General features: G+C 41.3%; 1 protein-coding gene across 1 annotated transcript; it reads left to right on the forward strand.

Annotated features, from left to right (window-relative positions):
• Positions 1-372: 372 nt before the first annotated feature.
• On the forward strand, positions 373-34,937 carry LOC140498790 (uncharacterized). Its single transcript, XM_072599577.1, is given in 11 exon segments — positions 373-616; positions 1,800-2,032; positions 10,061-10,187; positions 11,628-11,723; positions 13,736-13,810; positions 15,160-15,282; positions 16,225-17,241; positions 18,119-18,156; positions 22,938-23,104; positions 29,598-30,316; positions 30,319-34,937. Coding segments are annotated over 10 exon segments (2,457 nt in total). The 5' UTR covers positions 373-616; positions 1,800-1,999; the 3' UTR covers positions 30,381-34,937.
• Positions 34,938-72,089: the final 37,152 nt, after the last annotated feature.

A 72,089-nucleotide genomic window follows, 5' to 3' on the forward strand; every position in this document is an offset into this window, starting at 1 on the left:
CCTCCTCCTCCCTCTGTAGATGCAGTATTACTTTCAGGGAGTCTGGTGCCAGTTTTATCCTGCCAGTCTTTCTTCTCAGGGGAGGAGGGGGTGAGTTGAGGGAGGGGGAGGGGAGGGGGTGGAGACACCGAGAGGAGGAGCTCTAACGGATGTTGGTGGGGCAGGTGCAGTTTGGTCATAGCGGGGTGGAGTTTGGAGGCCTGGGTGGAGTTTAGGACAGAGAAGGGATCACGGCACTGGAGAAGGCATTGCATGGGATGCGGGGCAGGGCTTAGGGAGGGGAGGCAGGCAGGATCTCTGAGCCCTAGCCCTGGGTGTGATGGGAAGAAGGGGCTCAGCCATCACTGGGGGGCTGGAGGGTTGGAGGGGGCGGGGCTGCTGGGGATGAGGGGACCCTCCCAGAGTGGGCTGGACAGGAGCAGGAAGTGTCTGAGCCCAGAATGCTCGGCTCTCCCTCCACTTCAGATCTTTTCCTTTGCTTGGCTCTGTGCTCTCTCTGCCTTCCCCGGAGCCAGGATTCCTGTGCCTTCCTCTTGCAGTTGAGATCGCTCTCCTTTCCTGTGGTGCTGAGATCGCTCTGCTTTCCGGACGCCAGCTCTGTGCCTGCGGGTCCCAGGTAGGGCTGAGCCAGAGCATGGCGCCTCCTCCCCCACTTCCCCATTTCCTGGCTTCCCCTGTTGCCAATGCAATTCAGTCTCCTTCTCCTCATCAGACTTCATGGTGAGTGTCCTCCAGGCCTGCCAGGAGCACACCTTCCCCCCAAGTCTGGATTCTTGATGAGCTCCCTGCCCCTACAACTGTCCCAGACTCCCCATCACTTCTTAAATTCCTGCCTCACCTTCCCAAGATTTACCATTGGATAACACTTTTCCAGACTGTAGACTTTGCCCATAGGATTCTGGGAGTCCTGATTTCAGCCTCCTATCCACCCTCATGTTCTGTCTCCCAGTCCCCTAATCTCTAACCACGTGGTTAGAAATTCCCTTCTCTTACCTTCAGATCCAGCCCCCTTTGGAGATCCAAGAATCCAACCTTCTTTCCTACATACCCAGGCCTGGACACAGGTACAAAAGCTCTTTCCTGGCCCCCTTTCTCTGCACCCATGGCTCTGGGGCTGCTTCCTTGTCAGAACCCAGGCATGTGGCTCCCTCTCTCCAGTCTCTCTTTAGGGATTCCAAGCCTAAGCTCTACCAGAGTATCCCAACAGTTCTCCCCAGCTCCCATGAGACCCCAGGACACAGTCATCTTGCTTCCCCAGGCTCAGTGTCCCCCTGGATCCTTTCTGTCCCTCTAGTGTCCTTGACCTCCCTCCATGAGCTATGTTAGATGGTCTTGCCTCCCAGACCTTACCCCTGCTCCCCTTCCCCATGCCTCCTGCTGCCCTGCCTCAGGTCCCATGCCAGGGGGCTGAATCCCGGAATGCATTTTGTCTCCCAGCCTCAGGCTTCCCCTAATCATTCAAGAGCCCTCCACCTCCTCAACCTCCCCTACCTTCCCTCTCTCCTAGATCAAGCAGTCAGTCTGTAGTCTAGATAACATGTGTGTGAGTCAGGCAGAGGGAATGCAGGGCAGGCAGACGACCATGTGGAGGGGGAGCTCTGCCTGAGGTGCCACTGAACCTCTGACTTTTCTCATCTCATCTGGGATCCCAAGCTGCCTCTGTGTCCTGGGTCTCTGTGGGAGGATAGAGGGAAGGGGGAAAGGAGACAAGGAGTAAGAGAGGGAGGGCAGTAGTCTTCCTTGTCAGACCATCTCCATTTCCAACCCTGACCCTCCCTTCTTCTTCCTTTTCTCTGTAGAGTGAAGTCTCTCCCCTGAGGATGGTGCCAGGGCCTTTGTGACTGCTGTGGGGCATCACTCTTGTGAATCCCTGTAGGCCAGCCTGGTGTGTAGGAAGTGAAGAGGAAGACCTCTCCCCCTCTGGGATCCTTCTCCCTGCCCAGCTCAGTCTGCACAGGACCCAGGCCTGGCCCCAGCAAGGAGTCTGTACCCAGAGGGAATGGCCCCTGGGAGACACAGCCACCCTCCCCAGGTGAGTGCAATCTGTGCCCAGACGTCAGCCCAAGAAGCTATTGCCAGAGACATACACCATGGTCTATGAAGCTGCCAGTATGGTCCTCATGGAGCATTTCTTTACAGATGTAGGCATGAAATTGAATAAGGTATTAACAACCCTGCCCTGCTCTCTGCTGCTTTTAGTAAAACTGATTCATTGGCACTTTGGTTGGGGAGTTTTCTTAGCAAGGTCGGTGGAGTGGTTTGCCATTTCCTTCTCCAGCTCATTTTACAGATGCAGAAACTGGGACAAGCAGGGTTAAATGACTCATCTAGGGTCACACAGCTAATGTGTGAGGCAAGATTTCAGCTCAGGATCTCCTGAGTCCAGGGTCAGCATTCTATCCCTAGTTCCATCTAGCTGCTCCAACAACTCAGCAGCTGTGTACAAGCAAGCTTTGCACTGTATGAAGTGGTGTTAACTCTGAGAGGGAAGGCTCCAGCAATTTGGGGGACCAGGAAAATCATTTTTTTCAGATAGTGCCATTTTAGCTGAGCCTTTAAGGAAGCCCAGAGCAGGCATGTAGGGTTTGGTTAGGGTTGGGGCTGAGAACTTTGCAGTCATGGGAGAGAGCCATTGGCAAGGCATTTCGCATTGCCTGACATTTTTCTTTTCCTTTTTTTAAATTTTGTTTGATTGTTTCTTGATGTTTCCTGGAGTTTCTAGCTTCAACTTGCTCAATTCTGATTTTTAAGGATTATTTTCTTCACTGAACTTTTGTACCAACTTCCCATCTGGCAAATTCTACCTTTTAAGAAGCTCTTTTCTTCAGTACTTTTTGTGCCTCCCTTGCTAAGCTGTTGCCTCTTTTAATGATTGTCTGCCATCCCTTATTTCTTTTCCCATCTTTTTCTCTCCCTCTCCTAATTGATTTTTCAAACCCCTTTTCAGCTCTTCTGTGCCCTGAGGCCAGTACACATTTGTCTTGAAGGCTTTGGATGTTGGGTTGTGACTCGGTTGTCCTCTCGGTGTGCTTTGATCTTCCTTGTCACCACAGTAACTTTCTATACTCAGAATTTTTTTTTCTGTTATTTGCTCATTTTTCCAGCTGATTCCTTGCCTTTTAACTCTACTGAAGTTGGGCTTTGCTTTCAGGGTGGAGGGCTCACTGCAAGTTTTCAGTTCTGCTGAAAGGTGGTAGGAACTAAGGAGGGGTGGGCTGACTTCTCTCCTGGCCTGTGCTCTGATCTGGGAGTGACCACAAGCATTCCTTTCTGCCCTGGAACTGTGAGGAGGGTTCCCCCGCAAGGGGTCCCAAGCTGTGGTGTGCTCCTCCTCATACTGAGATTGTCAAGCAGGCCTGGCACCCAGATTAGAGCATGGTCAAAACCACAGGTCCAGCCCCCAGAGCCAGCAGAGGGACCCCTGTAATCTCCTTCTAAATAGTGACTGGACCCTTTATCATGTGTGGGCTGAGAGGTCCAGAAGCTGCCCCTGCACATTCCTTCTGGGCCCAATCTAGCATAGGGCAGTTTGCATTGGACCATGCTCCCCTCTCCCCCAGGTGGGACACACCTTTTCCCCTCTCACCTTCACAGCCAGATCTCCTTTCTTTCTCCACTTTCCCCTCCCCCTCACCTCCTCTCCTGTGCTCTTCTCTATTTAAAATCATAGAGGTCACATGACCTTCTCCACCCTCCTTCTCTTTGACCTCCCTCCAGCCTCTGATGCTGTTGGACACTTTATCCTCCTTGATCTTCTCTTTCTTCCAGGCTTTTAGGATCCCACTGTCTCCTGGTTTTCTTCTATCCTATCTGACTACTTCTTTTCTGTCTCCTCTGGGTCTTCCTGGGCTCAAACCCTCTGACCATAGGGGTCCCTTGGGGGTCCAGCCTTGGTCCTCTCCTCTTTTCCCTCTGTACTACTTTCCTTGGTGATTTCATCAGCTCCCATCAACGTCATCACTATCTCTGTGCTAATGACTCTCACAAGAACCTTTCCTGCCCCAGTCTCTCTGCTGACTTCCAGTCTTGTATCCCTAGTTGCCTACCATATATCTCCAACTGGATGGCCCTTAGATATCTTAAACTCAATATATTCAACACAGAGCTTGTTACTTCTACCCCAGACATTACACACACACACACACACACACACACACACACACACACACACACACACACACACACACTCCTAGTTTCCCTATTACTGTAGAAGGCAACACTATCTTTCCATCATCACCTAGTAGTTGTCAAGTCCTGAAATAAAGCAAAGGAATGAGTTGAGGAATAAAACACCTTACACTGAGATAACAGGGTAGCAAACCTACCATCCTGGGGATGCCAGGTATGTTTCCCCACCAAATATACCCATCAAAAAGTTTTTATAGTTTTAGGAGAACAGAGGGAGGAGGCAGTATGAGGTAGCAAGCCCTGGTCCTGAGACCCCAAGGGCCCTTGGCAGCCACCTCATTCCAGCTGCTCTGCCCTTCCTGCCACGAATCCCAGTGTCAGGGAGGAAGGACACTAGAAGCTGAGATCTAGCTTGGGCTGGGCTCCCCACAAGGCAGTGTCCCTGGAGAGGGGTCACCTTAATGTGTGGTTCAGCTCAACCTGATCCAAAGTAAATGTCTTAAGAGCCCGAAGGTAAGGACAGGACTGAAATGCTGGCATTACAGGGATCATTTAAGGGAGGGGCAACCCACGTTATATCTGGTATTTTTGTCATTTTGTAAACAGTTTTCTGCAGAGTCATCCCAGCCTCTTTTGTATCTCTTCACCCACTTATCCAGTATGGTGCAAAGGCCTATTAGTTTCACCTTGGCATCATCTCTAGACTCTGCCCTTTCTCTCCTCTCCCTACCACCGTTCTAATGGACGTCTCCATTGCCTCATGCCTGGTCTATTGGGATAGCCTACTGGTGGGTCTGCCCCTCTCATAGCTCTGCCACCTCCAAGCCATTCCTCATTCAGCCCCTAATCATTTCCTGCAGTGCAGCTCTGATCAGGTCATTGCCCTCCCAAACAGATTCCCGCAGTTCCCTATTTATTGCCTCCAGGATCAAACAGAAAATACTCTCACTACCAGTCAAAGCCCTTTATAACCCATCCTGCCCCAACATATACCCTTACTCCAGTGGCCCTGCCCTCGTGCCTTCTCTCAGCTCTAGGCGCTTTCAATGGCTTTCCCCAAGCCTGGAATCTTCTCCCTCCCCAGTTCAGACTACTGACCTCACTGTCTTCCTTTAAGTCCCCTCCAACAACTACAAAGCCCCAGGAAGCCTTCCCTAACCCTCTTCATCCTTTCTCCTTCCCTCTTCCAGTCCCGGCCTGTTTGTCCCAGCCTTGCTTCCTTTGGATATATTGGTTTGCTTGGTGTCTCGCACATTAGATGCTGACCTCCTTGAGGGCAGGGACTCCCTTCTGCCTCTTTTTCTACCCCCAGTGTTTATCATTGTGCCTGGCACATGATAGGTGCTTTATAAATGTCTATGGAAATGGATTGACCATTTCTAGTCCTTGAGGAGACCTTGTCACATCATTCTCTTCTCCCTGGGCTGTCTCCTCCTCCACCCTTTCCTGTATGTCCCCTGGTTGTCCTGTAGGGCCACCAGTGGACCTTCTCCTGCAGGCAGGATGTCAGAAGGCTCTGTCCATGATACCTCCTACCATCCTCTGCACTCTAACCTCCCGCAGGGTTTCTCCTTCCTCCCTGCGTGCCTGTGTACTTTCAGAAAGCAATATTTTCCTGATCTGTCTGTTCTAGTCCACATTTGTTTACTGCTCCTGCATTTCTTTAGTGTGGGGCATTAAGAAGCAAATAATCTCTTCCTTTCTGGTTTTCTTTCCAGAAATGTTTCCTTCTCCTCTTCTTTTTGGAATATCCACTTTCCCCCGATGTTGTTAAACTCCCATCTGCAGGATCAGTCACCTACAGCATCCTGGGTTCCAGAGTGTTCTGGAACAGGGCTTCTTAAACTTTTTTCCCTCTTGAGCCCTTTGCACAGAGAACATCTTTTGAGACCCTGGGTCTATAAGATAGGTATACAAATCAAAGCATTTACTGATGATAAATCTTAAAGAAATTTTTTCCCTGATTATCTTTTCTTTTTAACCTGGGAATTTGGAATCTGAGCTCTGACATGCCTGTGAATTTTCTTCCCATGATCCTTTTGGGTGTGATCAGTGGATTCTTTCCATCTCCACTTTCCCTTCTTGTTGTAGAACTTCAGGGCAATTGTCCTTAATAACTTCTTGTAAAACCGTACTGAGATTCTTCTTTTGACCATAACTTTAACGTAGCCTGGAAGTTCAGACATTGTCTCTCCTTCATCTGCTCTCCAGATCAGTTGTTTTCCTAAGGATGTGTTTCAGATTCTTTTCTCTTTTTTCTACTTTTATTACATCTTAGTGTCTTATCACATCATTCAACTCTACTTGGCAAATACCAGTTTTCAAGGAGTTAGTTTCTTCTTTTGGAATTCGTATCCCTTTTTCTAATTAGTTAGATTTCTTTTCATCATTTTCTTGAATGACTTTCTTTTTTTTTTCCAATTTTTACTCATTGTCTTACATTTGGTTTTGGAAATCCTCTTCATTTGCTTCCTTACGGTTTTATACGTCTTGTTCCAATTGCTTGACTTTCTTTTCCACAATCTACTTGATTTTCTTTTTTTTTCTAATTTTTCCTCATTCTGTTTGACTTGACTTAGAATTATTTATTACAATTTTCTTGAGTTCTGTTGATTTTCTCCTATTTTTCCTCATTCTCTCTTCTTTGATTTTTTAACTCCTTTTTCAGTTCCTCCAAGATTTCTTTTTGGTCTGTCACCCACTTGACATCTTCTTCTGAATGTCATCCAGACTTTCTTTTATACCCAAGGAGTCATCAGTGATCAGGTTCTTCTTCCTTTCCCTCCTCATTTTTATGTTTCATTTCTCTTATTTTTTTTAATCAGCTTCCTTTGACTACAATCAAGTTTTAATCCAAATTTAGTGGCTACTAGGTCTCAGGTCCTCCTTACTCTTGTGTTCTGCATTCTCTCTGGAGGCTCAGCCTCTGGGATTCCTCCCTTCCACCCGCCTGGAGCCCAAGTCACACTGTCCTGAAAATGTTCCTTCTTCCTGTGGTACCACACTCACTGGACGTTGGTCACTCCTCCTTGCCCACAGCCACAGCCCAGGATTATGTGTGGGCAGCACTGCCAGGCTTGCCTTCTAGAGTCATTACAGAGTCCATCTGTCTTCCCTCACTCAACTTCTGCTGTTCCATAGGTGAAAGTTTGTGAGTTCAGATTCTGGAGGTGAAAGTTCTAAAGGCCTGGTCTGCTTCCCTCTGGGACTGCTGTTTGGTAGTGCAGTGGAGTTGGCCTTGAAATGTCTACACTGCCCTCAGCCCCCAGAGTCTTCTCTGAGGTCCTCTCAAGTTGTCCTCCAGCTGCTTTACCCCTTTGTTTTTGCTTCTCTATTTTCATTTTATGGTAATTTTCTCTCTGTGGAGGAAATCCAGAGAGCCTAGAAATTCCTGACCCATGCTGCCATCTTCCCTGAATGCATGCACTGGTTTTTGTTCTGGAGATGATCTGTGAATTCTAAAATTGAAGTGTCTTTTTTCCATTTTCATAAGTCCTGTCCAATTGTCTTTGATAAAGTGAATCCTATACTTGTAATAGAGATAAAAGAAAATGAAATGGAAGACCATCAGATTTCAAGCTCTTTGGCCACACACATGCTGTACATATAGTAACTTGGAAACAGGTGACCACTTCCAAGTATCAGGGTATTTGTAAGGATTAAAGCATATAATAATAGCAGAAATATAATATGATATAATGGAGAAAAACTTACATGAATGTCATAGCCAAGTCTCAAAGTTCCCAGGTTCAGGAGAAAATATTGAAAGCAATGAGAAAAAAAAGCATTCCAATCCTGTGGAAATCTAGTGAGGATTTCCCAAGAACCAGCAGATTCCACTCTAACAGACAGAAGGTCCTGGGACATGACATTTCAAAGAACAGAAGAATTATGATTGCATCCAAAAATAATGTACCAGCAAAGTGAGTGTAATCCTGGATGAAAATAAAAATGGCTGTTTGATGAATTGTAGACCTTCAGGTTTGGATCAAACAGAGCAAAACTCATTGGAAAATTGGATATAAAAGATCCAGAGGAAGTATAAGGAAAACGTTAAATTAAAGATTGCTTATAAGGCCCCCATTAAGGTCAAACTGTTTGCTTATTGTTTATGTATGGAAGAGTTAACAGTATGCTTAGAACTGTCATCACGTCATCAAGGTAATTTGAAATAAAGATGGTGCCTGAATTGTGCATGATGGGGTAATGAGAAAAAAACTGGGCAGGAAAAGTCAAAAGGGAGAAGTGATATTGGAAAGAGGGAGCATGAAAAGAAGAACCCAGAGAGAGGAAGCAAGTCGGGATGGAGGGATGATGATATTGGGGCCTTCCTTTCATCTGAGTTGTAAAAGAACCAACATGTACATGTGAAAGTGGGTAGAATCTTCTGAGCATGTAGGGAGAGGAGAAAATTGGAGAACAGGTTCAGGGAGGGAGTTTTCAGAGGGTGTGGGGACTGGGATTTAGGAAAGTCAGGGAGAACATGGGGGCACATTTTCAGGCTCTGTGGATTCACATTGGAGGAGAGGATCAGGGTATTCTTGGAGGCATTGGTGAATTGGAGCAGTAACTGGGTGGGGGAGAAGATAAAATCAAAGGGATAGAGTGAAAAGAGACCCTGAGAAAGAACATCGTGAGTAAAAATAAGACTGGAAAGAAATTCACAGATAATGTTTATAACTTTTAATGTGAGTGGGATGTTTATAGCAACTGTCTTTGTGGTGACAAAGCCCTGGACGTTGCAGTGATCCCCATCATTTTGGGACAGGCTGAAGAGGTTGTGCTCAGTGGTTGTGATGGAAGAAAGGGCGGAATTAATGATGTTAGAAATGGATAGAAAGACTTGCACAAAGTGGTTAAAAGCAAAGTGAGCAGGAACAGGAAAATATCATATACAGTAACAGCAACATAGTGTCAGAAGAGTTGGAGCAAATAAGTCATTTTGACTATTCTAAAGGCACCAAATAAAAATAAAGGAAATGTAAACAGTGACACTATCTGCATCCAGATAAAGAACTGACAAATAGTAGAAATCTGGAAAATTTTTACACACATGTATGTGTGTGTATGCACATATATGTGTGTGTATGCACATATACATATACATACAGGCAGACATTTATATACATGGTAGCCATCTCTAGGGTTGTAGAGGGAGAGGAGAAACAAAAGAAATTTACCTGATAACCATTATATTATTTGAGGAATGTCAAGTTGTACATGGTAGATTTGCAATTTCATGTATGATAATTTCTTACATTTTGCTCTTATAGAAATGCTCATGTTGTTCCTTGCATTGTAAATAAAATATTCATTTTTCACAAAAGGTAAAATCCATTTCCTAATCCTAAGGAGCTCACATTCCCATGGAGGAGACAACATGCAAATCATCTTGTACATGTCTATTTGGTATATAAAGTATTGTCATGCATTCATAGGCATATGTGTATATAGATATATTTATGTATATATAATATACGAATTTGGTCTCTGGCTTCCCCTTCCTCTGATCCATAAGTTCTCTGCTTTGGTCTCTGTGTTCTTTGGATTAAAGTACAACTTTCTATAACTCCATTCAATATGAAAGGAAATAAGTTCTAGAGTTTACCATGGCTAAACATATCACTTTTGATAAAGAAGATATTTCCTATCCCCTCTCTCATGCTCCTCCATACATCCACCAACCTCACAGATGGAACACAAACTTTCTCCCGGATTCCACAGGGAGATGTATTTCAGAAGAAAATATTTCTCTGTTTTATTCCAAATGATCATGGAAATGCCTTTCTAAAAATTCCATTAGGCTCTTAAAGAATGTGGTTTTAGGGGTTGACTCTGACTCTCATAAAGAGTCTGACCTTTGGGCAAATCCCTTCTCTGCACTTCAGCTTTGTGAATTCAGCTCTACATCCGATGATGTTTAATGATTTAGGGGTTGGTGACATTCAAGGACGTGGCTGTGGACTTCACCAAGGAGGAGTGGGGCCTCTTGGACCATGCTCAGAAGGAGCTGTACAAGAGGGTCATGCTGGAGAATGCCTGGAACCTGCTCTTCCTGGGTAAGGACACTTCCTCTGGTAACACTGAGTCTGCCATCAAAGGAATGTATACAGGGTTTGGAGCATTTATCAGTTATTAGAGAGAAGTGTTGATCTCCTGTGCCGCTGCCTGGTGTTTCCACTAGAAAGTCTTTGCATTGTGGGAAAGGAACCTGAGTGTTTCCTTAATGCTCCTGATGCTTCCCATATTTAGGTAGCTTCAAATTAGTGTGCAAGGACTGAGACATGGAGCCAACCTCTGGGTCATTCAGTCTGACCTCCACCTGGATGGGAATTGGGTCTGCCAAGTCTTTGAAAGCTGCTCAGGTGGCTTCTCCTTACAAGCCTGGCCTCTGGGATGGGTTGAGGATCCAGAATATTCTCCTTTTAACAAGCTTCAGTCATGGCTTCTACTTGTCCCTCCTTTAGCATTTGCCCTGAATCCTCCTTCCTGTTGCCCTCAAATTCCAGCAGAGATGGTGGGAAATAAAGGGAGGGAAGAAACATTTATTTCCACCTACTGTGTACCAGGTGCTGGGCCCAGGGCTTTCTTTACAATGTTATATCACTTCATCCTCACAATAACCTTCCAAATTAGGTGATATTATTCTACCCATTTGACACTTGAGGAAACTGAGGCAAATGAAGATGAAATGATTTGTTCTGTGGCACACAGCTAATAACTGTGTGAGGCTGAATTTAGACTCTGGCATACCTCACTCTAGGCCCAGGGCTCTCTCCATTGCACCATCAGCTGCCTCTCATTCTAGACAATGGAAAGCATGCCATGAGGCCGTCCTTCCATAAAGAAGCTTCACCAAAACCAAATTTTGTTATTCCAAGCTGGTTCCATGGCCTTCTCCCCCACTTTTCCCCAAAGCTCAGAAAAGAAATGCTATGAGACCATCCTTCAGGAGTCCTGGGAACCACCCTGGGGTCCTTGCTTACATGTCCCTGGCTTTGCCAGGAATAAAAGACTGTCTGAGAAGTAGAATTTAGACCAACTAAGATTTATTCAGTTTGCAAGCAGGAGACTCTCAGCTAAACAGGCCAAGATGCCTCAAATGAGCAGTACACAAGGTTTCTATAGGTTTCAGGGAGTGGGGAACAGGAGAGGGGGAAAGGGCAAAAACTGGCTTATATAGTTTCCTGTTCTGGGACTCTAGTCTGGTTTTGCATAATAAGCCTTTTTAGCCCAATTTGGAATGAGGAGTTTCTACAAGAGTGGGACTTGAAAGCATGGGAAGATGAGGTGTGGCTCTTTCTCAGAACAGGCTGTGCAACAGGATAATGTAACACAGGCTGTTTTGGGTTCCTTACATTACAAGCACTAATGGATGAGTAGAGGTTCATGTGTGTGAACATAATGGAGTGGAGCAGCTGTGGGTCTGAACGCCTTTCCCTAAAGAGAACTGAATGACAACTTTCTCTCCATGCTTGTTCCTGACTCCTCATGCCCAGGGTTTCCAGTTCCCAGAGAAGACATCATCTCTTATTTTGAGCAAAGGGAAGCACCATGGATGCTGGCGCAAGAAGGTTTGGGGGGCTGTTGTACAGGTGAGTGAGGTGAAAGCAGGTATATGGGAGCTGGGGTTACAAGAGACTGTTATGCCTTGTGGTGAGGCAGGTGCTCAATGTGGGGGAAGGAAGACCAAATTTTTTAGATGTTTCTCGGCAGTGTCTTCATAGATCAGTCACTGAACCACTAAACCTCAGTTTCTCCATCCTTAATGAGAGGTATTTGGACTCCATGGCCTTTCATCTTCCTTCCAGGGATAAATCTGTGATCCCCCCAAAAAAAGGAATTGTTTGGCATTTGGGGGCATGGGATTCTCCTGAAAGTATAAAAGGGTTTAAGCTCTCCTATATGAGCTCTTTCCTACACCTTCAAGTCAACCAGCTTCTAAGTGTCCACTCTGTTCCAGACCCAGTACAAAGCACCAAGCACATCAATCAATTCAAGGGACTTTCCCTGCTCCATGGAGCACACAGTCTGGTGGTGCAGAGAACATTCCAACAGCTATGTAGGAACTCAATATGGACAGGATGAATTGGGCTAGTAAAGAGAGGGAAGGCCCTAAATTTCAGGAGGACAGGGAAAGGCTTCTTGTGGGAGGTCAGCTCTAACTGGGGATTCAGGGAAGCCAGTGAGAACATTGTAGGCATCTGGAATGGCAGAAAAACCCCCACAGAGTCCAGAGGTGGAAGGTCCTGTCCCTGAAACGGAAAGGAGGACCATACACATGGATTATAACATATATGGGGTAGGGAAGGACAGAAGGGAGAAAGAAGACTGGAAGAGTAGAAGAGGAATAGGTGATGAAGGGCTTTCACAGCCCTGGAGACGGATTTATATATCATACCTTGGCTGGGGAGCCATGAGAGGCTGTTGAGTACATGGTGACATGGTCAGGTGAATTCTTAAGGAACATGAACTTGGTAACATGATGGTGGATTGACTGGACTGAGGGGAGAATTGAGGCAGTTAGGCCAACCAGCAGCCTGTGACACTCTGTTAGGTGTGGGGTAACTGTGGTCTGAACCAAGAAAGTGACCACGCTGAGATAGAACAGTGTCTATGGAATGATGTCACAAAGGTGGAATCAGCAGAACTTTGGAACTGATTGAACATGGGCATCAGGCGTGTGAATGTGTGAGAACTGATTAGGTGTGCATGGCATTTCATTTGGAGCTTGGACTGTTGGAATGAAGCCTTGGGTAGTATTAGCAATGGAAAAGATTGGGAGGGTTGGGGGAAAGAGAATGAGTTTCCTTTCGGTTATGGTAGAAGTAGAACCAGGAGAGAGTAATGTCATTAAAATGTAGGAAGGGGGAGCCTGACAGTGTCAGAGCCTGGAGAGAAGTCAGGAAGGACGAGGGTTAAGAAATGTCCTTTAAATTTTAGCAGTTTCCAGAATATTGGTAATTTTTCAAGATGTATTTGACTTAAACAATAAAATTGGACAATGGAATGCAGAGAGTTTCTCTTTTTTCTTTTGACTCTTCTAAATGCCCAGATGAGCTATAAAGACAAAGAAAGATGCTCTCAGCATAGAAAGAACTGATAAATGGAAATATATCTGGAGTAATTTTACATCAATGTACCTTTTTGTGTCTAATGGTAGCCATGTGTTGGGCAGTGTGATAGGGTAGAGAAAAAAGAGAAAACAGAAAAAAAAGTTTCAATGAGGGCCAGGGAAAGGAGTTGGAGACACCAAATGGAAATGACCATAAAATGGAAGAAAGATATTGGGCCCCATCTCTTGGGGATGTTTAGATCAAGTGAGAATGCTTTAAGGTTTTGCACGAAGTCGTTTTATTTGTGGTAATAGGGAGAAGGTCACTAGTGTGGATAGAGTGAAAAAAGGAAATTGTAGAGGAGGAATATATGGAGGTAGATGAGGGGGTAGAGCGAGATGATTTGCATGTGTAAGGGGATTTTCTTTATTAAGCAGAAGAATGATGTTTCCATGTGATCTCTTGGTCAAAAAGGAGAAGAAGACACCTGATTTATGTGAGATGAGGAGGACAAAATAGCCCTTGACAAATGTCTAGTTTTTTTTTTTCAGTGTCTGGGAGTGGGGCAGAAGCAAGCCATAATGGATGGTTGGGGATGAATGAAAAGATCTGGAAAAGCTGTTGTGGTAAGTGGCACAAGGTAACAGTTAGGGAGGTGGCCCAGGATTGCCTTGCCCCAGTGAGGGCCCAGCTAAGATCATGTAGCCTAAATTGGTAGTGGATCTGGCAGCCTGGTTTCATGATTTCCTCTCTGTATACCAGGCTGCATATGAGGAGATGGATAGATGGCTGCTGTCTTACTCAGGAGTCTTCCAAGGCTAAACTTTCTATAAGTCATGAGTCTAAGTACCTTTCCTAATCTCTGTGGCTAATGCCTGTCCCCATTCTTGGAGAATGATTGCCCAGGTTCCTGGAGGTGACCACCAAATCAGTTTAAAGAACAAGGAGTTAGAGGCCCACATGTGTCCTCTGGTGGGAGACCTTTCAGGAGCCTAGAAAGAAGCCTCTGTAATCTTCAGTACTGGTTCTGGTCTGGTTCCATCAGGATTAGGTGACTACAAGAGATGATTGAGTACAAGAAAGAGACAGAAAGTGGACTGAGGCCTGAACATGCATTCAACAAGTAGGGAAGAGACCAGAATGCAGGGAGTAGATGTAGAGGCTAGGGACTGCTGACAGCCCTGGGCCAAGGCAGGGAATCAATAAACATTGATTAAGGGCCTTCTATTTTAGTCACTGTGCCAAGCCATGAGGAAACAAAGGAAGGCAAAAGACAGTCTCTGCTGTCACACAGCTCAGAATCTAGTTTACAAACAAATGCTGATACAGGGGACAGAGTGTTGTGGAATGGAAATACATTAACAAGGAAAGTAGGGAATAAAAGGAGTGAGGATAATACAGGTTTAAGGAGGAGAACAGAAAAGGGGGAGGAAGCAGTCACAGGGAAGTGAAAGTAAGAGGTCACATTTATGCAGCAGCTTCTACGTGTCATGCAGTGTAGAAATATTGTTTCATTTTGTATTCATCTGAACCTTAGATGCTATAATTTTGTCCATTTTACAGGTAAAGAAACTGAGGCAAACAGAGGTCCTGTGAGTTCCCCAGGGTCACAGGGCTAGCAAGTGTCCGAGGTGGGATTAGAATTCAGGTCGTCCTGATTCAAGGCCCAGCACTCTGTCCACCACACCACCAGTTGTATTCTGACCTTGTAACAAAATATATTAAAAATGTTCACTCAGTTTTTTTTTTTTTTACTAACCACTCACATGAGTAACATGAAAAGGTGAGAAGTTCAAATCTTGCCATTTCAGTAAGTGGTATCTTAAGGTCTGTTGATGTGGCAAAGTTGTGGTAGTCCATGATGGTTCCATGATGGACTCCAATGTACATGCCTGGTGATGATGGTTTTCTAATAGCCTGCTCTCACTGCTGTATGAATATAAACCCACTTGAGACTTTCATCTGGTGATTTCAGGTTTGATGAAATGTGATTGCAAGGTAGACCAAGAAGGAGAAGACAACTCCAGTGCAGTGATAGACAGACACCAACGGTCTTGGCGTGCCTGTGACTTTTTGCACATGAGTGTCCAACCTTCTGGTAAGTTTGGAAACAATTTGATATCAAGTAGAGAAAATGAAACAATATGTTGCAATGACAATAGTCAGAAGCAGTCAGAGTTTGAGGTATTCACTGCATGGTCCCCAAACACTGTGCATTCCTCACCATGATTGCTTGGAATCCCTGCCAGAAGACAGCTATTCAGGTTGAAATATGCACATACTTCTTATCCCAGAAGATAAATACCTTTGTCACCCAACTGGACAATTATTTACCAGGTAAGGTACCACTGACAAATTTTTAGCTCACATCCCTTTGATCATTATTCTTCAAGGGGTTTGTGAACCTCTCTCAAGAAATTGAGGCAGAACAAAATCCCTTATGCCTCAGGTAAATTCAAAAAAGTGTTGGTATTCTCCATGTGAACTCAGAGAACGCAACAGAAAATAAGACTGAATGTGATCCCAAGGGAGATTAGGTTATGGTTCCTGGTAGAACAGACCATGAAATAATTTTAATATTTAGTGCATGTGCACCAAATGGCATTGTATCTATGAGGAAAGGATTGAAAGTGTTTACAATGTAAGAGAAAGATTAAAGGTGGAGATACTTTGACAAGTACTGTGGACAGAGCAGGCCCATTCACAGAATTTGGATTCCAGGCTCAGCTGCTGGGACTTAGGTCTGAGTTGTGCATGTGATAACAATGGTGACCCTATTTGTGTCACAGAATTTTTGTGAGTATCCAATGTAAATTCATGCGTGAAACCCTTTAGCTAATAAATCATCCTTAGGAGGTGACTAAGGGCATTTTAAGTGGACTTTTTCCCTATGAAAATGGTTCTCTTTATTCAGGGAAACAGAAAGTAATTGAGTTTTTGTTCTACCTATGGAGCAAAGGGGATGTGTGTGTGTGTGTGTGTGTGTGTGTGTGTGTGTGTGTGTAGTGCCTCTTTGTTTTATTGTTGACTTTTTTTTCAGAAGCAGAGATTGGACTGGAAATGAAGAAAACTGCTGCAGAGCTAACCCTTTCTATGGAAGAAACAGACAAGTCAGGATTCATGAGTGAGGATCTCTCTGACTTCCATTCAAGAGAAATCTGCACAACACCTGAGAGTAGCCACACTGCAGAGAAATATTATGATTGTGAACAGTGGGGAAACAGTTTTACTGAGAAGAAATATCTTATTACACATCAGAGAATTCACCCTGGAGAGAAACCCTATAAATGCAATCAGTGTGGGAAGGCCTTTTTTCATAGGTGTCGTCTTATTGGACATCAGACAACACACACTGAAGAGAAGCCTTATAAATGTACTCTGTGTGAAAAAGCTTTTAAGTCAAAGGGCAGTCTTACTCGACATGAGAAAATCCACAGTGAACAGATACTGTATGAATGTAATCAATGTGGAAAAGCTTTTCAGTCACAGCACACTCTTAATCACCATCAGAGAATTCACACTGGAGAGAAACCTTATGAATGTAATCAATGTGGAAAAGCTTTTAAATGGCGGACATGTCTTATTCTACATCAGAATATCCACACTGTAGAGAACCATTATAAGTGTTATCAATGTGGAAAGACTTACAGATGGAAGGAAACTTTTGTTGATCATCAGAGAATCCACACTGGAGAGAAACCTTATAAATGTAATCAATGTGGAAAGGCTTTCAGAGGTAGGAAATCCATGGATAGCCATCTGAGGAGCCACACTGGAAAGAAACCTTATGAATGCACCCAGTGTGGAAAGACTTTTTCACAGAAGACACATGTTAACCAACATCAGAGAATCCACACTGGAAAGAAACCTTATGAATGTAATCAAGGTGGAAAGGCTTTTACAAGGAGCGCTAATCTTAATAGGCATCAGAGAACCCACCCTGGAGAGAAACATTATGAATGTACCCAGTGCCGAGCAACGTTTAAACAGAAGACGCATCTTATCCGACATCAGAGAATCCATGCTGGAGAGGAACCTTAAGAATGTGATCATTGTGGCAAAACCTTCAGGCTAAAATGAGACCTTGTTTCCCTTCAGAGAATTCATGGGAAATATAGAAATCTAACTTACCTGAATGGGGAAAGGCAGTGAAATGGAGTACAGAGTATCTTAGGAGAAAATTGATTCCAGGTAGAAGCCATTTATGCACTCAGTGTGGGAAGAATTTCAGCAAGAGATCATCTCTGATCTTCTCATCAGAGGATTTATAGTGAAAAGTAACTTTATGAATGTGTTCAGTGGGTATAACCCTTTCTCTACTACATGGATGTCATGGATGAATGTTAAATTTTGTGTCTGACTAGAACAGAAACGTTAGATATGGAAAATAATTCATGCCAACCATCTAGGTTGCAAAACTAGAAAAGGTGGCAGTAGGCTGACAATCTACAGAACTATGTGAGAGGATTCATGTGGACGTGCCCAGAAGCAGAATGTCTTCAGAATAAGGAAAAATCCTTGTGTCGATATTATGCCAGCTGGGGAATACTGTTTGGTGAAGGGATGTAATCAGATTTGTTTGGTCAAGGATGTAAAACTTAGAGCAATTTAGGGGAATGTTGTGTTCTCCCACAGGCCACCTCTATGCATGTATTCAGTTAACACTGAGGGCCCTGCATGTGACAGTCAAGAAACTTCTCATTAGCTTGAGATCTTTTCTGCCTCCTGATTTTGGTGACCCAACAATCTTGGTGATGAGATAGGAATTCCCCTGATGGACTAGAGGCAGAGCAGAGGCATTGTGTGAACAAAGCAGCCTCTCCTAGGCAGGCAAGAGGCCTTGCTGTGTTAGGACACTTTATCATGCTAGGCTGAAATCTGCCTTTTGCACATTGCACTCATTGGTCCTGGGTCTTCCCTCTGGGATCAAACAGAACAAGTGGGATTCATCTTAGACGTGAGAGCCTTTCAGGTATTTGAACAGTATTTCCTGTTGCCCACCAGGTTTTCTCTTCTTCAGGATAAGTAGTCTCACTCCTTTCAGCTGGTCCTCATTTGGCTTGGTCTCCAGCCCTTCATGAGCATAGGCCTTCTTTGGATGTATTCCAACTAGTCAATGCCTCTTGTTGATTATCTCCAGTTTCTCTTAAATAATAGGTATAAAGAGATATCTTGTTTGTCCATATTTATTTGTCTGGAGGTAGCTGTCAAAAGTGCCTTGGAACTGGAGTGTAAATTACTTTGTAAAATCTTATAATTATGTAATCTGTTTTTATGAACAATGGTGGAACCACTCATTTGGTACCCTGACATCTGTCAGTTGTGGCCATGTTTATGGATTGGTTAGAAATGGGGGGATATCATGACTTGTCTTGACCTGTGTCTTCCCCTGGTGTCTGAGAACTCTGCAGGAGAGAGTGAGGCTGATGACTTTGCCTCACTTACAAGTAAAGCAGCAACAATAGTCTGTGTGTGAAGAAGCTCAGGACTTCAAAAGGTCAGTGTCTCTCCATGCAGTGCAGAAGCTCCGTTGCCTTATCAGTTCCTTTTAACTGAAGAAAAACTGAGCTAAGTTTATGCATTTAGTGCTCTCTTAAAATACTTTACTCCAAACAGAATTATTATCTCAGCTTCACCTGAAAAGCTCTTTGTGTCAAGGAAGCTTGTGGTCTTCTATACCTTAATTGTATTGTTAATGGAATAGGAAGAGCTTTCCCATCCATGAAGAGGCCTATGTGACCTGCTTGAGTCACATGACTCTAAGTCACAAGGAGCCTGTAGAGGGAGGAGCTTCCAGAACTGGTAGAGCAGGAAGTTGGTGTGAGTTGGAACTTGTTGCGTTCATCCTTTGTGGCCTGAAGAAGACCATGCCATCAGAGAAATGACAACATGACTTGCACTTGACTTTGTTTTGAGTGAGGGAGGGCTGTGCACAGTCACCAGCCTCACTTGTCTTAAAGAGCCATCTGAATCCGATGACCAGATATCCATCAGGATGACTGGAGATGGCCCCTTTAGGCCAAGGTCTATTCAGGTACTCACTTAAGGTTAGGGAAAGCCCATTCAGTGAACAGGAGTAGTTCAAGAAGTAGTCAGGGCATGGCCCCTTTAATGAGGCAAAGAAAAATAACTACATCAGGCTGGGAGGAAAACAGCAACAGTTGCTATTGATAGTCACTCTTAAGCCAGGAAGGTCTAGAAAAGAGCCCTTAGGCAGGGACCTAATGTTGTCCAATGTATGGGCTTCATAGTGCAGTAGGTTTAAGGGGAAAGGAGAGAGGAGGAGAAAAGGAATTTAGCTAGTAAACCCCAAGTTAACGGGAGGGGGATACAGACAGGAGAGGAGGAGATGAGTTACCCAGCTACCTGGGTCCCCATTCAGGTAGATGAATCGACTCTCAGAACATTGTATTCATTCTTTGTTGTGAAAGAAAATCATGCCATCAGAGAAATGTTGATTATCTCCAATGACTTGCAATTGGAGCAGGAAGTTGGTGCCAGTTGGCACTTAGAGAAAGAGGAGGCAGAAAGACAGAGCAGCTAAGGGCTATGAGACAAGGGCATGTTGCTTAGGGGTACCTGTTTGTGGGAAGGCCCCAATGGCTGTGCTCCCTGCAATGATAATATGTACAGGCTTCTTGATAACTACGATGGATTTGGCTTTCTGGTATATGAATAAACATCTTGGTTCCATCTTCAGTGAAGAGCATCTATTATATCTTGTGCTTCAAGCCTGGAAATACACCTACATATTCATAGCAGTCTCTGTGGGTATGACTTTGGCAGTGTATCTGTCTCAGACTCTCTTTTTACCCTATCCCTACTACCTCATCTTTTTCTTTGACCCTCTCTTTCCTTGTTTTACCCATCCCTCTAATGTTCCCTCCCTTCTCTATCCATCCACCTTATCTTACTGTGTACACACTTGCAAAAATCCTTCTCCAGTCCTACCCCCTAGTTTTCTCCTCTTTCTGGATGTTCTGTAGACTTGTAAACCTCTTCTGATGTATGTTTTGTTTTCTCATCCAACCAGATGGGAGTAAGTTTCCAACATCACTAGCCCTCCAACACCTGTTTCCTCTGTGTTAGTTCTTCCTTCCATGCCCTGTTTTTATGCGAGACTTGCTCCTTTTTACCTATTCCTGCCCAGTTTTATTTTTTAGAGTCACCCCCTCATACACATGCCAGCCACAACCTTTCTTTCAAACTACTAATGGCACCAGTTTTAAGAATACTATTAGTAACTCATAGTAATAACGTTTTCCTATGCAGTAAGTACACAATTTGACCTTAATCAGTGCCTTAGAATTAGTCTTTAGTTAATTCCTTATGTTTTTTCTGGCAACAGAGGTAGCACACCAATTATTACACTGTCTTCCTTCACCCTCCTCAAGAGGCTTCTTAATTCCTCTTCACCTTCTGCCATCAGAGTGGTACCATCTGCATATCTGAGATCATTGACACTTCTCCTGGTAACCTCAGTTCCACCTTTTGATCCCTCCTGCCTGGCATTTCCCATGATGTACTTTGCATAGAAGTTAGAGAAAATACGTGACAACACACAACCTTTTTATCCTACCTTTCCAATATGAAACCAATCAGTTCTTGCATGGTCAGTTCTTCCTGTTCCCTTTTGGCAACCTCATACAGGCTCCCCTGGAGACAAGTAAGGTTATTTGGTACTCCCATCTCTTTGAGGACTTAACCCTTTTTACTGTGATCCAAATGGACAAAAGCTGTAGGATGGTCAATGAAAAAGAAGTAGATTTTTTTCCCCAGAAATCCCTTCCCAGAAGTCCAAAGAATTTAGGGATAGGGCTTGACAACTTGATGTCTACTTTTCACCTTAGTCATGTTGCAGGGAAGAATCAAAACGAATGGGAGAAACCATAAAGCAAAACATAACGCAAGAGAAAATGGTTTGCTTCATTCCATGATCCAATTCCATAGTTCTTTCTCTGGAGGTGGAAGGCGTTTTGCCTCAAGTCTGTTGGGAATGTGTTAGGTCCTTGCATTGCTGTGGAGGACTAAGTCTACCAGAAAAATTCCTCGCACACTGTGGTTGTTGCTGTGTACAAAGTTCTCCTGGTTCTACCTCTCTTGTTAGCTACATTTCAAGAAATCCTAAGGGAAGACTACATGAGATGAGAGTTAATTGTGCCAGATTTAAAAAATCATAGAATACATGAGTGGGGTAGAAAAAAAAGTCTAGCCCCCAAATCCAAGACATTTGGGGAAGTTTAAGGAATCAAAATTTTTATTCATTTGGACAGAACATCCACATGTAAGGATATGGCTCCTATCTAGCTGGAAGTTTGGTTAAAAGAGGCAAACAGGCAAGGTGGCATAGAACCGCATATTTATTGCCTTCAGCTGACCAACATGGTGGGACACAGAATCATAGCTTTCATTCTGACTGATTTAGGCAAATTGAGGAAGACCTAAATATTCTTAGAGCAATCCTAATTCAGGATGTCTGTGTCACTCAACAGTTATAGCTTTCATTGGCTTTTAACTGTAGCATGAGAAAGGACATTTCTGAGCAGAATAGGTTGTAAATCCAATAAGAGAAGAGAACTGACAAAGTGTCCATTGAAATTACAATCCCAGGGCATCTGTGTTTCCCCCGCATAACCTATGTGCGTAGGCTATCAATAGAAAAGTGCCGCTATCCAAGACAGTGCCCCAGACAGGAGGAATGCTTCAGGTCAGCCTCATCCAATCCCACAGTGCTGATTCAGCAACTATACACACACTCACACACACACACACACACACACACACACACACACACACAAATATGAAAATATATTTTTAGTTCACTCAGAGAGCAAAGCAAGCTTGTCCGACTGATTAGTTCAGGCTTTGGCCTTTACTGGAGTTGAAACGCTCTTAAATGATTATTACTCCCCATGAGGGAAAGAAAAAGGGAGGAAAGATAGCCCTCTCTAGGGTTGGGGGAGGATAGACAGAAAAGAAATTTCCATGGTAATTATTGTACATTTCAAAAGATTATCAAGTTGGACTTGGGAGATTTGCAGTTTCATGAGCAATCTTCATTTTATTGCACTCTTATGCAAATGCTTGTTTTGTTGCCTCAATTTTAAATAGAATATATTTTTGGAAAAAAGTAAAACCCAGTTCTCAATCCTGAGGAGCTCACATTCTCATGGAGAAGATAATAGGCAAATTATTTTGTACATATAGGATCTATTTGCTATAAAAAGTATTCTCATGCATTAACATGCATATGTGTATATAGACATATATAGATTTGGTCTGTGGCTTCCGCTTCCTCTGATCCATAAGTTCTCTGATTTGGTCTCTTTGTCCTTTTTAAATAAATCTTCCCATAACAACATTCAGTATGAAAGGAAATAAATTCTACAGTTTAAGATGGATATACATGTAAGAGATTAAAAAAAGAATATATCCCTTCGATCAGTTCTGATAAAGAAGATATTTCCCATCCTCCTGTCTGAGGCTCCCCACAGATCCACCTACCTCACAGATATAGAAGAAACTTTCCCCTTGATTCCTCAGGGACACACATTTCAGAGGAAAATGCTTCTCAGCTTTACTCTAACTAATAATGGAAAATGTTTTTCTCAACATTTACTTGGTCCGTAAATGATTGTAGTTTTAGGAGTTGACTCTGACTCCCATAAAGGGTCTGACCTTTGGGCAAATCCTTTTTCTGTGATTAAGTTTTGTTGTGTAAATTAATGAGCATTGGATTACTAAAATCTGAAGTGTTCTTCAGCTCTATATTGTGTAACTTTTAATGATTTAGGAATTGGTGATGTTCAAGGACATGGCTGTGGACTTCACCCAGGAGGAATGGGGCCTTTTGGACCATGCTCTGAAAGAGCTGTACAAGAGGGTCATGCTGGAGAGTGCCCGGAACCTGCTCTCCCTGGGTAAGGACACTTCCTCTGGTAACACTGACTCTGCCATCAAAGGAATGTGTGCAGGGTTTGGAGCATTTATCTGTTATTAGAGAAAACAGTGTTGATCTCCTGTCCTGCTGCCTGATGTTTCCTCTAGAAAGTCTTTGCTTTGTGGGACAGGAACCTGAGGGTTTCCTTGTTGCTTCTGAAGCCTCCCACCTCTAGGCAGCTTCCAATTACTGTGGAAGGATCTGAGACATGGAGCCAACCTCAGAGTCATTCGTTCTGAACTCCACCTGGAGGGGAATTGTGTCTGCCAAGTCTCTGAAAGCTGCTCAGGTGGCTTCTCCTTACAAGCCTGTCCTCTCTGGGATGGGTAGAGGATCCTAAATATTCTCCTTTTAACAGGCGTTAATTATGGCTTCTACTTGACCCGCCTTTAGTGCATTTATCCTTGATCTGCCTTGCTATTGCTGTCAAATTCCAGCAGAGATGGTGAGAAAGGAAGGGAAGGAGCAATTTTTTTTACCTACTGTATACCAGGTGCTGGACCCAGAGCTTTTTTTACAATGTTATATCATGTCATCCTCACAACAACCTTCCAAGTTAGGGGATATTATTATCCTTTTTGACAATTGAGGAAACTGAGGCAGATGCAGGTTATGTGACTTGTCCTGTGGCACACAGCTAGTAACTGTCTGACGTAGATTTACACTCTGGCACATCTCACTCTAGGCCCAGAGTTCTCTTCACTGCACCATCAGCTGCCTCCAATTTCCAAATAATGGAAAGTATGCCATGAGACCATCTTTCTATGAAGAAGGTTCACCAAGACTAAATTTTCTGATTCCAGTCTGGTTCCATTATCTTCTCCCTCACCTCTCCCCAAAGCTCAGAAGAGAAATGCTATGGGACTATCTATCCTTCAGAAGTCCTGGGACCCACCTTGGGATCCTTGCTTATATGTCTGCAGCTTTGCCAGGAATAACAGATTGGCCGAGAAGTAGAATTTGGACCAACGAGGGTTTATGGAGTTTTCCAGCAGGAGACTCACCTGAACAGGCAAAGACACCCCAGTTGAGCAGTATACAAGGTTTCCTTAGGTTTCAGGGAGTTAGGAACAGGGAAGGGGGACAGGGCAAAAGTTGGCTCATCTACTTTTCTGTTCTGGGACCCTAGTTTGGTTTTGCATAATAAGCCTTTTTAGCTCAGTTTAGAATTAGGAATTTCTATCAGAATGGGACTTGACAGCATAGGGTGCAGAGTTCTAGCTCTTTCTCTGAACAGGTTGTATAACAGGATAATGGGACACATCCTACTTTGGGTTACTTGCATAAAAGCACTAATGGATGAGTAGAGGTTCATGTGTGTGAACATAATGGAATGAATCTCAGAATGGAGCAGCTCTGGGTCTGAACATCTTTGCTTAAGCAGAACTGAATGCCAAGTTTCTCTCCGTGCTCATCCCTGAATCCTCATGTCCCGGGCTGCCTGTTCCCAGAGAAGATATGATCTCTTATTTTGAGCAAAGGGAAGCACCGTGGATGCTGAAGAAAAAAAGGCTGAGGAGGTGCTGTCCAGGTGAGTGAGGTGAAAGCAAGTGTATGGGAACTGGGGTTATAAGAGGCCGCTATGTGTTGTGGTGAGGCAGATGCTCAATGTGGGGGCAGGAAGACCTGACTTGGAATTCTTTTTCAGATTTTTTTCTGCTGTGACTTTATGGGTCAGTCAGTGAACCACTGAACCTCAGTTTCTCCATCTGTTATAACAGGGATTTGGACTACATGGCCTTTCACCTCCCTTCCAGGGATAAATCTATGATCTAAAAAAATGTCATTGTTTGGAATTTGGGGGCATGGAATTCTGAAAGTATAAAAGGGCGTAGGTTCTCCTATGTGAGCTCTTTCCTAGACCTTCTTAAAGTCAACAAACTTCTAAGTGCCTTCTCTCTTGAAGATCCTGTGCAAAGCACTGAGTACATAAATCACTTCAAGGGACGTCCCCTGCTCCCATGAAGCTCACCCTCTGGTAAGGCAGGTAGTACCAACAACTGTGTCGAAACCCAATATGAACAGGATACATTGGAGATAGTTAAGAGGGGGAGGGACCTAAATTTAAGGAGGACTGGGAATGGCTTATGGTGGGAGGTGGGCTCTCACTGGGGATCCAGGGAGGCCAGGGAGAACATTCTAGGCAACAGAGATGGCAATAAAACCCCACAGAGTCCAGGGGTGGAAGGTCCTGTCCCTGAAACAGAAAGGAGGACCAAACACATGGGTTATAACATACAAGGGGTGGGGGAGGAAACAAGGGAGAAGAAAGACTGGAAGAGTAGAAGAGGAGTAGGTGATGAAGGCTTTCACAGCCCTAGAGAGGGTTTTCTATTTCTTAATTTTTCTGGGGAACCATGGGAGGCTGCTGAGTACGTTGACATAGGTCAGAGCTTAAGGAAGATGAACTTGGTAACTGGTTGGAGGAATGATTGGACTGAGGGGAGAATTGAGGCAGCTGGACCAACTAGCAGCCTCTGACACTGTGTCAGGTATGGGGTGACAGGGGTCTGGAGCAAGGAAGTGACAGTGCTCAGTTAGAAAGGGGTCTATGGGATGATGTCACAGAGGTGGAATCAACAGGACGTTGGAACTGATTGAACACGGGCATGAGGTGTGTGAGAATTGATGAGGAGTGCATGGCATTTCATTTCTGAGCCTGGACTGTTGAGAGGATGCCTTGGATAACATTAAGAATGAGAAAAGATGGGAAGATAGGAGGAAAGAGAATGAGCATCCTTTTGGATATCGTAGAAGTAGAACCAGGAGAGAGTAATGTCATTAAAATCTAGAGAGGGGAGGATCAACAGAGGGGGAGACTGACAGTGTGAGAGCCTGCAGAGCAGTCAAAAAGGGTTAGGATTAAGAAATGGCCATTGAAGTTTAGCAATGTTGAGATCATTCCTAATTTTTGAGAGAAGAGTTTCACTTAAACAATAAAATTGGGAAATAGTATGAAGAGAGTTTCTCTTTCTTTTGACTTTTTTAAATGCCCAAATGAACTATAAAGACAAATGAAGAAATATGCTATACACAGTAAGAGAAAGAACAGATAAATGGAAGTATGTCTAGAATAATTTTACATAAATGTACTTATTTGTGTCTAATGGTGGCCATGTCTTGGGTAGTGTGATGGGGTAGAGAAAAAAGAGAAGGAAAAAAAGAAAAAAAAGTTTCAAAGGAATCCAGGGAATGGAACTGGAGACACCAAAGGGGAATGACCAGAAAATGGCAGAAAGATACTGAACCCCATCTCATGGGGATACATGGATCAAGTGAGAGAGTTTTAAGGTTTTGTGAGAAGTCATTTTATTTGTGGTAGTAGGGAAAAGGTCACTAGTGTGGGATAGAGTAAAGAAAGGATTCTAGAGGAGGAATATATGGAAGTTGATGAGGGGTAGAGTGAGATGATTTGCATGTGTGAGGAGATTTTCTTTAGTAAGCAGAAGAATAATGTTTCCATGTGATATGATAAGGAGAAGAAGGTATCTGATTTATGTGAGATGAGGAGGATAACATAGCCCTTGACAAATGTATACTTTTTTTTTTAGTGGTTGGGAGTGGGACAGAAGCAAGCCATAATGGAGGTTTGGGGAAGAAAGAAAAGATTTGGAAAAGCTGTTGTGGGGAGTCATTTAGGGAGATGGCCTTGGATTGCCTTGCCCCAGTGAGGACCCAGTTGAGATTATGTAGCTTAAATTGAGAGTGGATCTGGCAGCCTGGTTTCATTATTTTCTCTCTGTACATCTAGCTACACATGAGGAGGAGGAGAGATGGCTGCTGTCTTACTCAGGAGTCTTCCGAGGCTAAACTTCATATAAGTCATGAGACCAGAATGGAGGGGGTAGAGGGAGAGGCTGGGGACTGCTGTCAGCCCTGGGCCCAGACAGGGAATCAACCAACACTGATTAAGGGTCTTCTGTTTTAGGCACTTTGCCAAGCCATGAGGATGCAAAGAAAGCAGAATGTCATCTCTCCTCTCCCAGAGCTCTGAATTGAGTTTACAAACAAATGCTGACACAAGGAAAAGAGTGGTTTGGAATGAAAATACATTCAGTTCCCCAAGGAAATAAGGGAACAAAGGGAGTGAGGATAATACAGGATTAAGAAGGAGAGCAGACTTAAGGAGGAAACAGTCAAAATCCAATGAACATAATTGGTAGCAGATGTTGTGTGTCATACAGTGTACAAACATTGTCTCATGGGGGCAGAGCCAAAATGGCAGAGTAAAAGGATGGACCTGCTCTACCCCTCTCCCCATAACCCATAAACTCCCTGTACAAAATGACTCTAAACAAATTCTAGAGCAGCAGAAACCACAAAATGACAGAGTGAAACAGATTTCCAGCCCAAGACAGCCTGGAAAGCCGACAGGAAACGTCTATCACACTGGGCTCGGAGCTGAGTGCAGCGCAACCTGGGCTGGGCATGGACAGGAGTGGACAGGACTTGAGCAGGCATCAGGGTGCAAAATCACAGGTAGCACCTGTGGTTCCCAGATTTCTCAACCCACAATGTCAAAGACAGCTTCAAAGGTCAGTAAGAAAGCTCTTTCATCTGACTGAGAAGGGAGTTCAGCAGCATTCACTTTTGGAACACTCTGCCTAAAGACCCTGAGTGAATGGAGCAGCTGATCTTGATCTCAGTCTAGAGCGGAGGTCTGGGAGTGAGGAAGAGTGCTGGCGTGGTGAAGCTGGTGGTCACTATGGAGAGGGAATCCTACTTACTGTTCCAGGACAGAAAATAGTGTTTGTGGTTGCTCACAGACCAGAAACCAGGCCAGAAGAGGAGTAAACTCCTCTCTCTTGATTGTGCCATGTTGGAGGAACTGAGAACGTACAGGTCTCTAGAGATATCTCAGAGAACAGCTTCACAAAACCTCTGAAGCCTAGGGTAGTATACCCTCCACTTGACAAAGGACTCAAAAGTCAAGTAACTGACTGGGAAAATGCCCAAAAAAGAGGAAAAATAAGACTAAAGAAGGTTACTTTCTGGATGAAAAGATACTTTCTTAAATCTTTTTGGATTAGGAGGAACAATGCATACTATCAGAGGAAGACATCAAAGTCAAGGCTTCTATGTCCAAACCCTCCAAAAAAATATGTAGTGGTCTCAGACCATGGAAGAACTCAAAAAGGATTTTGAAAATCAAGAGAGGTGGAGGAAAAATTGGGAAGAGGAATGAGAGCAATGCAAGAAAATCATTAAAAGAGAGTCAACAAATATTGTCTTATTTTATCCTCATTGGAACCTAAGATGAAATAATTATGCCCATTTTCCAGATAAAAAAAGGAGACAAACAAAGGTCTTGTGACTTCCCTACGGTCACAGGACTAGCAAATTTCTGAGGTGGGATTAGTATTCAGGTCTTCTTGATTCGAGGCCCAGCATTCTGTCCACTGCACCACCAGTTGTATTCTGATGTTTTAGCAAAATATAGTGAAAATGATCACTCATTCGTTTTTTTTTTACTCCCTACTCAGTCACATGGGTAACATGAACAGACAAGAAGTCCAAATTAGAAAACACCTTACTATTTCAATGAGTGGAATCTTAAGGTCTATCTGTTAAGGTTGTGGTGGTCCATGACTGTTTCATGATGAACTCTAATGTGCATCTAATGTGCTTCCTTGCTGATGATGGTTTTCTAATAGCCTGATCCCACTGCTGCATGATTGTAAACCCAAGGGAGACTTTGATCTGGTGATTTTAGGTTTGATGAGATATGATTGCAAGGTAGACCAAGAAGGAGAAGACAATTCCAGTGCAGTGACAGACAGACACCAAGGGTCTTGGCATGCCTGTGACTTCTTGCACATGAATGTCCAACCTTCTGGGAAGTTTGGAAACAATTTGATATCAAGTTGAGAAACTGAAACAATATGTTGCACATAGTCAGAAGCAGTCAGAGTTTGATGTACTCACTGCATGATACCCAAATGCTGTGTATTACTGGCCATGATTGTTTGGAATCGTTGCTAAAAGACAACTGTTAAGGTTGAAACATGCACATACTTCTTGTCCCAGAAGATAAACATCTTTGTCACCCAATTGGACAATTATTTACCACTGAAAGGTACCACTGACAAATTTTTGTCTCAAATTCCTTGTATAATTGTCTCTGTCCTTTAAGGGGTTTGTGAATGTATCTCAAGAAATTAGCATGACAGAACAAAATCCTTAATGCCTCAGGTAAATACAAAAAGTGTTGGTATTCTTCATGTGAATGCAGAATTTTTGTGAGGATTCAATGTAAATTCATGCATGAAACTCTTTCGTTATTAAATCATCCTGGGAATGTGAGGTAAGGGTATTTTAAAGGGACTTTCTGCCATTTGAAGATGGTTCTCCTTGGTCAGGGAAATAGAAAGTAACTGTTTTTGTTCTACCTATGGAGCAAAGGGGATACCTGTGTGTGTGTGTGTATGTGTGTGTAGTGCCTGTTTGTTTTATTGTTGGCTTTTTTTTTTCAGAAGGAGAGATGAGACTGAAAAAGAAGGAAAGTGCTGCAGAGCTAACCCTGTCTGTGGAAGAAACTCACAAGTCAAGATGAGTGAGGGTCCCTCTGACTTCAATTCAAGAGAAATCTGCACAACACCTGAGACTATCCACACTGCAGAGAAATATTATGACTGTAAACAATGTGTAAAGGGTTTTACCAAGAAGAAATATCTTATTGCATATCAGAAAATCCACACTGGAAAGTAACCTTATAAATGTAATCAGTGTGGAAAGGCTTTTATACAGAGTGCTCATCTTATTGTACAGCAGATAACACACACTGGAGAGAAACCTTATAAATGTAATCAGTGTGAAAAAACTTTTGAATCAGAGAGCAGTCTTACTCGACATCAGAAAATCCACACTGAACAGATACTGTATGAATGTAATCAATGTGGAAAAGCTTGCCTATCACAGCACAGTCTTGCTGAACATCAGAGAATCCACACTGGAGAGAAACCTTATAAATGTAATCAATGTGGAAACACTTTCAGATGTAGGAAATCTATAGATGACCATCTGAGAATCCATACTGGAAAGAAACCTTATGAATGTAATCAATGTGGAAAGGCTTATATGAGGAGGGCATGTCTTATTATACATCAGAGAACCCACACTGGAGAGAAATGTTATGAATGTACCCAGTGTGGAAAGGCTTTTAAACAGAGGACCCATCTTACCCGACATCAGAGAATCACACTGGAGAGAAACGTTAAGAATGTCATCACTGTGGCAAAACCTTCAGGCTAAAGTGAGTCCTTGTTTACCATCACAGAATTCATGAGACATATAGGAACCTTCTAACTGACCTGAATGAGGACAGGCATTGAAATGGAGTACAGACCATCTTAGCAGAAAATTCATTCTGGGTACAAGCCATCTATGCACTCAGTGTGGGAAGGCTTTCAGCCAGAAATCACCTCTAATCCTCTCATTGTAAATCAGAGGATTTATAATGAAAAGAAACTTTATGAATATGCTCAGTGAGTATATGCCTTTCTCTAGAACATGGAGGTCATGGGTGAAGGTTAAATTTTGTTTCTGATTATAAGAGAAAGGTGAGAGAAGGAAAATAAATCATGTCAACCCTCAAGATTGTTAAACCAGAGCAGGAGGCAATAGGCTGATAATCTACAGAACTATGTGAGAGAATATATGTGAATGTTCTCAGAAATAGAATATCTTCAGGATAAGGAAAAGACCTTGTGTCAATATTATGTCAGCTGGGGAACAATCTTTTGGGAATGGAAGAAATCAGATTTGTTTGACTAAGGATGTAAAAATTTTGATCAAGGGTATAAAAAAATTGATCAAGGATAAAAAAAATTTTAGGGGAATGTTGTGTTCTCCCACAGGTCACCTCCATGCATATATTAAGCCTACGTTGAGGCCACTGCATGTGGCACTCAAGAAACTTCTCATTAGCTTGAGATCCTTTCTGCCTCCTGATTTTGGTGACCCAGCAATCATGGTGATGAGGCAGGGATTCCCCTGACAGACTTAAGGCAGAGCAGAACCTATGTGTGAACAAAACAGCCCCTCCTAGGCAGGGAAGAGGCCTTGCAGTCTCTATCTACAAAGCTTCCCATGGTTGCTCCTCCTCTGCCAGCCTGGAAAGGAAAGCTAAAGGAACTCAATTCCATGTCAGAGGCCTCAAGGCTGCTGCTCACATGCTTTCTACATGCGTCCTGAGGACAGCACCCTCATCAGAGTGATGGTTTCCAGTGCAGAGACCAATAGGTTGGACATGAGGGAGAAATTCAAGGGGCATTATGGGAGGTCTCTATATTCTCTCATCAAAGCAAGTCAGAGGGGTCTTGTTTTCCCAGGAAAGGTAAACACTGATAGGAAGAAAGGTTTCTAATGAAATTCCATTGGAAGGGGCTTCAGAGGCCACCTAGGCCAGACTCATACCTGCAGATTCCTTGCTTTGAAATCATTTCTACTTGAAGACCAGCCAGGAAGGCAGCCAGTTCTTAGGATATTGTTCATCGTTCTGGGCTACAATTTGCCTCTTGCACATTACACTCATTGGTCCTGGGTCTTCCCTCTGGGGTCAAACAGAGCAAGTGGGATTCAGCTCAGACATGAGAGCCTTTCAGGTATTTGAACAGTATTTCCTGTTGCCCACCAGGTTTTCTCTTCTTCAGGATAAGTAGTCTCACTTCTTTCATCTGGTCCTCATTTGCCTTGGTCTCCAGTCCTTCATGAGCATAGGCCTTCTTTGGATGTATTCCAACTAGTCAATGCCTCTTGTTGATTATCTCCAGTTTCTCTTAAATAATAGGTATAAAGAGATATCTTGTTTGCCCATATTTATTTGTCTGGAGGTAGCTGTCAAAAGTGCCTTGGAACTGGAGTATGGATTAGTTTCTAAAATCTTATGATTGTATAATCTCTTTTTATGAACAATGATGGAACCACGAATGTGGCACCCTGACATCTGGCAGCTGTGGTCATGTTTATGGATTCGTTAGAAATGGGGGGATATCATGACTTGTCTTGACCTGTGTCTTCCCCTGGTCTCTGAGAACTCTGCAGGAGAGAGTAAGGCTGATGACTTTACCTCACTTACAAGTAAAGCAGCAACAATAGTCTGTGTGTGATGAAGCTCAGGACTTCAAAAGGTCAGTGTTTCTCGGTCCATTCAGTGCAAAAGCTGTTTCCTTATCAGTCCCTTTTAATCGAAGAAAACTGCTGAGCTAAATTTGTAAGTGCAGTGCTCTCTTAAAACACTTTACTCCAAAAGAAATTATTATCTCAGCTTTACCTGAAAATCTCCTTGTGGCTAGGAACTTGTTATGTTCTTTACCTTAATTGTATTGTTAATGGAATGGGAAGAGCTTTCCCATCTATTAACAGGTCCATATGACCTGCTAGAGTCACATGGAGTCTGTGTTGGGAGGAGCTTGCCTATTGGGTGGAGCAGGAAGTTGGTGTGAATTGGAGCTTAGAGAGAAAAAGAGGGAGCAGAGAGACAGAGCTTCTAGTGGGCATAAGAGAAGGGCATGTTGCTTAAGGGAGGCTGTTTGTGGGAAGGCTTGGGGATGGCAGTGCTCCCTCCAGGGATAATGTGTACAGGCTTCTTGGTTACTATGATGGATTTGGCTTTCTGGTATATGAATAGACATCTTGATTCTAACTTCAATCTTTGTGATTCAAACCTGGAAATATGCCAACATATTCATAGCAGTCTCTGTGGGTGTCACTTTGGCAATGTATCCATCTCAGACTCTCTTTTTACCCTGTCCTTATTACCTCATCTTGTTCTTTGACCCTCTCTTTCCTTGTTTTACCTATGCCTCTAATATTCCCTCCCTTCTCTTCTCCACCCATCCACCTAATCTTACTGCATGCACACTTGCAAAAATCCTCCTCCAACCCTATCCCCTGGTTTTATCCTCTTTCTGAATGTTCTGTAGACTTCTTCTAATGTAACCTTTTCTGTTGTATGTGTTGTTTCCTCATCCAACCAGATGAGAGTACGTTTCCAACATCACTAGCCCACCAACACCTGTTTCCTCTGTATTAGTTTTTCCTTCCATGCCCTGTTTTTATGAGAAACTTGCTCCTTTTTACCTGTTCCTGCCCAATTTTATTTTTTAGAATCACCCACCCCCTTATACATACTCCAGTCACAACCTTTCTTTCAAACTACCTTAATAATGGCACCAGTTTTGAGAATACTATTAGTTACTCTTATTAATAACATTTTCCTATACAGTAAGTAAACAGTTTGAACTTAATCAGTGCCTTAGAATTAGTCTTTAGTTAATTCCTTATGTTTCTTCTGGCAACAGAGGTAGCAAGCCAGCTGTTACACTCTCCTCTTTCACCCTCCTCAAGAGGCTTCTTAATTCCTCTTCACCTTCTGCCATTGGAGTGGTACCATGTGCATATCTGAGATTGTTGGTATTTCTCCTGGCATACTCAATTCCAGCTTTTGATCCCTCCAGCCTGGCATTTCATGTGATTTACTTTGCATACAAGTTAAATCAAATACATGACAACATACAACCTTGTTATCCTCCTTTTCCAATCTGAAACCAGTCAGTTGTTCCATGTTTACTTCTATGTGTTGCCTCTTGGCCCTCATATGGGCTCTTCAGAATACAAATAAGGTGATTGGGTCCTCCCATCTCTTTTAGGACTTGCTACTTATCATTGTGTTCCATCTAGTCATCCATAAGCTTTAGTATGGTCAGTGAAGAAGTAGGGTTGTTGTTTTTTTTTTTCTGAAACTCCCTTGATTTCATCACAGTCTGAAGAATTTAGAGTTAAGGTTGACACCTTGGTCTCTACTTCCTCTGCTTCTTTGAGAACCAGCCTATTCTTCTGGTATTTCTCGGTTCACATATTGCTGAAGCCTTGCTTACAGAATACTGTCACATGAAATGATATCTCTGATTTTCTTGGAGATCTCATCATTCCTACTCTGTTGGTTTCTTCTGTTTCTTTGCATTTCCCATTAAACAAACTTTCTCTCTCTTTGCTGTTCTCTGGAATTCTGCACTCACTCGGGTAGATCGTTCCCTTTCTCCTTTCCCTTCTTTCTTCAGCTATTTCTAGAACCTCATCAGGCACCTTTGGGTTTCTTGTTCTTCCTTATGTATGGAAGGTTTTTTTGTTGCTACCTCTTATCTAATGTTGTGAACCTCTGTCCATGGTTCTTCAGACACTGTCTACCTGATCTGATCCCTTTAATCTATTCTTCACCTCCATATGCTTATCTCTTTGGGATACAGTCCTAGAAGCGATATTGCTGGATCAAAGAATAAATGTACATTTTTGCAACCCTTTGAGCATAGTTCCAAATTGCTCTCCAGAATGGTTGGATCAGCTCTTCCCCAATGTTTATCATCTTCCTCTTTTGTCATGTTAGTCAATCTGATAGGTGTCATGTGGTTCCTCAGATCTGTTTTGATTGGCACCTCTCTAATCAATAGTGATTTAGAGCACTTTTTCATATGACCAGAGATAGCTTTAACTTACTCCTCTGACAAATGCCTGTTCATTTCATTTGACCATTTATTAATTGGAGAATAACTTGTATTCTTGTACATTTGACTCAATTCTCTATATATTTTAGAAATGAGGCCTTTATTACAGATACCAGTTGTCAAAATTCTTTCCCAGTTTTTTGTTTCCCTCTTAATCTTGGTTGCATTGAGTTTGTTTGTGCAAAAACTTTTCAATTTAATGTAATCAAAATGATCAGTTTTGCATTTCATAATGTATTCTGTCTCTTGTTTGGTTATAAATTTCTCCATTTTCCATAAATCTGACAAATAAACTATTCTTTGCTCCCCTAATTTGTTTATAGTATCAATCTTTATAAGTAGATCATGTATCCATTTGGACTTTATTCTTGTGTACAGTGTCAGCCATTGGTCTATGCCCAGTTTCTGCCACACTATTTTCCAGTTTTCCCAGTAGTTTTTGTCAAACAGTGAGTTCTTATCCCAGAACCTGGGGTCTTTGGGTTGGAGTATCACTTTCAGGTAATCTAATGCTATACTTTTATCCTAGCAGTAGGATAGAGAGTCAGGAAGAGCTCTTAGAGATGAGCATCCTGGGGGGTGCTGGGCCAGGTGAAGTTTGGAGACCTGGGAGGAGTGTAGGGCAGAGGAGGGATCATTGCACTGGAGAAGACATTCCATGCAACGAACATCTTGTGTTAGTCCTTCATTTTCAAAAAGGACCATGACATCAGGGAGATGATGACATGACTTGCAGTTGACTTTGATTTGAGTAAGGGAGGGCTGTGTAAGGTCACCAGCCTCACTTTCTCCCCCAAGCCATCTGGATCCAGTGACCATATATTCAACAGGATGACTGGAGATGGCCCAACATGCAATGGGAGACTCTGGCCCTTTTAGGGTAATTTCTTTTCACCTTGAGTGAGATACATCCATTCAATCAATAAGCCTCTTTAAGAAGTGAGCCCTGAGATGGCCCCTTTAATTAGAAAGAAAGAAAAAAAATCACACTGTGAGGAAAAGACCCTCAAGGTTGCTGTTCCAAACAGAAACAGGTACCACTGAAATTCACTCTAAGCCAGGAGTGCCCAAAATACAGCAATTCTACGATCTCTGAGTAGACCAACCTACCTGCATGGGGACCCTGTCAGTTGGGTAACTCATCTCATCCTCTCCCTCCCCCAAAGGATGACCAGAAGCTGCCCAGTTAATTTGGGGTATCCTGGCTACATAGCTTCCTTTCTTTCCTTCTTTTCTCTCTTCCTTTCTTTCTTTGTTTCTTCCTTCCTTCCTCCCTTTCTTTGTTTCTTTTTCTTTCTTTCTTCTTTCACAAAACTAAGCCCAGTTCACTCTGATGGAGGGCAGGGATTAGGGAGAAGAGGCAGTCAGGATCTCTGATTCCTAGCCCTGGGTGTGATTGGAGGAAAGGGACTAGCCATCCTGGGGCCCTCAGGGGCTGGACAGGTGATGTTTTGGGCCATAGACAATGCTCCCAGCATGGGCTGGCCAGGAACAAAATGTCTTTGAGCCCAGACTACTCTGCTTTCCCTCTAAAATCTCTTCCCTTTCTTCCCTCTGAGTTAATATCACTCTGCCTTCCCCAAAGCCATGCTTTCTCTGCCTTCTGGACCCCAGCTCTATGTTTTCAGGTCACTAGTAGGTGGGAACCAGAGTGCCCCTACCTCCAATTTCCTGTCTTCCACTTTCTTCTCATTTTCCTCATCTGACCTCATGGTGAGTGTCCTCCAGGTCTGCCAGGAGCACACCTTCCTCCCAAGCCTGGCTCATGGATGAGCTCCCTGCCTCTACATCTTTCCCAGACTCCTCATTACTTCCTAAATCTCTGGCTCATCTTCCCCAGATTTCTCATTAGATAACACTTTTCCAGACTTCAGACTTTTCCATAGGATTCTGTGAATCCTGATTTCAGCCATCCTATCAGGCTCCTATGTCCTGTCTCCATGTTCTCTAATCTCTAACCTCTTGGTTAGAAATTCCACTCTCTTAACTTCAGATCCAGCCCCCATCAGAAATTCATGAATCCTACCTTCCTAGGACACAGGTACAGAAGCTCTTTCCTGGCTCCCCTGATAGGCACCCATGGCTCTGGGGCTGCTTGCCTATTAGATCCCAGGCATGTGGCTCCCTGTCTCCAGTTTCCCTTTAGGGATTCCAAGCCTAAACCTTATCAGAGCATCCCAACAGTCCTCCCCAGCTCCTAGTGAGACCTCAGGACAAAGTCATCCTGCTTCCCCAGGCTCAGTGTCCCCCTCGGTCCCTTCTGTCCCTCCAGTGTCTCTGACCTCCCTCCATGAGCTATGTTAGATGGTCTTGCCTCCAAGACCCTACTGGTGAGGTCAGGGGTAGGGGTGTGCTCGGGACCCCAAAATACAGACATTCTGCTTCTTACCAAATGAACTCAACTCAATCTTTCTTTCAGCCAAAGTAAAACAAACTTTACTAAAGACTTGCCATTTTAGGTTGAATCTTAAGAAGCCTAAGTATTTGTGATGCTTAGATAGAATCTCAGCTGGATAGAATCAGAGCTGGATTGAATCTGAGCACCTTCATGGAGGTAAGATGGAACTTATACTGAGAAAGACTGTGGAAAAGCTTGATGGGACTGGGGTAACTAGTGAGGTAATCAAGTTTGGAAACAACAGGAGGTGATTGGGAGTATCAGACAACGGAGGGCTGGAGTGGGGAGCAGGTGGGGTAATCCTGAGGTAACCAATAATGGAGGGCTAGGCTAGGTTAAGGGTAACAGACTTGGGTATGAAAAGCCAGATTAAGTGGAAAGATTCAAGGAGGTTCCCAGAATCTGTACCCTATCATTTCCCCCCTCAAACACATGGGACCCAAATTCTTTTGGGGTAAGGGGTGAAGATCTTGGCTACTGAAACTGCATCCTGCTGGCAAGGGGCATAGAGCTGTGCCTGCCTCCATTGGTCTTGTTCAAAGGATAAGTAGCCTGAGGAATCCTCTGGAAGTTGGTGTCTTCCACTGTGGAGGTTAGGCAAACCCAGACTAAACATACACAAAACGAGTGTAGAGAAAAGACAATTTCTCCAGTTGGAATTAAAGATGACAATGGTGAGGCCCAAACCTAGAAGGACACGTTTGAGAGAGGGTTCTTTGCTGTCAGACATCTCCTTTCCTTCCACATTGCTCCATGGGTTTGTAGACCAAGTAAAGCATATTTGGAGTAAATACAAACATCCACTGGCCCTGGGTCAGATCCTAAGGAATGGGTTAAGATCCCCAAAACCTGTCCTCTCCTTTCATCAGAGTGAAAGGCTTTTCTAGATTAGGTTTAGTTTTCAAAGTCTCCAAAGCTTTAGTCTGGTCTGAGTCAGGGCCTTGAGTAATTAATGGTTTCAATCGCTCCCACACCTTGGGCTTAATTAGTCATTGACCATGATGGGGGAACACTTTAAGGTCTGGGGGCAAAAAATGGCTAAAGTAGATTCTTTTAATATTTATTTTACCCTCTAGTTTTAGAAAATCAGGGCATTTTTCCTTGATAATTTCATGAAAGATGATGTCTAGGCTCTTTTTTTGATCATGGCTTTCAGGTAACCCCATAATTTTTAAATTGTCTCTCCTGGATCTATTGTCCATGTCAGTCATTTTTCCAATGAGATATTTCATATTGTCTTCAATTTTTTTCATTCTTTTAGTTTTGTTTTGTAATTTCTTGGTTTCTCATAAAGTCACTGGCTTCCATCTGCTCTATTCTAATTTTTAAAGAACTCTTTTCTTCAGTGAGTTTTTGAACCTCCTTTTCCATTTGGTTAATTCTGCTTTTCAAAACATTTTCCTCCTCATTGGCTTTTTGGACTTCTTTTGCCATTTGGGTTAGTCTGTTTTTAAGGGTGTTATTTTCTTCAGTATTTTTTGAGTCTCCTTCAGCAAGCTGTTGACTTGCTTTTCGTGATTTTCCTGCATCACTCTAATTTCTGTTCCCAATTTTTCCTCCACCTCTCTTACTTGATTTTCAAAATTTCTTTTTAGCTCTTCCATGGCCTGAGACCTTTGCAAATTTATTTTGGAGGTTTTGGATGAAGAAGCCTTGGCTCTGATGTCTTCCTGTAATGGTATGCTTTGTTCTTCCTCATCTGAAAGGATGGAGGAAAACACCTGTTCACCAAGAAAGTAACCTTCTATAGTCATATTTTCCCCCTTTCTTTTTGGCATTTTCCCAGCCAGTTACTTGGCTTTTGAGCCCTTTGTCAAGTGGAGGGTATACTCTAGGGACTGGTAAGTTCTCAGTTCCTCCAAAGTGCCACAATCAAGGGAGAGGAGTTTACTCCTCTCCTGGCCTGCACTCTGGTCTGGAAGCAACCACAGGTTTTTCTGCCCAGGATCTGTGAGTAGGGTTCCCTCTCCACAACCACGTCCAGCTCCATCATGCCAGTGTTCCACCTCACCTCAGGCTGCCACTCAGGGCTGAGACTCAGATCATCCACTTGATTCCCCCAGGCTCCAAAAATGGATGCAGCAGCTGCCTGGGGCCAGGGCTAGGACAGAACCCTGCTCCCTTCTCACCTAGGTGAAAGAGCTTCCTCATTGACCTTTGAAACTATCTCTGGTGTTAGTGGGTTGAGGAATCTGGGAACCGCAGCTGCTGCCCAGGATTCCTCACCCCAGCCTGCTCCAGTCCTGACCCTGCCACACAGTATGGCAAAGGCTGGGCTGTGCTCTGCTCTGAGCCTGGTGCAATAGACCTTTCCAGTCAGCCTGCCATGCTGCCTTTCTTTGGAAATATCTTTCACTCTGTCGTTTGGGGCTTCTGCTGCTCTAGAATTTACCTTTTCCCATTTTAATGATCTTGTTAGGATACATACCTAGAAGTAGTATGGTTGGATAAAAGGGGGTTCACAATTTTATAGCCCTTTGCACATAGTTCCAAATTACTCTCCAGAATGGTTGGATCAGTTCACAACCCTACCAATAATGCATTGATCTTCCAGTTCCCCCACATTTTTTCCAATAGTTATCATTTTCCTGTCTTTTCAAGTTAGCCAGTCTGATAGGTGTGATGTGGTATCTCTGAAGCATTTGGATTTGCATTTCTCTAATCAATAGTTATATAGAGCAGTTTTTGTGAATTATAGATAGCTTTAATTTCTTTCTCTGAAAACTGCCGGTTTATATCCTTTGACCATTGATCAATTTGGGAATACCTTGTGTTCTTATAAATTAACCTCTTTTCTAAATATTTAGAAAAGAGGCTTTTATTAGAGACACTGGTTTTAGAAATTGTTTCCCAGCTTTCTGCTTCCCTTCTAATCTTGGTTGCATTGGCTTTGTTTGTGCAAAAACTTTTCAATTTAATGTAATCAAAACCATCCATTTTGCATTTCATAATGTTCTCCACGTATTGTTTGGTCATAATTTCTTCCCTTCTCCATAGATCTGCTAGATAAACTATTCCATGTTCTCCTAGTTTGCTTATAGTATCAGTTTTTATATCAAAATCATGTACTCATTTTGACTTTATCTTGGTATAACGTATAAGATGCTGTTCTATGCCTAGTTTCTGCGATGCTATTTTCCCAGCAGTTTTTGATAAAAATGAGTTCTTATCCCAAATGGTGGAGTCTTTGTGTTTATCAAACAGTAGATTAATATCAGCATTGACTACTGTGTCTTGTGTACCTAATCTGTTCCACTGATTCACCACTCTATTTCTCAACCAGTACCAAGTAGTTTTGATGATTTTTGTTTTATAACACAATTTCAGATATTGTACAGCTGGGCCACCTTTCGTTGCATTTCTTTTCATTAATTCCCTTGATATTCTGGACTTTTTATTCTTCCAAATGAATTTTGTTATTGTTTTTTCTAGCTCTAGAAAATAATTTTTTGGTAGTTTTATTGGTATGGCACTGAATAAGTAAACTAATCTTCATAGAATTACCATTTTTATTATATTATCTCAGCCAATCCATGAGCAATTGATATTTTCCCCATTTCTTAGATCTGACTTTATTTGTGTGAAAGATGTTTTGTAATTGTGTTCATATAGTTCCTCAGTTTGTTTTGGAGGATAGGTTCCCAAATATCTTAGCTCTACAGTAACTTTAAATGGAGTTTCTCTTTCTGTCTCTTGGTGTGGGACTTTTTTAGTATTATGTAACAATGCTGATGATTTGTATTGGTTTAGTTTATATCCTGCAACTTTGCTAAACGTGTTTATTATTTCAAGGTGATTTCTATTTGATTCTCCAGGATTCTCTAAGTATACCATCATATCATCTGTAAAGAGTGATAGCTTTTTTTTTTTTTGCCTATTCTAATTCCTTCAATTTCTTTTTCTTCTCTTATTGTTAAATCTAACAGTTCTAGTACCATATTGAAGAGCAGTGGTGATAATAGACATCCATGTTTAACCCCATTCTTACTGGAAATGTTTCTAGCTTATCTCCATTGGATAGAATGTTTGTGGATGGTTTCAGATGGATGCTACCTATCATTTTAAGGTAGACTCCATTTATTCCTGTGCACTCTAATGTTTTTCATGGGAATAGTTATCTTTTGTCAAAAAATGTTATCTGCATTTATTAAAATAATCATGTGGTTTCTGTCAGTTTTGTTCTTCATGTCATCAATCATGCTGATATTCCTAACATTGAACCAGCCCTGCATTCTTGGTATACATCCTACCTGATTATCATAGTACATTATCCTTGAGATAACTTGTTGTAATCTCTTTGCTAATATTTTTTTTAATATTTCCATCTATGTTCATTAGGGAAACTGATCCATAATTTTCTTTCTCTGTTTTGGCTCTTCCCAGTTTAGGTATCATCAACATATTTGTATCACAAAAAGATTTTGGTAACACTCCTTCTTCACCTATTTTCCAAAATAGTTTATATAGTATTGGAATTTTCATTAAATGTTTGATATAATTTGCTAGTAAATCCACCTGGCCCTGGAGAGTTTTTCCTATGGAATTCATTGAGAATTTGTTCAATAACTTTTTCTGAAATGGGGTTATTTAAATATTTTATTTTTTCTTCCATTAATCTGGGAAATTGATATTTTTGCAAATATTCATCCATTTCATTTAAATTGTCAAATATATTAGCATACAGTAGGACAAAATAGCTCCTACTTATTGTTGTGATTACCTCTTCAATGGTGGTCAATTTCCTTTTTCACTTTTGATGCTGGTCATTTGGTTTTCTTCTTTCTTTTTTTTGAAAATCAAATTAACCAAAGTTGTATACATTTTATTGACTTTTTCATAAAACCAACTCTCAGTCTTATTAGTTCAATACTTTTCTTAATTTCAATGTTATTAATCTCACCTTTGGTTTTCAGAATTTCTAATCTGGTATTTAATTGGGGATTTTTAATTTGTTCTTTTTCTTGCATTTTTAGTCACATGCCCAATTCATTGATCTCTTCTTTCTCTATTTTATTCATGTAAGCATTTAGAGTTATGTGTGTGTTCCTCCTTCATTACCGAAGAAGACTATGCCATCAGAGAAACAATGACATGACTTGCACTTGACTTTGTTTTGAGTGAGTAAGGGCTGTGCAGGTCACCAGCCTCACTTCTCCTCCAGAGTCATCTGAATCCAGTGACCAGATATTCATCAGGATGACTGGAGATGACCCAGGATGAGACAGTTGGGATTAAGTGACTTGCCCAAGGTCACACAGCTAGTGAGTGTCAAGTGTCTGAGGTGAGATTTGAACTCAGGTCCTCCTGACTCCTGCACTGGTGTTGTGGACAGAGCACTTCCCCTGAGAACTGCTTTTGTTGCTACTGTTAAGTTTTGGTATGTTGTCTTATTTTAATTCTCTAAGGAGGTAGTTATTGTTTCTATGATTTGTTGTTTGACCATTTATTCTTTAGGATTAGGTCATATAGTTTCTGATGAGTTTTTAGTCTATATTTCTGTGGCCCATTATTGCATGTAATTTTTATTGCATCATGGTCTGAAAAGGTTGCATTTAATATTTCTGTCTTTCTGTATTGGATTGAATTTTTTATGCCGTAGTATGTGGTCAATTTTTGTGTAGGTGACATGTAACACTGAGAAAAAGCAATACTCCTTTCTGTCTCCATCCAATTTTCTCCAGAGGTCAGCCATATCTACTCTTTCTAAAATTCCAGTCAACTCCTTAACGTCTTTCTTGTCTATTTTTGGTTCAACTTATCTAGATCTGAGAGGAGAAGGTTGAAGGCCCCCACTAGTATAGTTTTGTTATCCATTTCTTTCTGAAACTCCCTTAATTTGTCCTCTAAAAATTTGAATTCTATACCATGTGGTACATATATATTTAGTAATCATATTACTTCATTTTCTATGGTACCTTTTAGTAGGATATACTTTCCTTCCTTATCTCTTTTAATTAGGTCTCCTTTTGCTTTTGCCTTCTCTGAGATCAGGATAGCTACCCCTGCTTTTTTTCTTTTTACTTCAGTAGAAGCATAATATATTCTGCTCCAGCATTTTACCTTTACTCTGTGTGTATCCCTCTGCTTTAAGTGTATTTCTTGTAAACAACATATTGTAGGAGCCTGGTTCTTAATCCACTTTGCTATCTGCTTCTGTTTTATGGCAGAGTTTATCCCATTCGCTTTCACAGTATTGATTACTCTCTGTGTCTTTCTCTCCATCCTATTTCTTCCCCCCCCATTTATGCCTTTTTCTTTCCTTTCTCCCTTTCCTTCCACACTAGAGTTTTGCTTTCCATCTCTACAGCCCCCAGTATTTTCTCACTTCTATCAGCCCCCTCCCTTTTCTTCCCCTTTACCCTTACTACTTCTTCCCTCTCTTCTATCTACCCTCTCCCTCTTTTTCCCTTTTCCCCTCCTACTTCCTAAAGGGTAAGTTAGATTTCTATAACTGATTGATTATATTATTCCCTCTTTGAGTCAAATCTGATGAGAATAAGGCTCAAATCATGTTCATCTCCCTCCCTTCTTTCTCTCTACTGTAATAGGTTTTTGTGAGTTTTCATGTGATATAATTTGCCTTTTATGCCTCTTCATTTTTCACCACTTAGTTAGATTATTTTTCATCACATCAAAGTCAACTTATACCCACAGTTTTTATCCATGTATACCTCTTTTAAATGGTGTCATAACAATACAATTCTCAAGGTTTACAAGTGTCATCTTCCCTTGTATGGATGTAAACAGTTTGCACTTAATAATACCATGTTGTTGTTTTTTAGATTTGAAGATTTAACTTTCTGTTAAGCTCTGATCTTTTCATCAGAAATGTTTGGCAGTGCCCTATTTCATCAAGTGTCCATCTTCTCCCCTGAAAGATTATGCTCAATTTCACTGTGTAGCCGATCCTTTGTTGTAATGCAAACTCTTTTGCCTAATGGAATATCATATTCCATGCCCTCTCACCTTTTAATGTAGAAACTGCAAGGTCCTGCAAAATCCTGACTGTGGTTCCATAATATTTAAATTATTTCCCTCTGGCTGATTGCACTATACTGTGAACTCCTTAGGATTAGAAACTGTGTTGTATATTTTTTGAAAAAACTTATTTTAATTTTAATTCAGGGGGCAAAACACATATTTCTATAAGAATAAAATTAAAGGGGGGCGGAGCCAAGATGGCGGAGTAGAAAGACACACATACACTAGCTCCGAACCCACAGCCCATAAAATATCTGTAAAAAAGAACTCCCAACAAATTCTGGAGCAGCAGAAGCCACAGAACAACAGAGCAGACAAGATTTCTGTTCCAGAGAGACGTGATGCGAAAGGTCCCTGGCACTGCAGACCCGGAGCCCAGCCCAGCCCTGCCTTGGCCATGCGCACCGAGAGGAGCAGATCTGAGCAGGCTTCAAGGATGGAATCTCCAGTGGCCACACGGGTCCCTCCACCCATGGGCCCCAAAGGTTGGTGAGAGGGTCTTCTCGGCTTGCCAAGAGGGAAGTGAGGTGCCCCCATAACTCAGGCCCCCTCGGGAGACAGCAGTGGAGGCGGGAGCAGACTGGGGCTCCCCAAGCAGGCAGGAGCCTGGATCCATTGTTGAAGGTCTCTGCATAAACCCCCTGAGGGAACTGAGCCCCCTGTGGCGGCCCTGCCCCAGTCTGAGCACCTGAACTTAATCTCACACTGAATAGCACCCCCCCCCCCCCCCCGCTGAAGCCCTGAGGCTGGGAAGCAGCATTTGAATCTCAGACCCCAAGCACTGGCTGGGTGGATCTGGAGGCGAAGTGGGTATGAAGAGAATATTCAGAGGTCAAGTCACTGGCTGGGAAAATGCCCAGAAAAGGGAAAAAAAATAAGACTATAGAAGGTTACTTTCTTGGTGAACAGGTATTTCCTCCCTTCCTTTCTGATGAGGAAGAACAATGCTTACCAGCAAGGAAAGACACAGAAGTCAAGGCTTCTGTATCCCAGCCCACTCAATGGGCTCAGGCCATGGAAGACCTCAAAAAGGATTTTAAAAATCAAGTTAGAGAGGTGGAGGAAAAACTGGGAAGAGAAATGAGAGATATGCAAGTAAAGCATGAAAAACAGTAAACACCCTGCTAAAGAAGACCCAAAAAAATGCTGAAGAAAATAACACTTTGAAAAATAGGCTAACAATTGGCAAAAGAGGTTCAAAAAGCCAATGACGAGAAGAATGCTTTAAAAACCAGAATTAGCCAAATGGAAAAGGAGGTTCAAAAGCTCACTGAAGAAAATAGTTCTTTCAAAATTAGAATGGAAGAGATGGAGGCCAATGACTTTATCAGAAACCAAGAAATCACAAAACAAAACCAAAAGAATGAAAAAATGGAAGAGAATGTGAAATATCTCATGGGAAAAACAACTGACCTAGAAAATAGATCCAGGAGAGACAATTTAAAAATTATGGGACTACCTGAAAGCCATGATCCAAAAAAGAGCCTAGACATCATCTTTCATGAAATTATCAAGGAAAACTGCCCTGAGATTCTAGAACCAGAGGGCAAAATAAGTATTCAAGGAATCCATAGATCACTGCCTGAAAGAGATCCAAAAAGAGAAATTCCTAGGAACATTGTGGCCAAATTCCAGAGTTCCCAGGTCAAGGAGAAAATATTGCAAGCAGCTAGAAAGAAATAATTCAAGTATTGTGGAAATACAATCAGGATAACACAAGATCTAGCAGCTTCTACATTAAGGAATTGAAGGGCATGGAATAAGATATTCCAGAAGTCAAAGGAACTAGGACTAAAACCAAGAATCACCTACCCAGCAAAATTGAGTATAATACTTCAGGAGAAAAATTGGTCTTTCAATGAAATAGAGAATTTTCAAGCATTCTTGATGAAAAGACCAGAGCTGAAAAGAAAATTTGACTTTCAAACACAAGAATGAAGAGAAGCATGAAAAGGTAAACAGCAAAGAGAAGTCACAAGGGACTTACTAAAGTTGAACTGTTTACATTCCTACATGGAAAGACAATATTTGTAACTCTTGAAACTTTTCAGTATCTGGGTACTGGGTGGGATTACACACACACACATGCACACACGCACACATACATAGAGACAGAGTGCACAGAGTGAATTGAAGAGGATGGGATCATATCTTTAAAAAATGAAATCAAGCAGTGAGAGAGAAATATATTGGGAAGAGAAAGGGAGAAATGGAATGGGGCAAATTATCCCTCATAAAAGAGGCAAGCAAATGACTTATTATTGAAGGGAAAAAGAGGGGAGGTGAGAGAAAAACATGGTTTACTCTCATCACATTCGACTAAAGGAAGGAATAAAATGCACACGCATTTTGGTATGAAAACCTACCTTACAATACAGGAAAGTGGGGGATAAGCAGGGTGGGGGGGAATGATGGAAGGGAGGGCATGGAGAGGAGGGAGCAATTTGAGGTCAACACTCATGGGGAGGGACAGGATCAAAAGAGAGAATAGAAGTAATGGGGAACAGGATAGGATGGAAGGAAATATAGTTAGTCTTATACAACACGACTATTATGGAAGTCATTTGCAAAACTACACAGATTTGGCCTATATTGAATTGCTTGCCTTCCAAAGGAAAGGGGTGGAGAGGGAGGGAGGAAGAGAAGTTGGAACTCAAAGTTTTAGGAACAAATCTCGAGTGCTGTTCTTGCTACTAGGAAATAAGAAACACAGGTAAAGGGGTATAGAAAGTTATTTGGCCCTCCAGGACAAAAGAGAAGATGGAGACAAGGGCAGAGAGGGATGATAGAAGAGAGAGCAGATTGGTGATAGGGGCAATTAGAATGCTCGGTGTTTTGGTGTGGGGGGAGAGGACAAAAGGGGAGAAAATTTGGAACCCAAAATTTTATGAAAATGAATGTTAAAAGTTAAATAAATAAAAATAAAAAATAAAAAAAGGAATACAATTAAAAAGATGATTGCTCATGAAACTGAAAATCTACCATGTACAACTTCCTATTCCCTCCAAATATACAATAAAGTTATCATGAAAATTTTTCTTTCCTGTTTTTTCTCCCTCTCACCCTATTAGCCCTAGAGGTATGCAGTGAGAGGGAGAAAAAACAGGAAATGCATTTAGGATTAGGATTAAGGTTAGAATGGATTCTGTCATTGTTTTATATATATATATATATAAATATAGAAAGGAAATAAATGAATTCTAGAGTTTAAGACGGATATGCACATAAGAGATAATAAAGAGAATATTTTAAAAAAGAATATATCACATATCAGTTCTGATGAAGAAGACAGTTCCCATCACTCTCTCTCAGTCTCCCCCAAAGATCCACCTACTACTGATCATAGAAAAAAAAGCTTTTCTCAAAATTCAATTGGGTTCTTAATGACTGTGGTTTTAGGAGTTAACTTTGATTCTCATAAAGGGCATGACCTTTGGGCAAATCCCTTCTCTGTGCTTTAGTGTTGTTCTATAAGTCAATGAGGGTGAGACTATTAAAATCTGGAATTTCCTTCAACTCTACATTCTATGACTTTTAATGATTTAGGGGTTGGTGACATTCAAGGACGTGGCTGTGGAATTCATCCAGGAGGAGTGGGATCTCTTGGACCATGTTCAAAAGGAGCTGTACAGGGGGGTCATGCTGGAGAATGCCTGGAATCTGCTCTCCCTGGGTAAGGCCACTTCCTCTGGTAACCCTGAGTCTGCAATCAAAGGAATGTGTGCAAGGTTTGGAGCATTTATCAGTTATTAGACAGAACAGTACTGGTCTCCTGTCCTGTTGCCTGGTGTTTCCTCTTGGTTGGTTGTTGTCTTTCATCTTCAAAGAGGACCAAAATGACATTACAATGCTAAAGTGAAATTTCAGTGTGTCCTACTGTGGCTTATCAGACCAATATGAGCTGAGAATGCTCTACCACAGGTTGGGCAGAGATAGTCCATGTGAATATTTGGGGTAGATACTCCAAATTTGCACATCCTATGTTTACTTTGTGCTGTCTCAATTCTGTTTTGCTCATAGAGCACAGCACCCTTTCTGATGTGGGCACACCATGCTGAGTGGTCCTGTGCCAGTGTCTCCCATGTTGCACAGTCAAATCCAAAATTCTTGAGAGAGACCTTGAGAGTGACCTTGTATCACTTCTTCTAACCACCGTGTGATCGCCTCCCCGTATGAGTTCTCCATAAAATGGTCTCTTTGGCAAGTGTACATTTTGCATTTCAACAATATGGCCAGCCCATTGGAGTTGCACTTTCTGAAGCATAGTTTGAGTGCTTGGCAGTTCAGCTCCAGCAAGGACTTCAGTGTCTGGTACCTCATCCTGCCAGGTGATCCTCAGAATCTTCCTAAGATAGTTCAAATGGAAGCGATTGTGTTTCCTGGCATGGCACTGATAGACTGTCCATGTTTCTCAGGCATACAACAATGAGGTCAACACAATGGCTCTGCAGACCTTCAGTTTGGTAGTCAGCCTAATACCTCTTCTCTCCCAAACTTTTCTTTGGAGCCTCCCAAACACTGAGCTAGCTCTGGCAATGCATGCATCAACCTTATTGTCAATATGTACATCCCTGGAAAGTACACTACCAAGGTAAGTGAATTAATCCACAGCATTCAGAATTTCTCCATTTGTTGTCACTGATGGTTTCATGTATGCATGATGTGGTGGTGGCTGATGGAGCACCTATGTTTTCTTGGTGTTAATTATTAGGCCAAAATTAGCACAGGCAGCAAAGAATTCATACATACTTTGTTGACTCTCAGCTTCAGAGGCTGCACTGAGTTCACAATCATCTGCAAACACAAAATCATGCACCAGCACTCCCTCCACTTTGGTCTTGGCTTGTAGCTTTTTGAAAGTGAAGCACTTACCATCAGTTCATTAGTTGACATTGATGCTGTGTTCATTCTCATTGAAAGCATTTGACAACATAGCTGAAAACATCATGCTAAAAAGCATTTTTCCTCTAGAAAGTCTTTGCTTTGTGGGACAGGAACCTGAAGTTTCCTGGTTGCTCCTGAAGCTGCCTCTTGCCACCACTAGCCAGCTTCAAATTAGTGTGGAAGGATCTGAGACACGGAACTAACTTCAGGGTCATTTGGTCTGACCTCCACCTGGACAGGAATTGTGTCTGCCAAGTCTCTGAAAGCTGCTCAGGTGACTTCTCCTTACAAGCCCATCCTCTCTGGGATGGGTTGAGGATCCAGAATATTCTTCTTACCGAGCATCAGTTTGTAACCCAAGGCTTCTACTTATCCCTCCATTAGTGAGTTTGTCCTTCATCTGCTTTCCTATTGCCCTCAAATTCCAGAAGAGATGGTGGGAAGGGAAGGGAAGGGAAGGGAGTAAGGATTTCTTTTCACCTACTGTTTACCAGGTACTGGACCCAGGGCCTTCCTTACAATGTTATGTCACTTCATCTTCGCAATAATCTTCCAAGTTAGAGGATATTATTCTCCCCATTTGGTAGTTGAGGAAACTGGGGCAAATGGAGGTTATGTGACTTCTCCTGTGGCACACAGCTAGTAACTATCTGAGGCTGGATTTAGATTCTGGCATGCATTACTCTAAGCCCAGGGCACTCCCCAGTGCACCATCAGCTGCCTGTCAATTCTAGAGTATGGAAAGTGTGCCATGAGTCCATCCTCGTATGAAGAAGACACACCAAGACCAAATTTTCTGATTGCAGCCTGATTCTATGACCTTCCCCCTCACCTCTCCCCAAAGCTCAGAAAAGAAATGCTCTGAGATTGTCCTTCAGGAGTCCTGGGAACCACCCTGGGATCCTTGCTTACATGTCCCTGGCTTTGCCAGGAATAGCAGACTGGGCAAGAAATGGAATGTGGGCCACCTTGGGTTCATTGAGTTTGCCAGCAGGAGAATCTCACCTTATCAGGCAAAAATGCCCCAAATGAGCAGTACATGAGGTTTCTATAGGTTTCAGGGAGAGAGAAAAAGCATACAGAGGCAGTGTGAATTGTGATTGGTCAAGGCTTCTGTTTCTGGGACTTCAGGTCGGTCTTGCACAATAAGCCTTTGTAGAATTTAATTTTTATTTAACTGTTCTATTAATGATTAATTATGTTTATGTAATTTATATATTTAGTTTTTCCACCTTATTTTATTCATTTGTTTATTATTAAATTTATAAAATTAATATAAATTAATTGCATGTAATTTCATTAATTCAAATTCAGTTTTTTTAATTAGGAGTCTCAACAAGAATGGAACTTTACAGGATGGGGGTGGCAGAGGTCTGGCTCTTTCTCAGAACAGGTTCTACAACAGGATAATGTGGTACATTCTGTTTTGGGTTACTTACATGACAAGCACTAAAGGGGGAGAAGAGACTCAGGTATGTGAACTTAATGGAGTGGATCTCAAAATGGAGCAACTCTGGGTCTGAATGCGTTTCCCTAAGGAGAACTGAATGCCAAGTTTCTTTCCATGCTCATCCCTGACTCCCCATGCCCAGGGCTGCCAGTTCCCAGAGAAGATGTGATCTCTTATTTTGAGCAAAGGGAAGCACCATGGATGCTGGAGCAAGAAGGCCTGAGGAGCTGCTGTCCAGGTGAGTGAGATGAAAGCTGGTGTACTGGATGTGGGATTACAAGAGGCTGCTTTGTGTTGTGGTGATGCAAGTGCTCAATTTGGGAGCAGGAAGGCCTGACCTGGAATTTTTTTCAGAGATTCTCAGCAGTGGCTTCATGGATCAGTCAATGAACCACTAAGCCTCAGTTTCTCCCTCTGTAATGAGAGGGTTTTGGACTCCATGGCCTTTCACTTTCCTTCTAGGTATAAATCTATGATCCACACAAAACTCATTGTTTGGAATTTAGGGACACGAACATGCAAAAAGTGATTAGGCTCTCCTATATAAACTGTTTCCTAGACTTTCTCCAAGTTAACAAATTTCTAAGTGCCTCCTCTGTTCTAGACCCCGTACAAAGTATTGAGAAAATAATTCAAGAGACATCCCCTGCTCCCATGGAGCTCACAGTCTGGTGGATCAGAGAGCACAACAACAGCTATGTAGAATCCCACTGTGGACAGGAGAAATTGGAGCTGGTCTAGAGAGGGAAGGCCCTATATTTCAGAAGGACTGGGAAAGGCTTGTTGTGGGAGGTAGACTCTAGTTGGGGATTCAGGGAAGCCAGGGAGAACATTCTAGGCAACAGGGATGGCAACAAAAACCCACAGAGTGCAGAGGTGGAAGGTCTGTCCCTGGAATAGAGAAAGGAGGCCCCCCAAATTGGGCCATATATGGGGTGGGGGAGGGCAGAAGGGAGAAAGAAGACTGGAAGAGTAGGAGAGGGGTAGGTTATGAAGGGCTTTCAAAGTCCAACAATGGGTTTCACATTTCATACTTTTGCTGGGGAGCCATGGGAGACTGTGGAGTTCACGGTGGCATGGTCAGATCAGAGCTTAAGCAAGATGAACTTGGTAACTGGTTGGAGGATTGACTGGACTGAGAGGAGAATTGAGGCAGCTGGACCAACTAGCAGACTCTAACACTGGGTCAGGTGTAGGGTGATTGGGGTCTGAACCAAGAAAGTGACAATATTGAGACAGAACAAGATCTGTAGAATGATGTCACCAAAGTGGAATCAATAGGACTTTGGAACTGATTGAAGATGGGCATCAGGCGTGTGAAAGTGTGACAGTTGATAAGGAGTGCATGGCATTTCACTTCTGAGTCTGGACTGTTGGAAGGATGCCTTTGCATAGCATTAGGAATGGTAAAAGATGGTAGGGTTGGAGGAAAGAGAATGAGTTTCCTTTTGGATGTGGTAGAAGTAGAACCAGGAGAAAGTAACGTCATTAAAATCTAGACATAGGGGATCAAAAAAGGGGCAGCCTGACAGTGTCAGATCCTGGAGAGAAGTCAGGAAGGATTAGGATTAAGAAATGTCCATTAAATCTTAGCAATTTAGGGTTAGATTAATAATTTTTCAAAGATGTGTTTCACTTAATAAAATTGAGAAGTGGAATGCATAAATCTTTTTTTCTTTTGACTGTTATAAATGCTCAAATGTTTGTCTAAAGACAAACAAAGAAATATGCTATCCACAGACAGAAAGAACTGATAAATGGAAATATATCTGGAATAATTTTGCATAGATGTACCTATTTGTATCTAACGGTGGCCATGTCCTGGGCAGTGTTGAGGGGTAGAATAAAAAAGAGGAAAAAAGAGAGTTTCAAGGGAAGCCAAGGAAAGGAGTTGGAGACACCGAATGAAAGTGGCCATATCTAGCTGTTTAGCCATAAAGTGGAAGGAAGATATTGGACCCCATCTCATAGGGATGCATGGGTCTTATGAGTGTTTTAAGGATTTGAGAGAAGTCATTGTGTTTGTAGTAATAGGGAAAAGGTCACTAATATGGGCTAGAGTGGAAAAAGGAGATTCTAGAAGAGGAATATGTGGAGGTAGATAAGGGGGTATGGTGCGATGATTTGCACGTGTGAGGGAATTTTCTTTAGTAAGCAGAAGAATAATGTTTCCACATGATATGGGAGTCAAAATGAGGAAGAAGACACCTGATTTATGTGAGATGAGGAGGATAAGATAGCCTTTGACAAATGTCTAGTTTTTTTATTTTTCAGTGGTTGGGAGGGTGGTATAAGGAAGCCATATTAGTGGCTTGAGGATGAGTGAAAAGATTTGAAAGAGCTGTTGTGAAGAGAGACACAGGGAGTCAGGGAGATTACAAAGGATTGCCTTGCTCTAGTTAGGGCCCTGCTGAAATTACACAGCCTAAATTGGTATTTGGCAGCATGGTTTTGTGATTTTCTCTCTGTACATTTAGCTGCACATGAGGAGGAAGAGAGATGGCTGCTGTCTTACTCAGGAGTCTTCCAAGGCTAAATTTTCCTAAATCATCAAACCAAGTCCCTTTCCTAATCTCTGTGGCTAATCTCTGTCCCCATTCTTGGACAGTCTTTGGCCACATTCCTGTTGGTGGCCACTACATAAGTTTAGGGAGCAGGAAGTAGAAACCCACAGGTGTCCTATAGCAGGAGACCTTCAAAACTCTAGAAAGAAGACTCCGTGATCATTGACATTGGTTCCAGTCCAGTTCCAGCATGGTTAGAACTTGACCAAGGTAACTATTTAAAGGTGATTGAGTACAAGAAAGGGACAGAAACAGGACTGAGGTCTGAACATGTATTCAACAAGTAGGGGAGAGACCAGAATGCAGGGAGCAGAGGTAGAGGCTGGGAACTGCTGTCCACCCTGGGCCCAGGCAGGGAATCAATAAACATTGATTATATGCTTTCTGTTTTGCGCACTGTGCTAAGCCATGAGGATACAAAGGAAGGCAAAAGACAGTCTCTCCGCTCTCAGAGCTCAGATTCTAGTTTACAAACAAATACTGACAGAGGAAAAACAGAGTGTTTTGGAATGGAAATATATTTAGTTCCACAAAGAAATAAGGGAATTTAAGAAGGAGAGCAGGATTGGGAAGGAAACAGACAAAATCAAGTGAAAGTAATAGGTACCATTTATACAGCAGCTACTGTGTGTCATTCAGTGCACAAATATTGTCTCATTTTATCCTCATAAGAAGCCTAGCAATTGGATTCTATTATTATACCCATTTTATAGATTAAAAGTAAACTGAGTCAAACGTAGGCCTTGTGACTTCCCTAGGGTCACAGGACTAACAAGTTTATGAGGTGGAACTGGAATTCAGGTCTTCCTGATTCAAGGCCCTGCATGCTATCCACTGTATTACCAGTTGTATTCTGCTTTTTTAATAGAATGTGTTGAAAATGCTCACTCATGGATAAGGTGGAAAATGGAAGGCAAATTTGACAAGTTTGCAAGTGATGGAAATTCTGCCTGGTGATGATGGTTTTCCAAAAGCTTGCCCTCACTGGTGCAAGAATGTAAACCCAAGTAAGGTCTTGATCAGGTGATTTCAGGTTTAATGAGGTGATTACAATGCAGTAGACCAAGAAGGAGAGGATGACTCCAATGCAGTGACAGACATCCAAAAAGGGTCTTTGCATGCCCGTGACCACTTGCACACGAATGTCTAACCTTCCTAGAAGATTGGAAACAATTTGATGTCAAGTTGAGAATCTGAAAGAATATGTTGCACACAGTCAGAAGCAGTCAGAGTTTGAGGTTCTCACTGCATGACTCCCAAAAGCTGTGTATTCCTGATCATGATAGTTTGGAATCACTGCAAAAAGACCTCTGTTAAAATTGAAACATGCCCATACCTGATGTCCCAAAAGATAAATACCTTTGTAACTCAGTTGGACAATTATCTACTGCTTAAGGCGCCACTGACAAATTGTTAGCTCATATCCCTTGGACTGTTTTCTCAATCCTTGAAGAAGTTTGTGAACCTTGAAAGGGAAAGGTTGCAAGAGGACCAGTAGTGAAGCATGCTGACCACTTCTGCACAAAAGAATGAGCAACTCAGATTCCTTTATGAGACATATTTTCAGACACGGGCAATCGATGCATTTTTTTCAGTTGGGTTTTGTAAAAAGCTTTTAATTTTTTTGTAGTGACCAGAGGTATTTAAAGATATTTTTTAAAAAGAAATAAGTATCTGAGAAAATTAATGGGTCAGAGCACAATTCATTATGCCTCAGGTAAATACAAAATGAAGTGTTGGTAACCTGAGATAATGCAACAGATTGAAAGTGATCCCCAGGGAAATTATATTATGTTTACTGATAGGCTAGACCATAAAATAATTTGAGTATTTAGTATATGTGCTCCAAATGGCATTGTAGCTATGAAGAAAGGATTGAAAGTGGAGATAATTTGTCAAGTACTCAGAGCAGGCCCATTCACAGGGTTTGGATTCTGGTCTCAGATGCTGGGATTTGGGTCAAGTTACTCAGCCATTCTGAGCTCATGGTCTGAGTTGGGAATTTGAAGAGAATGATGACCCTATGTGTCTCACAGGTTTTAGTGAGGATCCAATGGAAATTCATGCCTGAAGCTCTTTGGAAATAAAATCATTCTTGGAATGTGAACTAAGGGCATTTTCAAGCGATTGTTTCTGTGCTTTTAAAATGTTTCTCTTTGCTTGGGGAAATAGAAAGTAACTGAGTTTTTGTTCTGCCTGTGGAACAAAGGGGATATAAGTGTGTGTGTGTGTGTGTGTGTGTGTCGGTGTGTCTGTGTGTGTCTGTGTGTGTCTGTGTATGTGGCGTCTATGTTTGTTTTATTGATGGCTTTTTTTTCATAAGGAGCATACTGCAGAGCTAAGCCTTTCTGCGGAAGAAACACACAAGCAAAGATTCATGAGTGATGGTCCCTCTGACTTCAATTGGAGAGAAGTCTGCACAACACCTAAGAGTATCCACACTGCAGAGAAATATTATAATTGTAAACAACATGGAAAGGGTTTTACAGAAAGGAAGTATCTTATTGCACATCAGAGAATCCATAGTGTAGAGAAACCTTATAAATGTTATCAATGTGGAAAGATTTTTAAATGGAAGGATGCTCTTCAACATCAGAGGATTCACGCTAGAGAGAAACTTTATGAATGCTATCATTGTGGAAAGACTTTTATATGGAAGGAGAGTCTTGTCAAACATGAAGAGAAACCTTATGAATGCCATCAATGTGAAAAGACTTTTAGGGAGAAGAGAACTCTTATTGCACATCAGAGAATCCACACAGGAGAGAAACTGTGTGAATGTAATCAATGTGAAAAGATTTCTATACAGAAGTGCAGTCTTGTTGAACCTCAGAGAATTCACACTGAAGAGAAACCTTATAAATTAATATGGGAGGTGTCCTCTAGCTAGGGGTTCAGGGAAGCGAGGGAGAACATTCTAATCAACAGGGATGGCAAGAAAAACCCAGAGAGTCCAGAGGTGGAACGTCCTGTCCTTGGAACAGAAAGGCCCAAACAAATGGATTTTAGCATATATAGGAGCTAAGGGGAGGCCAGAAAAGTGAAAGAAGACTGGAAGAGTAGGTAAGGGGTAGGGAATGAAGTACCTTCACAGCCTTAGAAAGGGTTTTATATTTTACACTTTTGCTGGGGAGGCACTGGAGGTTGTTGAGTACATGGTGACATGATCACGTCAGAGCTTAAGGAAGAAGAACTTGATAACTAGATGGATGATTGACTGGACTGGGGAAAGAATGGAGGCAGATGGACCAGTCAGCAGGCTCTGACAGTGTGTCAGGTATGGGTTGAAATTGGTCTGAACCAAGAAAGTGACAATATTGAGATGGAATCAAGAAGACTTTGCAACAGATTGAACATGGGTGTGTCAGGAGTTGATGTGTGAGAGTTGATGAGGAGTGCATGGCATTTCATTTCTAAGCCTGAACTCTTGGGATGATTTCTTGTATAGCATATGATAGAAGTAGAACAGAGAGAATAATGTTGTTCAGATCTAGAGAGGGAAATATCAATTAAAGGGGGACACTGACAGTGTCAAAGCATGCAGAGAAGTCAAGGATTATGATTACGAAATGGTCCTTGAATTTTAGCAATTTCGAGATTGTTGATAATTTTAAAATATGTGTTTCACTTGAACACTAAAACTGGAAGGTATCATTCAGAGAAATTTTTTTTCTTTTCACTCTTAATAAATATCCAAATTAACTATAAAGACAAATGAAGAAAGATGCTATCCACATAGACAGAAGGAATTAATAAATGGAAATATGTGTAGAATAATTTTGCATAGATGTTCCTATTTGTGTCTAATGGTGGCTATGTCTTGGGCAGTTTGGAGGGAAAGAAAAAAAAAGAAAGGAAAAAAGAGAGTTTCAAAGAAAACCAGGGAAACGAGTTGGAGACCCCACATGGAAATGGCCATCTCCAGCTGTTTAGCCATAAAATGGAAGACAGATATTGGACACCATGTCATCGGGATGCATGGATCAAGTGAGTGTTTTAGGGATTTGAGAGAAATCATTTCATTTGTGGTAATAGGGAAACGGTCACTAATGTGGGATAGAGTGGAAAAGGAGATTCTAGAGGAGGAATATATGGAGGTAGGTGAGGGGGTAGAGTGAGATCATTTGCATGTGTGAGGGGGTTTTCTTTAGCAAGCAGAAGAAAAATGTTTTAATGACATGGGGGTCAAAAAGAAGAAGACTCCTGATTTATGTGAGATTAGGAGGATAAGAAAACCATTGGTAAATGTCCAGTTTTTTTCCAGTGGTTGTGAATGAGTTAGGATTGGAAACAAGCCATGATGGACGGTTAGAAACAAGTGAAAAGCTTTGGAAGAGCTGTTGTGTCGAGTGGCCCAGGAGGCAGGCAGATGTCAAAGGATTGCCTTGCTTCACTGAGGGCCCAGCTGAGATTACACAGCCTAAATTGGTATTGGATCTGGCAGCATGGTTTCATGTTTTCTCCCTGTAAAGTTAGCTGCACATGAGGAGGAGGAGAGATGGCTGTTGCCTTTTCTGCAGTCTTCCAAGGCTAAACTTTCCATAAATCATCAAGCCAAGTTCCTTTCCTAATCTCTGACTAATCTCTGTCCCGATTCCTGGACAATCTTTGGCCACATTGACCACATATAGGTGACCACATCAGGTGAGGGTGCTGGAAGTTAGGGACACACAAGTGTCCCATAGCAGGAGAATCTCCAGGAGCCTAGAAAGAAGCCTCCATAATCTTCCATACTGGTTCTGTTCCAGTTCCATCAGGGTTCAGACCTGACTAAGGTGACTGCTTACAGGTGATTGACTACGAGAAAGGGACAGAAAGAGGTCTGAGGCCTGAATGTGCATTGAACAAGTTGGGGAAAGATCAGAATGCAGGGAATAGAGGCTGGGGACTGCTGTCAGCCCTGGACCCAGTCAGGGAATCAGTAAGTATTGATTAAGTGCCTTCTGTTTTAAGCACTGTGCTAAGCCATGAGGATATAAAGGAAGGCAGGATATAAAGAGGCCAGTCTCTGCTGAGCTCACAAAGCTCAGAATCTCGTTTACAAACAAATGCTGATACAGGGAATGCAATGTTTTGGAATGGAAATATATTGAGTTCAAGAAAAAAATAAGCAAATCAAAGGATTGAGAACAGTAATGGTCTAGGGAGAGCAGAACTGGGGAGGAAACAGTGAAAATCAAACTAAAGTGATAGGTAGCATTTATACCACAGCTACTTACTTTGTGTCCTGCAGTGTACAAATATTGTCTCATTTTATCCTCATTAAGAACTCTAGCAATTGGATTCTGTAATGGTGCCCATTTTACAGATTTTAAAAAACTGAGGCAAGCACAGGTCTTGTGAATTCCTTAGTGTCACAGGAATAGCAGGATTCTGTCATGGGATTGGAATTCATGTCCTCTGATTCAAGGCCCAGCATTCTGTCCACTGCACCAACAGTTGTATTCTGATTTTTTAACAGAATATGTTGAAAATGCTCACTCATGGATAAGGTGGAATATGGAAGAGGAATTTAACAAGTCTCCAGGTGAAGGAAATTCTTTTTTGTTTGCTCTCTATTCTGTCACAATGAATTGCTAATTACTACTTTTTAATGTTCTTTTTCTATTGGCTCTTGGCAAGTACCATATTAAATGACAAATGTGCTTCAAGGTCAATTGCAAATATTACTTTGTTGTCTGTTTTTTGAAATTAGGGTTTAGGTAGGAAACAACCTTTGGAAGCATAGAATTTCTTCAGAAGACATTTCTACAACTAGTAAAGTTTCTACACATTCACTGAAACACTACTGAATGTCTAATTGCTAGCCTTCTCAATGAAGGGGGTTTGGGAAGTTGGGAGGGAGAGAATTTGGAACTCAAAGTTTTTAAAATGAATGTTAAAAATTGTTTTTACATGTAACTGGTGATACACAGTCAATGAGGTATAGAAATTTATCTTACTCTACAGAAAAATATAAGGAGAAGGGGGATAAAAGAAAGGAGGGAAGATTGGGGGAGGGGAGTAGTAAGAAATAAAGCACTTGGAGGATGGACAGGGTGAAAGGAGAGAATATGATAAATGGAAGAATTACCAATAGTTACTGGGGGGGGGGGGAATTGAAGCAAATTTCTCTGAAAAAAGGTTTCATTTCTCAGACAGGTAGAGAACTCTTGAATTTATAAAAATAAGAGTCATGCCCCAAATGATAAATAAACAAAAAGATAGGATTAGTTTTCAGATGAAGTAATTAAAACTGTGTATAAACTTGAAAAAATAATTCTAACTCACTGTTGATTGCAGAAGTTCTCATTAAAACAATTCTGAGACACTACCTCATTTCTATTAGATTGGCTAATAAGATAGGAAAGGTAAATGACAAACGTTGGAGAGGATGTGGAAAAAATGAGACATTAATACATTGTTGTCAGAGTTGTGAACAGATTACACCATTCTGTAGAGCAATTTGGAGTTGTGCCCAAAGGGTTTTAAAGCCATGCATACTCTTTGAATTAGCAATACCACTACTAGGCCTGTGTCCCAAAACAGATAAAAACAAAAAAGAAAAGGACATATATACACAAAAATATTTACAGGAGCTCCTTCATAGGGGTAAATAATTAGAACTTGATGGGATGCCTATCAATTGGGGAATGGCTGAACATAATGGAACGCTGTTGTGCTATAAGAAATGCTGAACAGGCAGACTTCAGAAAAACCTAGAAAGACTTATATGAACTGATGCTGAGTGAAGTGAACAGAACTTTTGATAGATTTAGCCCTTCTCAGCAATGCAAGGACCTAAAATATTTACAAAGGACTAATGATACAAAATGTCACCCATATGCAGAGAAAAGGAGCTGGAACACAGAGTGAAGCAAATTATTTTCTTTTTTTGTTTTGTTTTAATTTCTTTTTCTCATGGTTTCTCCCATTCACTGTAATTGGTCTGTGCAATATGACTAATGTGAAAGTGTGTTTAATGGTATGTGTAGAGCCCATATAAAATTGCATGCCATCTTGGGGAGTGAGGGGTAAAGGCAGGAGAAGAAAATTTAAATATTGTGGACGTGAATGTTGAAAAGTGAAAACTAATAAGTTAATACATTTAGGGGAAGAAAGAAACGATAAGCAGGCTGACTTCAGAAAAACCTAGAAAGACTTCTATGAATTGATGCTGAGTGAAGTGAGCAGAACCAGGAGAACATTGTACATAGTAACAGCCACTACATTCATATACCACAACTTATTCAGCCATTACCTGATAGATGAGCACCCCCCAATTTCCAGTCCTTGGCCACCACAAAAAGAGCCACTATAAATATTTTTGTACTTGTGAGTCCTTTCCCCATTTTTATGATCTCTTTGGGATACAGCCCTAGAAACAGTATGTCTTGGTCAAGAGGAATGCACATTTTTATAACCCTTTGAGTATAGTTCCAAATTGTTCTACAGAATAGTTGGATAAGCTCATAGCTCCACCAACAATGAATTAGTGTTCCAACTCTCCCTCATCTTGTTCAACATTTATCATTTTCCTGTTTTGTCATGTTAGCTAATTTTATAAGTCTGATGCTGTATCGCAGAGTTTTGATGTTCAGTTCTCTAAGCAATAGTGATTTAGAGCATTATTTCCATATGATATTATATATATTATTACATATTATATATATATATTACATATTATATAGCCTTAATTTCTTCTTCTGAAAACTGCATGTTCATATCCTTTGACCATTTATCAATTGGGAAATGACTTATATTCTTGTAAATTTGACCTTGTTCTCTATATATTTTAGAAATGAGACCTTTATTGGATATATTAGTTGTAAAAATTCTTTCCCAATTTTCTGCTTCCCTCCTAATCTTGGTTGTGTTGTCTTTGTTTCTGCAAAAACCTTTCAGTTTGATGTAATCAAAATGATCTATTTTGCATTTCGTAACATTCTCTATCTTTCTTTGGTCATAAATTCCTCTGTTCTCATATGTTCTCTGACATATACTATTCCTTTCTCTTCTAATACGTTTATAGTATTAGGCTTTATATCTAAATTATGTACCAATTTGGATGTTATTTTGGTGCCAGTCACTGGTCTGTATTGTGTTTCTGTCATACTATTTTCCAGTTTTCCCAGCAGTTTTTGTCAAATACTGTTATCCTAGAAACTGGGGTATTTGGGTTTAGCAATCAGTAGATGACTATATTTGTTGCTTACTGTATCTTGTTTACCTAACCTATTCCACTGATCTACCTCTCTGTTTCTGAGCCAGTGTCAAGTTATTTTGATGATTGCTGTTTCATAGTACAATTTAAGATTTGGTATGGCTAGGCCACCATCCCTAGCATTTTTTTTCATTAATTGCCTATATATTTTGGACCTTTTATTCTTGTAGATTATTTTTGTTATATATATATCTAGCTCTATAAAATAAATTTTTAGTAGTTTGATTGGTATGGCACTAAATAAGTAAATTAATTTAGGTAGAAATTTTATTTTTATTATATTACTTGGCCTACCCAAGAGAAACTGATGTTTCTCTAATTTAATTAGATCTGACTTTATTTGTGTGAAAAGTGTTTTGTAATTATGTTCATAGAGTTCCTGCATTCCTTTAGGCATGTAGACTCCCAAATATTTTATGATGTCTCCAATAATTTTAAATGGGATTTCTCTTTCTATCTCTTCCTGTTGGCTTTGTTAGTTTTATATAGAAATACTGATGATTTAGAGTTATTCTTTAGGGTATTGGTTTATTTTTTATATGACAACTTTGCTAAACTTGGTTATTATTTCAAGTCAATTTTTATTTGATTCTCCAGGATTCTCTAAGTATATCATCATATCATCTGCAAAGAGTGATAGTTTTCTTTCTTCTTTGCCTATTATAATTCCTTCAATTTCCTTTTCTTCTTATGTTGCTAAAGCTAACTTTTCTAGTACCATATTGAATAACAGTGGTGATAATACACATCTTTGTTTAACCCCCATTCTTATCAGACATGCTTCTAGTGTATGCCCATTGCCTCCACCAGGATGGTGGAGTAAGCAGTAAGTAAGCACCCTAGATACACACCAACCAGCTCCAGCTCAACCCCAGGTAAGCTTCAGCATTAAAAAAGCTTCCAGAGGCCAGAACCAGAGACCCTGGCACACAAAGCCAGTAACCAGGCCCCTAGTCCCCAGCAAAAGAAGTACGGGACAAAGACCTCTGTGTCCCAGAAGCAGAGATCCACTTTAAAAGCCAGAAAGGGGGCAAACACCATTAGCAAAGTGCAGCTTAGAAAAGCAACAACTGGAATATGGAACCAAGATGGCAGAGTAGAAGCAAGGACCAACTAGAGCTCTGCCTCCAAAGCCCTCAAAAAAACTGTAAAAAAATGACTCTAAACAAATCCTAGACCAGCAGAAGCCACAAAATGACAGACTGAAGCAAATTGTCAGGCCAAAATAATCTTCAAGGGACTATCTCAACAGGCTGGGAGCAGAGCACCACTCAGCATGGGTCACAGGAGCATGCACAGAGCCTTAGGGGACTGAATTGCTGGCAGCTGCTGTGGATTCCAGACTTCTCAACCCGCAAATATTAAGGACAGCTTCAAAGGTCAGTGGGAAGGCTCTCTCACCTAGCTGAGCAGGGACCATGGTCTGCCCTTAACCCCAGGGCAGCTGCAGCCACTGCTGACATGGAGGTTGCTTCTAGAGCCCTCCACTTAATAAAATTCAAAAGTCAAGTAATTGGCTGGGAAAACGAGCAAACATGAAAAAGAAACAGACTATAGGTTCTTGCTTTCTTGGTGAAGAGATATTCTTATGTCATTGTTGATGGCAAAGATCAAAACATACAGCCAAAAGAAAACAACAAAACCAAAGTCCCTGCATCCAAAGCCTCTAAGAAAAATAGGAATTGATCCCAGGAAATAGAAAAGTCCAAAAAGGATTTTGAAAATCAAACAAGAGAAGTAGAGGAATAATTGGGAAAAGAAATGAGAGTGATGCAAGAAAATAATGAAAAATGGGTCACCACCTTGCTAAAGGAAACCCCCAAAAATGTTGAAGAAAATAACATCTTTAAAAACAGACTAAGCCAAACAGCAAAAGAGGTTCAAAAAGCCAATGATGAGAATGCCTTAAAAGGCAGAATGGGCCAAATGGAAAAACAGGTTGAAAAGTAAACTAAGGAAAATATTTTTTAAAAATTAGAACAGAGCAAATGAAAACTAATAACTCTGTGTAATCAAGAAATTATGAAACAAAACATAAATAATCAAAAAATAAAAGACTGTGAAGTATCTCCTGGGAACAAACAACTGACCTGGCAAATGGATCCAGGAGAGCTAACTTAAAAGTTATTGGACTACCTGAGAGCTATGATCAAAAACAGAGCTTAGACATCATGTTTCAAGAAATTATCAAAGAAAATAGCCCTGATATTTTATTTTTTAATAGTTTCATTTATTTATTTTGAGATTTCAGCATTCATTTCCACAAAATTTTGAGTTCCAATTTTTGACCCCATCTCTCCCCTCCCCCCATTCCATAATACCTTGCATTCTGATTATCCCTTCCCTCAATGTGCCCTCCCTTCTATCACATTCCAGCCTTCCCTTTTCCCCATCTTCTCTCTTTTCTTGTAGGGCAAGATAAATTTCTATGCCCCATTACCTATATTTCTTATTTCCCAGTTATATGCAAGAACAATTCTCAACATTCGAATATTTAGAATTTCAACTTCTCTCCCTTCCTCCCTGCCCACCCATACCTACTGAGAAGGCAAGCAATTCAATACAGGATATATATGGGTCATTTTGCAAGACGTCCATAGTAGTCATGTTGTATAAGACTAACTATATTGCCCTCTATCCTTCCCTGTGCCCCCATTTTTTTCTATTCTCTCATTTGACCTTGTGCCTTCCCAAAAGTGTTTACTTCTAGTTACTCCCTTCTCCCATTTGCCCTCCCTTCTATCATCCCCCTCACCTCACTTGTAACCTTCTCCCCTACTTTCCTGCCATGTAAGACAGATTTTCATACCAAATTGAGTGAGCATGTTATTCCCTATTTAAGCCATATGTGAAGAGAGTAAGATTCACTTTTCCCCTCTCACCTCCTCCTTTTTCTCCTCCATTGAAAAAGATTTTTTCTTATCTGTTTTATGAATGATAGACGGCCCCATTCCGTTTCTCCCTTTCTCCTCCCATGATTTTCCTCTCTCATCCCTTAATTTTATTTTACTTGTATTATGGATATCATCTCTTCTAATTCAACTCAACCTGTACTTCTGTCTGTCTGTGTGTGTGTGTGTGTGTGTGTGTGTGTGTATTCCCTCCACCTACCCAAATACTGAGAAAAGTCTCAAGAGTTACAAATATTATCTTTCAATGTAGGAATGTAAACAGTTCAGCTTTAGAAAGTCCTTTATGATTTCTCTTTCCAGTTTGCCTTTTCATGTTTCTTTTGAATCTTGTGTTTGAAAGTCATTCTGGTCTTTTCATCCAGAATGCTTGAAAGTCCTCTATTTCATTGAATGACCATTTTTTCCCCTGAAGTATTATACTCAGTTTTGCTGGGTAGGTGATTCTTGGTTTTAGTCGTAGTTCCTTTGACTTCTGAAATATCATATTCTATTGCTTTCAATTCCTTAATGTAGAAGCTGCTGCATCTTGTGTTATCCTGATTGTATTTCCATAGTACTCAAATTCTTTCTTTCTGGCTGCTTGCAATATTTTCTCCTTGACCTGGGAACTCTTGGATTTGACTACAATATTCCTGGGAGTTTTTCTTTTTGGGTCTCTTTCAGGAGGTGATCTGTGGATTCTTTCAATGTTTATTTTGCCCTCTGGTTCTAGGATATCAGGACACTTTGCCTTGATAATTTCATGAAAGGTGATGTCTAGGCCCCTTTTTTGATCATGGCTTTCAGGGAGTCCCATAATTTTTAAATTGTCTCTCCTCAATCTATTTTCCTGGTCAGTTGTTTTTCCAATGAGATATTTCACATTATCTTCTATTTTTCATTCTTTTGGTTTTGTTTTATAATTTTTTGGTTTAACATGAAGTCATTAGCTTCCCTGAATTCCACTCTCATTTTTAAAGAACTGTTGTGTTCAGTGAGCTTTTGAACCTCCTTTTCTATTTGACTAATTCTGCGTTTTAAAGCCTTCTCCTCATTGGCTTTTTGGACCTCTTTTCCCAGTTGAGTTAGTCTATTTTTAAAGGTGTTATTTTCCTCAGCATTTTTTTTTTGTTTCTCATTTAGAAAGCCTTTCAAGCTCTTCTATAGCCTGAGCCCATTTCATATTCATTTTGGAGGTACTGGAGGCAGAAGCCTTGACTTACTTTGACAGTGTACATTGTTCTTCCTCATCTGAAAGAATGGAAGGAGATACCTGTACACCAAGAAAGTAAGCTTCTATGGTCTCATTTTTTTTTAAACTTTTTTGGGCATTTTCCCAGCCAGTTACTTGACTTCTGCATCCTTTGTCAAAAGGAGGGTCCTAGTGCTCCTCCTACCCCCAGGACCCCCAGTACAGTGCTGAGGGCTGAGATTCAGATCAGCTGCTCAATTCCCCCAGGGGCTTTAAGCAGGGGCAGGGCTGCCACTGAAGGCTGAGGTTCTGATCCCCGTATCAATTCCCCCAGAGGCTTTAAACTGAGCTGCTGGGACAATTGAGCCAGGCTGCTGCTGAGGACACCATAGTCACCTGCTGCCCACTGCTGCTGCTGCTGCCTCTGACACCATCTGGGGCCAGTGCTGGGGATATCCCTCTCCCCTCTCATCCAGCTGGGAAAGCCCTCCCACACTGACCTTTGTAGCTTTCTTTGTCACTTGTGGGTTTAGCGATCAGGGGCCCTCTCTACTGGGGATTCTGCCCCAGAGGCTTGTTTTAGTCCTGTTCCTCCCCATGGTGCACAGCCAGGCCTGGACTCCACTCCACTCAGCATCCTGTGGGATAGGCCTTTCCTGTTGGCCTTCCAGGTTACCTTTGGCTGGAAATCTCTTTCACTCCATCATTCAGTGACTTCTGCTGCTCTAGAATTTGTTGAGAGTCATTTTTACAAGTATTTTTTTAGCCTGTGGGGGAAGAACTAGAGTATGTGGATCTTTCTGCTCCACCATCGTGGCTCTGCCTCTTGCCCTGATATTTTAGAACCAGAGATTAAAATACAAATGAAAAGAATCCACTGATCACCTCCTGAAAGAGATCCCAAATTGAAAAGGCCAAGGAATATTGTAGCTGAATTCCAAAATTTACAAGGCAAGGAGAAAATAATGCAAGCAGCCAGAAAGAAACAGTTCAAATATCATGGAACTATGGTTAGGATCATGCAGGACCTTGCAGTTTCTGCATTGATAGATCAGAGGGTTTGGAATATGATATTCCCTAAGGCAAAGGAGCATGGATTAGAACCAAGGATCAACTACCCAGCAAAATTGAGCATAATCTTTCAGGCAACGATATGGACTTTCATTAAAATAGGGGACTTCCAGACCTTCCTGGTGAAAAGACCAGGGCTCAGTGGAAAATTTGGTCATCAAATACAAGACTCTAGAGAGTTATTTTAAAAGTGAAGAGGAAAGAAAAAGAAAGAAAATCATCTTTTACAATTAGGGCAAACTGTTTACATCCCTACATGGAAAGATGAAACTTGTAAATAATGAGAATTATATATTTATTACGTTTAACAGGGATGTTCTAGACGGATGGTGTGTGTATAATTAACTGATATGATGATAAAAAAGTAATTAAGGGGTGCAAAGGGATTGAAATGGGAAAAGAGGAAAGGAAGAAGCAGAAAAGGGTAAATTGCATCACATGAAGAGGCATAAAAATGTGGTAGAAGGAAATAATGGTAAGAAGATCATTGTTTGAATTCTACTCTCATCAGATTTGGTTCAAGGAGGGAATAACATACTCAGTTAAATATGGAAATCTAACTTGGCCCTACAGGCAGTAGAAGGGGAAAGGGGAAAGAAAAAGGAGGGGGTGGTTAGAAAGGAGGGAAGAAGTAGTTAAGGGAAAAGGGAAAGAAAAGAGAGGAAAGATTGAGGGAGACAGTGGTCAAAAGCAAAATTTTTGAAGAGGGAAAGGGAAATGGCAAAATAAAAACATAAGGGTGGGGAGAAATAGGATGAAGAGAAAGACATAGATCATAATCATAACCATGAATATGAATGGAATGAACCCTCCTATAAAATGGAGACAGATAGCAGAATGGATTTAAAAGAATAATTCTGCAACATGTTCTTTACAAAAAAACACATTTGAAACAGGGATACTCCCATGGTAAAGGTAAAAGGCTGGAGTAGAATGTATTATGCTTCAGGTGAATAAAACAAGCAGGAGTAGCAGTCCTAATATCACAGAAACCAAAAGCAAAAATACCTCTAATTAAAAGAGATAAGGAAGGAAACCATATCCTGTTAAAAGGCACCATAGATATCGAAGTTGGTTGTTGTCCTGTATCTTCAAAGAGCACCAAAATGACATCACCATGATAAAGTGAAATTTCAGTGTGTCTAACTGTGTCTAATCAGACCAATGTGAGCTTGGAATCCTCTACTACAGGTGGGGCACAGATGCTCCATGTGAATATTTGGGGTGTATCTCCCAAATTTGAACATCATGCATTTACTCTTTGCTGTCTCAATTCTGCTTTGCTCAGAGAGCACAGCACCTTTCCTTACATGGGCACGCCATGCTGAGCGTTCCTTTGCCAGTGTCTTCCATGTTGCACAGTCAAATCCAAAGTTCTTCAGAGAAACATTTTGAGTGTGCCTGTATCCTTTCTTCTGGCCAGTATGTGATTGTGTACCCCATGTGAGTGACCATAAAATAATCTCTTTGGCAAGTGTACATTTTGCATTCCAACAATGTGGCCATCAGAGTTGCACTCTCTGGAGCATAGTTTGAATACCTGGCAGTTCAGCTCTAGCAAGGATTTCGTTGTCTGGTACCTTATCCTGAATCTTCCTAAGACAGTTTAAATGAAAGTGATTCAGCTTCCTGGCATGGTGCTGGTTGACTGTCCATGTTTCACAAGCATATAACAATGAGGACATCACAACGGCTCTGTAGACCTTCAGTGTGGTAGGCAGTCTAATACCTCTTCTCTTCCAAACTTTTCTTTGAAGCCTCCCAAGCACTGAGCTAGCTCTGGCAATGAGTGCATCAACCTCATTGTCAATGTGTACATCCCTGAAAAGTGCACTACCAAGGTAAGTGAACTTATCCACAGCAATCAAAACTTCTCCATTTCTTGTAACTGATTGTTCCACATATGGATGGCGTCGTTGTGGCTGATGGAGCACCTGTGTTTTCTTGATGTGAATTATTAGGCCAAAATGAGCACAGGCAGCAGAGAATTGATCCATATTTTGTTGCATCTCAGCTTCAGGGGTTGCATTGAGTGCACAATCATCTGCAAACAGAAAATCATGCACCAGAACTCCCTCCACTTTGGTCTTGGCTTGTAGCCTTTTCAAATTGAAGAACTTACCATCAGTATGGTAGCTGACCTTGATGCCATGTTCATTGTCATTGAAAACATTTGTCAACATAGCTAAAAGAATCATGGGAAGAAAGCATGGGAACAAGCTAACAGCCCTGTTTCACTTCATTAGTGACTAGGAGGGCATGAGAGCATTGTCCATTATCCAGAACCCGAACAAACAAGCCATCTGAAATTGATGTACAATATTGATGAACTTTTCCAGGCAACGAAATTTTGACATAACTTTTCATAAGCCCTCATGACTAATAGTGTCAAAGGCCTTGGTCAGATCTACAAACATTGTGTACAGATCTCTGTTCTGCTCCTAGCATTTCTCCTTGAGCTGTTGGCAGCAAGCACCATATCAAGTATTCCTCAGCCATTTCTGAAGGCACACTGGCTCTCAGGTATATGACCATCTTCCAGGTGAAGAATCAGCCTATTAAGAAGGACTCTAGCAAGAATTGTGCGAGCAATGATTAACAGAGAGATCCACCTGTGATTGTCACAGAACAATCTATTCCCTTTACCTTTATAGAGATGGACAATGGAGACATCCTTGAACTCCTGGTGGATAACTTCCTCTTGCCATATAACCTGGAAAATTTCGGTTGCCTTTTGTTTGAGCAATGGCCCCCTACCTTGTAAATCTCAACTGGAATACAATCAGCACCAGGTAATTTGCCACATGAAAGGAGCCTAATGGCCCTGAAAACTTCTTCTTCAGTTGGAAGTTCAGCTAAGAAAGGATTGGCTTCAACCACAGCACTGAGTCTGTTGAGAACACTATGGAAGTGTTCAGCCCGTCTCTCTAGGATCACGCCCTTATCACTAATCAATGTGGCTCCATCAAGACTGAGCAGTTGTGATGCACCATAGGTTTTTGGTCCAAAAATATCATTCAGGGATAAATAGTATAAAACTGCTTTCGATTGTTACTATCAGCATAATACTGAATTTCAACTCCTTTCTTACTGTGCCAGGAATCCTGCATCTCTCTAATCTTTGCTTGTATTTTGCTTTTGATGGAATTAAATGCTATCTTCTTAGAGGTGGATGAACTATCTTTCTGGTAAATCCTGTGGAGTTCTCATTTTTCATTGAGCAGTTTCTGAATTTCCCCATCATTTTCCTCAAACCAGTCTCGGTGTTTGTGAATGTTCTGACTCAGATGGGCAAATGCAGTGCTGTACACCAAATCTCTGAAAGCTGCCCACTCCTTTTCTTCTCCACTGTTGCCAACTGTGTGTTGGCTCAACTTTCCCTCCAAGTGAACAACAAACTGTGCATGCTCAGAGAAGAGCTCTAATTTGTTGACATTAATTCTTTTGGTAGTCATTTTGCCTTGGAGGTAGCACTTTTGATGAATGCTAATATTTTACTTGAACAGGATAAGTCTATGATCAGTCCAGCACTCTATACTAAATATATACACCAAGGGGTATAGCATCCACACTTTTAGAGGAGAAGTTTAAGGGAGTTACAGAAAGAAATAGAGAGCAAAACTGTACTAGTAGGGGACCTCAACCTCCCCTTCTCTGAACTTGATAAATCCAACCTCAGAATAAATAAGAAAAAAGTTAAGCAGGTGAAAAGAATTTTAGGAAAGGTAGATATGGTAGACTTCTGGAGACAAATTGAAGGGGGATAGAAAGAAATATACCTTTTTCTCAACAGTACATGGCACAAACACACAAAAACTGACCATGTAGTAGGACATAAAAACTCACAATTCAGTGCAGAAAGGTAGAAATAGGAAATGCATTCTTTTCGGATCATGATGCAATGAAAATTATATGTAATAAAGGACCATGGAAAGATGGAGTAAAAATTAATTAGAAACTAATCCTAAAGAATGAGTGAGTCAAGCAACAACTTATAGAAACAATCAATAACTTCCTCCAAGAGAATGACAATAATGAGCCAACATACGATATTTATGGGATACAACTAAATTGGTTCTTAGGGGAAGTTGTATGTCTCTGAATGCTTACATGAATAAAATAAAGAGGAGATGTATGAATTGAGCATGCAACTGAAAAAGGTAGAAAAAGAACAAACAAAAATCCTCAATTAAATAACAAATTAGAGATACTGAAAACCAAAGGAGAGATTAATAAAAATTGAAATTAACAAAATATTGAACTAATAACACTAAGAACAGGTTTTATGGAAAAAAACAATAAAATTGATAAATCCTTGGTCAATTTGAGTTTTAAAAAAAGAAAAAACAAATTACCAGTATCAAAAATGAAAAAGGTGAATTCACCACCAATCAAGGGGAAATAAAAACAATAATTATGAATTATTTTTCCCAACTGTATGTCCATAAATTTGACAATCTTAGTGAAATGGATGAATAGTTACAAACAAAATAAATTGCCGAGATTAACAGAAGAGAAAGTAAAATATTTAAATAACACAATCTCAGAAGTAGAAATTGAATAAGCCATCAATGAACTCCTTAGGAAAAAAATCTGTAGGGTCAGATGGATTAACAGGCAAAGTGTATCTGACATTTAAAGAACACTGAATTCCAATACTATACAGACTATTTGGGAAAATTGGCAAAGAAAGAGTCCTATCAGTTTTGGTTATTTTTACGATACAAATATGGTATTCTTACCTAATCTGGGAAGAGTCATAGCAAAGAAAGAAAATTATAGACAAATTTTCCTAATGAATGTAGATGCAAAATTTTTAAATAAAATATTATATATTATATATGTATATTATGTACATAATACATGTAATAAAATGTCAATAAAATATTAGCAAGACAATTACAGCAATGAATCAAAGAATAATACACTTTTATCAGGTAGGATTTATACCAGGAATTCAGGGTTAGTTCAATATTAGAAAAAGCATCAGGATAATTGATCATATCAACATCAAACCTACCAGAAACTATATGATTATCACAATAGATGATGAAAAAACTTCTGACAAAATGCAACACCCATTTCTATTAAAAGCACTAGAGAGCATAGGAATAAATGGAGCCTTCCTTAAAATGATAAGTAGCATCTACCCAAAATGATGAGCAAGCATTTTAAGTAGTGGGGTAGAAGCATGTCCAGTAAGTTCAGGGGTGAAACAAGGATGTCCATTATCACCACTGTTATTCAATATGCTATTAGAAATGTTAGCTTCAGCAATAAGAGAAGAAAAGGAAACTGATGGAATTAGAATAGGCAGAGAAGAAACTAAGTTATCACTCCTTGCATATGATATGATGATATACATAGAGTATCCTCTTACTGTCTTGTTCCTTGCTTTACCCACACCTCTAATATCACCTTAACTTTCCCCCACACTCTTAATCTTATTCTATACACACTTCCAAAAATCTTCCAAACCTATCCCTTAGTTTTCTCACCTTTCTGAAAGTTCAGTAGACTTATAAACTTCTTCGGATATATATGTTGTTTCTTCTTGAACCCAAATGAAAATAAGTTTCCAATACTACCAGCCTTCCCCACCAACCTATTTCCTCTGTATTATTAGCTCCTCTTTCCATGCCCTGTTTCTGAAATAACTGTTCGTTTTTACCTGTTCCTACCCAGTTGTGATTATTAGAATCACCCCATCACACACAAGTCAGCAACAACTTTTCTTTCAAACTACCTTAGCAATGGGCACAGTTTTGAAAATTCTATTACAAATAATTACTAATATTAATAACATTTTCACATATCATAAGAAAACAGT

Source organism: Notamacropus eugenii, chromosome 4, assembly GCF_028372415.1.
Source record: "Notamacropus eugenii isolate mMacEug1 chromosome 4, mMacEug1.pri_v2, whole genome shotgun sequence".
NCBI classification, from domain to species: domain Eukaryota; kingdom Metazoa; phylum Chordata; class Mammalia; order Diprotodontia; family Macropodidae; genus Notamacropus; species Notamacropus eugenii.